The sequence below is a fragment of the Cricetulus griseus genome, chromosome X (genome assembly GCF_003668045.3).
Source record: "Cricetulus griseus strain 17A/GY chromosome X, alternate assembly CriGri-PICRH-1.0, whole genome shotgun sequence".
NCBI lineage: Eukaryota > Metazoa > Chordata > Mammalia > Rodentia > Cricetidae > Cricetulus > Cricetulus griseus.
Window position 1 is genome coordinate 10,704,684 of NC_048604.1, and position 72,089 is coordinate 10,776,772.

Sequence of the window (72,089 nt, forward strand, 5' to 3'; positions counted from 1 at the left end):
GACAAGGGTATTTTATGAATGGAACTGGGAAATCTCACAAACCTCTCAGACACAAAGTCCAAGTAAAGAAACTAAGATCATAGCAATGGATTAACTGCTAGTGTTTTTCTTAAAACCAAGGAGATATTTTCTATTAAGATGAGTGCATATCCCCAGAATACTATGCTTTCTTTGGACTAAAAAATAGATAACATTGAAACAACTGAAAATATGAATATCAAAGTATGAAACAGAGGTTAAAGAGGATGTTGAGGGCAAAGAACAAACTGGAAATGCCTCTAGTGGGAGCTGGGAATCTGAATATTAAAGAGCATCTTGATGGCAGCTGAGAAAGTAGGCCAGTGACTTCAGGCTGCAGCATTCCAGTGTCTGTAGGAAAGCCTCAAATCTGAAGCCTACGTGGGCCATATAAAGGATTTTCCTCTTAGTTACAGTGTAATCTGGAAGAACTAATAGGTGATCACCAAATTACCTGACATGAGGGTCTTAGAACTATTTATACATTCAAGATGTTACTCATCAAAAGTATCATTACTGAGTCACAGGTCACATTTTCTATTCCCCTTGTTCTATCATGTACAGTGCTTGTGAGTGCCTAACCATAGATGTGGCCTCTGACCACAGGCTCTGAGAGGTGAGCTGTGAACAGCCATTTGGCAGTCATAAAGGTTGTCAAGGCAGTTGGACCTGAAAAACTGTGTTCCTTCCTGAGCAACTCTTAGTAGCCAAGCTGCTTTGTCAGGCTGCAGAAGAGCTCTTTCCATGACATACTTCCTCTGGAAAGACTTCATATAAGATATCTAAGGCCAACAAAAGAAAGATATGAAAAGCAAATTCCTGAGTAAGAACTCACACATTCAGTAGTGTTTGGTACCTCCATGATCAAATGACCCCAAAGCAATGACAGTTAAAAAGGCTTAAATTATCCCAAGTTACTCTGTATTTAGAGACTCATCATTGGACACAACTACCACTCATAGGCAAAAATGAAGTTAAGCATATCAGGGGTGGGGGTGGATAGAGGTATGGCTGAGCCTGGGACTCCCCTGCAGGGACTTCAGGAAGCATGGGACTCTGAATATGATGTCCTCCATTGATATCTCCACAGCATTACTGCTGAAGCTTCTGTTTCCAGTCATCATGACAGCTCTTGTACTTTAAACTAGGTAAGGAAATCATGTCTTGCAGCTGATAATAATCATGGATGAGAATCACAAAGAACACTACTGTTAGACTTTAAAAAGTTGGTGATGTAACTGTTCAATGTATTAGTCAAATGTCTTTTCCCATGGGATATTATTAAAATCACAGATTGCATTTTATTCATATTTCTTCTTTTAATGTTGTTGGGGCTAGCTGATCAGGACAAATTCAAAAATGACAGTCAGGTTATCTGTTGACTAGAAACGTGTGCCCTTCTACCTCAGATTTTGAGTACTGGCACTACAACAGGTAGGAACAGGGGCACTCACTTTTAGATCATATCCCAGAACATGCCTCCATAGAGCTCTGTCTGGGGCAGAGAGCTAAAAATCTGCCTGTGTTGTGGCAAAACATGAGCCCTCGACTTATGGTAGATGCATCACACACTGTCCCACAATTCACAGGTCTCTGCAATATCAGAAACTTGCTATGCTTCTGACTCTTGGTCTCCAAAATGGAGTTTGCATGGACTTGAGGGGTCATAAAAAGTAGGACATTGAGAATTCCATGGTGGACTGATTGTTCTCTGTGCCATACAAGGGTGGTACAGCCTACCTCTATAAGGTAATGACACTGGCTGTGGAAGGAAGAGAAGACAGATGGCATTCCTGATAAACAGAACCCTCCTCTGAATTACAGGGATAGCTTGTCAAACAACTCAATTTTTTTTCAGCAAGTCCTCAGAGCTTCTGGTTAGGGACTACTTGTTATTTCTATTGTGCATGGCCATGGATTCAAGAAGCTTGCTCCACTTCCTCAAGAATGTGATGGTGGGGATGTTGCCCCTAGGCAGATAAGAGTTTTTTCTTGTCCTGTATGTCAGTCTGACATACGTTTGCCAGCCCTTGAATGAGGTATTTTGTTTAGCCTTCAATACATTGATTTTTGATGTTTTGAGAGATGATAATGTTATGTCAGAAGTAATTCAAAATTGTGTCATAGTACTTTCCACACAAATCTATGATGATCCAACATTCTTTATCAATCAGCACCTCCACATACACATACTCCACACAGTGAACATGGCCTTGAACGGAGTAGTATAGTACAGAAATCTACCCACATTCAGTTTCTTCTGCTTGGTTGCTTAAGCCCTCCTCCCTTACAGTGGCATAGTGCCACTTAGCTCCTGAGGCTGAACACAGACAGGTGTTCCCCAACACCTCCTACTACGGGTAGATAACTAAAAGAGAGTAGGCAGATTTGAAAGACTCACACTTGGTGAAAGTAACAAAATAAGAGGCTTATAGAGGTCAGGACATCATACTCTTTGCATATTTGTTGGGAAAATCTCCCCTCTGCCTAGTAGCAAGTGGATTCTGTGTAACCTCTGGCCTGTGGCCACTTTCTGGCTTTAGTCTTGGCTATGAATTCATGTCCTGTGTTCCTAAATTCGTCTCAGTATAATGGCCTAGCCATGCCAGCTGGAAAACAGACTCTTCTTTATAATTTTTAGTATTGTTTCTTTGTTTTATATTTTGATATTTTCATTATGATTTGTTATAGGGAGGTTTTCCTCTGATCATGTCTATTTGGGGTTCTAGGCCATGGTTAGATGTCTGTTTATGTAAATTTTGGAAATTCCTGGCTACAACTTCATTTAATTGGTTGTCTAGACCTTTTTTCATTTGAATATTGTCTTTTTAATTTACTTTTTATTTAAATTAGTAACAAGCTTGTTTCACATGTCATTCCCATCTCTTTCTCCTTCTCCTCCTCCACTGCCTGCCACTATCCCCAAAGTCCCCAACCTATCCCCCCGCAGTCCCCAGGGAGGATGAGGCCCATCATCGGGGATCTCCAGGTCTGTCATAGCATCCCAAGCAGGGCCTATGCACTCCCCCATGTGTCCATGCTGAGAGAGCATACCTCCATGTGGAATGGGCTCCCAAAGTCCATTGATGTGTCAGGGATAAATACTGAACTACCAAGGCCCCATAGATTGCCGAGGCCTCCTCACTGACACCCACTTTCAGGGGGTCTGGATCAGTCCCATACTGGCCTCTCAGCCATCAGTCTGGGGTTGCTGAGCTCCCCCTTGTTCAGGTCAGCTGTTACTGTGGGTTTCACCAGTCCTGTCTTGACCCCTTTGCTTATAAATCATCCCTCTCTGCAACTGGATTCCAGGAGATCACTTCAGTATTTAGCTGTGGATGTCTGCTTCTACTTGCATTAGTCACTGAATGGAGGCTCTAGGATGGCATATAAGGTAGATATCAACCTCATTATTAGAGAAGGGCATTTAAGGTAGCCTCTTCACTATTGCTTAGATTGCCAATTGGTGTCATCCTTGTAGATCTCTGGAAATCTCCCTAGTGCCAGATATATCTTTAAACCTATAATGGCTCCCTCTATTATGGTATCTCTGATTTTGCTCTCCTCTATTCTTCCCCCGACTCAACCTTCCTGCTCTCTTATTCCTCCTCTCCCCTCCTCTTCTCCCCCTCTCTTTCTCCCAGCAACCTCTCCCTTCCCCCCCATGCCCCCAATTTGCTCAGGAAATCCTGTAACATTCCCCTTCTCTGGGGTACCATGCATGACTCTCTGAGGGTACTCCCTGTTTCCCATACTCTCTGTTGGTGGGATTATAGGCTAGCAATCCAATGTTCATGTCTAAAATCCACATATGAGTGAGTAGATACCACATTTGTCTTTTTATGACTGGGTTACCTCACTCAGGATGGTTTTTTATAGTGCCATCCATTTGCCTGCAAATTTTAAGATTCTACTTTTTTTCAGCTGAGTAGTACTCCATTGTGTAAATGTTCCACGTTTTCTCTATCCATTCTTCAGTTGAGGGGCATCTAGTTTGCTCCCAGGTTCTGGCTATTACAAATAATGCTGTTATGAAAATAGTTGAACAGATGTCTTTGTTTTGTGAATGTGCTTCTTTGGGATATATGCCTAGGAGTGGAATTGCTGGATCTTGTGGTAGACTCATTCCCATTTTCCTGAGGAATCTCCATACTGCTTTCCTAAGTGGCTGTATGAGTTGGCACTCCCACCAGCAGTGGAGAAGTGTTCCCCTTTCTTCAATCCTCTCTAGCATAAACTGTCATTGGTGTTTTTTATTTTAGCCATTCTGATAGGAGTAAGATGGTATCTCAAAGTTGTTTTTGATTTGCATTTCCCTGATGGTTAAGGATGTTGAGCATATTCTTATGTGTCTTTCAGCCATTTTTGGTTCCTCTATTGATAATTCTCTATTTACTTCTGTACCCCACTTTTTAATTTATTTGGTGTTTTGGAGACTGGCTTCTTGAGTTCTTTGTAGATTGTGGGGATCAGTCCTCTATCAAATATGGGGTTGGTGAATATCTTTGACCATTCTGTGGGCTGCTGTTTTGTCTTGCTGACTGTGTCCTTTGCCTTACAGAAGCTTCTCAGGTTCAGGAGGTCCCATTTATTAGTTGTCAATCTCAGTGTCTGTGATATTGGTGTTATGTTCAGGAAGCAATCTCTTGTACCAATTCATTCAAGGATACTTCTCACTTTCTCTTCTAATAGGTTCAGTGTGGCTGGATTTATGTTGATGGATCATAGACGTTTGATTTCTAATCAACTTTCTTCTATGCCAAGGACTGTTAGTGTTGGTGTCCTGTTTGTATTGTAAACTTCTTGAAACTTTATTCATGGTCAATGGTTGTTTTCTTTATATGTGTCTAAATGTAATATTTCCTCAACCTTTTCATCAATCACTGAGATTTCTTCTACCTCGTCATATCTGATGTTTATGATTTCTGATGTATCATTTATTGATTGGCAGATCCATTTAAAGAATTTCTGTTTGTTCTTTTTCCTGCATGTCAATTTTCTTCCTTAATTTTTTCCCTCAAAGTTTTAAGGTTTTCTTCAATGTTAGTGGTTATTTCAATTACTGTGGTGACTTTCTTATTTCTGCCTTTAACTTACTTCACAATTTTCTAGACTTTAAGGAAATTCCTTATCTGTTTGAGTCTTCCTGTTTGACTTTTCAATCTTTTTCTGCAATTTAAGCTCTCTCATAATATTTGTTTTCTGGTATTCAGAGACTGTCACCATGTGGGGCTATGGTAGTTTTTTACATAGGCAGGGATGTATGTGTCCTCTGGTTTGTTGTTTTTCTCCCTTTTCTCATGTGTTTTGTTTGTGTGTTTTATTTTATGTGAGTTATCTGGGTAGGTTGTCTTTGCTTGAATTTAGTTTTGAGGATAATGTCAACCTCAGGAACAACTTTGATTGTTTGGCACATATCTCAGTATTAGCTAAAGAAAAAGATTCTTGTGACACTTATAACATTTAGAAACAGGGCCACTATTGTCCTGGTTTGGGGCAATATGGTATATTTAATTGGTGAAGTGATTGATGGATTAGATTAATTATGTATTAAAAAGAGTAGGAATGAGGGAAAGTATGAAAAGCTTGTATATTTTAGTTTAAAAGAAGAAATGTCAAACTTGAAAGCTTTCTCAGGCAAGGTACAAGTTATAACACATCAACTGAACTCTTAAAATACAAAAGTGTACATAGTATGTGAAAAAAGTTAAGTATGAAATATGTGTATTGAAACAAAGAACAAAAATTAACCTATAAGAATACCTTTGAGCAATTAACTGAAAAAGAGCTATTGTGTTCTCAGGAAGTTGTATTTTTTTCCTTGTAGGAAGAGACTGTGTTTACCTTAGTTTGTGTGACACTATGCTTCACCAGTTCTATCACATACTTGCTGTGATCCATACAGTTTCTTCTGGTTATGGCTCAGGTAGGGATTTAATATCTTTTAGCTTTGCACTTCTTCGACACTCCTCTGCTATCTCTAAAAGCCATTTAATTTAAGGTTTCCTGCCCAATCTAAATAAAGCAATATATTTCCCTTAATGCCCACATATTTCCCATGACTCAATTAGAAAGACAGACAGAATCACACACACAGTATTTTATTATGATCAAAAGGAAAAAGAAATGAATGTATGCTTCAATTTATTTTATGATTTAACTTGAGAGAGAGAGAGAGAGAGAGAGAGAGAGAGAGAGAGAGAGGAGAGAGATTATCATGAGCCTCAGAAGATTCTTTGAACTTTGGACTTTTACAGATTTGAGACTGTTATAGACTATGGGGTCTTTTAAACCTGGACTTAATGCATTCCTGCATTATGATATAGCTACAACTCTATGGGGGCCAGCGGATAGAATGAGTTTATTTGGAAGAAAATTGCCCCCATAGGGACTGGCACTATTAGGAGCTGTGGCTTTGTTGGTATAGGTGTTGGACTAGGTCTTTGGATGAAGTGTGTCACTGAGAGCTGGCTGTGAGGCCTCAGATACTCATGACAGGACAGTGCCTCAGTTTCACTTACTGTTGCCTGCTGATCTGGACATAAAACTTTAAGCTTATTCTCCAGCAACAGGTCTTCCTGCATACCACCATGTTTCTTGCCTTGATGATAATGTGCTCTTTGAGACTGTGAGCCAGCCCCAACTAAATGTTTTCCTTCATGAGAAAAAATAATTACAATAAATAAATAAAATGGGTGGGTGTTGAGAATTACTAGTAAACATCCATGTACTAGCCATTTTGCACATATTTAGGAAACTGAAGATCTGCCTTTTTTAAGAAAGTGAGATCTGAAAAATAATGATTTAGAACAGAAGTCCACAAAGGCAAGTAACTTCAGAGTTGTAAAGGGAGAGTCACACTTTGATGAGTTGAATGACACAGGTTTCTCAATATTTTCATTTTTGATATATTTACCTGAGAGAAAGAAAATAAACCTCAATTTTAGGACTCATCTACATGATTTTGTATTATATTGCATATTTTTTTCTCCTGGAAGGGTATTTGCATGTCATTTCTTATGCAACATTACTATTGGTGGATCTTACTTTTCTTTCTATTGTAATTAATTTTGGGGTAAAATTGATATTCTGTGGCTCCTTTTATTTCTTTCTTTTCATAACTATATAGTTAGAATTTGCCTAATATCATTGTCTGTATTTTCTTTTTGGACATATCTGAGAGAGTTAAACAATATCTGCTTTGAAATTCTGTGCCTAGTATAAATGGGGTCCATTAACACTGATACTTCTCTAGGTATTTAGTGTTCTATAGTTTTTGCATAGAAGATTTGAAGAAACATCTTGCCTCAACTGTTTGTTGCTGTATAAACTGGACATGCAGGACCCACAAGAAAGTGACTGTTGAACTTGCAAAACAAGACAGTATTAAAAGGTTCCTGCTGAAATGAAAAAGTGTGCCAGACACACTTCAGCCTATAGGCTGAAGATGGATGCCCCAGTGTTACCGAGGAACTTTGGGTGACTGTCCAGGCAACGAGATGTCTGTCAGTTCTAGAGTTTATGTATTATCCTTCTGTGGTCTTTGATGTAGTTGAAGAAAGATAGTTATGGTTATAGTTTTCTTCAGTTTTTATAAAAGATAAGTTACCCTTCTTTTTATTTAGACAGAAAAGAGGAGATGATGGAGGAAGTGCTTCTGTGTATGTATATGTCTTATTGGATGATAAAGTACTGTTTGGCCAATGAGGCAGCAAGTTAGGTGGAACTAGGAGTCAAGGAGGATTCTGGGAAATGTAGTAGAGATAGAAGCAGGAAGTGACATAGCAGGCAGACTCATATATAATCAAGGACAAGAAGGCAGTCGTTCTCTCTCTTCCTCCTGGTCTATGCTCTGGAGTCGCCATGTGATCTGCAAGCAAGAGAGGGTGACAGTGGAAGGTGTCCTTGATAAGATAAGTCTTATAAAATAAATAGATTTATGATAATTAAGACCGAGCTAGCAGATGAGAAATCCTAGTCATTAGCCAAGCAGCTTTTGTACCTAATATAAGTCTCTGTGTGCTACATGGGACCTTAACATGGTGGCAGGCAGAACTTGGGCAGCCTGGTGGGAAGCGCCTACCAGGACTCAGGTGGCTTCAGCAGAAAGATTTATCATTACAGAAACAACTCTTTATTCAGATAAAATAGTAGCAGTCGAAAGATATTCCACTCAAGTTTATTGAGGTTACTTACAGGTGTGTGAATGACTTCAAGATGCTGTATCACTCAATAGCCCAACTCAACTTTGGTAATGACTAAGGAAAAGTGCATCTTTTCAACTCCATGTCCAACTAACAAGCAACACCAAAAGAAAACTGTGTTTACTGTTTATATGACCTTGGCAAAGGGCCTTGTGAAGCTTTAAATTTCCTCAGCTTACTGGGTCTAGCAACTTTCATGCCCTTAGTGAGTCTTAAGACATTGTCACCCCCTCATGGATAGAGTACTTTAATTCAGAGGATATAGCTACATAAGAGTTTTAATACCAAGTTAAGTAATAAAGACATGGCACTACTAAAATCAACCTACCGGATCTATTTTTCTTTAAAAGAATTCTGCTGGCATTAGTTCTTCTGCTACATTCACACATCGCAATGGGTATTCTTGGTTGTCAGCTTAACTAAATCTGAAGTTAACTAAAGTCCAAGTGGCTGGGTACACCTATGAAGGATTGTTTGTTGGTGTTGTTTTTTAGTTAAATAATTTGGAGTGGTGTCTTTGGAGGTGGGAAGATCCACCTTTAATCTGGTTCACACCTTCTGCTGGCAGCCTCTATAAAGGACATGGAAGAAGGAAGCTTGCTCTTTTTGCTTGGTTGCCCTCTGTCTTGCTGGCAAGTCCATTCTTTCACAGGCATTACAGCCTACTTCTTTGAGATTTTTGTGTATGCTGAAGACCAGCTGAGACATGGTCTGAAAAATTGCTGTAGTCTTGGACCATCTGTTGGTTGACAGCCATTGTTGGACTAGCTAGATTATAGCCTATAAGCCATGCTAGTAAGTCCCATTTATATATATCAGGATTCATTCTGTAAGTTCTGTCCTTCTAGAGAACCCTGAATGATGACACATGTCCTCTTTAGGACACTGTAACACCAACAAAGCTGTGCTGCTGCAGCACTTCTATCTTCTAGTCTCCTATCAGGATTCCAGAGCTGTGTTTATGTGGCCTCTTGGGTCAGCAATTATTGAACAATTAAAACATAATGGTATATGAAATGTCCTCATTCAAAGATGAACAGTTAAAAATAAAGCATGCTAGGATGAGGCACATTACTGGCAAACAATGTTCAACTCTTTTTAAATGAATGAGAAAGCATTTGCCATATAATTCTTCCCAGAACAATTCAAATGATAACCAAAGTATTGGTTTGAGATATTCAGATTTAAAATGTGGCAAATTTTAATTGAAATGCCACAAGATATGCCTTTGCATCTTGCACAAACATTTAGCACACTGTAATTACTATTAAAATAATTCCCTTTTGCCATTGTCTTCTGTGGTATACAAATACCAACACCCAGACAGATGATAAATATTTGGCTTTGTCAGTGTCATAGCTAGGCAAGAAGTAAATTCTTGAAGTGCTATTGCTATCTATTCACTGGTATCTATAAGGAAGGGAATGCTCAGGGATATATAATAACACACACACACACACACACACACACACACACACACACACACACACACACGAGTTTAATTCGCCTTACCTAGGTTGTCTGAGATAGCTCTTGGAGGATCATATATTTGCCAGTATCATCTCCCTCTGTCCTGCCACTACTGAGCAGTTGTCTTCTGTTTTCCACATTTTAACCTACAAGTTCAGTTTATTTTTATTTTGTTTCCATTTTTAAGAATATGTGATAATGCACCATATATTTGCTATAACAATCCCAAATCTGACTTGTTATGCTAAACCTATATATATATATCATCAGGAAATACTTTGCCCCTTCATTTCTTTCTCTATGGATAGGCTCCAAGTGTTTAAGCAGTGAGTACTCACCCTTATGTAGTTGCTCTGTAATGTATTTACTACACAGATTTGCTTACACAATGCTTCTCTGTCTCCCTAAAACAATATCTGTGAAATATAGTTCCTTCTTATCCTCTATGCCTTCCAAATTACTAAATTTAATCATGAAAATTGACTATTCTAATCAAAGATACTCAGGAATGCATATTTTGGCAAGAACTTAAGAGAATTTTATAATGTGACTCATGTAGCAAGTATGTTCCTTTTCTTGCTTCACTGAAAGGACTGAGTCTACAGCAAATGGATTACTAGTCTTGAAGGACAGTCAGGGCAAAAATAGCAAGGGATGTTGTGTTAGGTAGAAAAGGATTGAAACTCACTGAAAAAAACCTGCTGGATCTGCTATAGAAAATTTCTCTCATTTCAATTTGTCTAGGATAAAACTAATTTCCCAAGCCTAGTTAAGTATATTCCTTTTCTAATCCTGAAAATTGTGCTCCCTATTCATTCTTCATCTGTGCCCTGGTTTAAGCCTGCAGTTGTGAGGTGGTAACTATGCTGTATTGAATTTTAATCTAGTTCATGGTCTCTTTCTACACAAATTCAGGTCTCTGTCCAGCCCACCTGGAAATAGCCTTGGGCAGATATCCAAGATACTTTCTATTTGAAACAGGTGATGGTGTTGGCTTGTTCTCAAATGTAAGATTAGAATGCGAAAGGAGGGGCTCACAGATAATTAATTTCCTCCTTCTCTTTTCATACAAAAATTCCATCTGGTCACCACAGGCCTAGGCCCACAAGCCTACCATCAGAGCTATCCTAGCCCCTGTCCATGTGCCACATGTGCCACAAGATAACAATGAATTTTGTGGCCCAACACAAAATTGCAAACTTACACAAAACATGTTTTTAAAATCTTTTTCTAATTCTAGTGTGCAGTTCTTAGACATGGATTTTGTAGATAACAATGTCGTATCACAGAGCTAAAAGATTGAACACAACTGTTAGTAAGCAAGGGGTACTATCACAGTTCTAAAGAAACAAGATAAGGCAGAAAAATGAAACCTCATCATATGTGGGGGTGGAGATCACACCAATGGAATGCCAATTAAGAAAAGTCAATCATCTATGTTTTGGAGGCCTTCACAAAGAATGTTCACTTCCATATATTCTTTGTTGAGACTGGGTATCAGAATGCTGAAGGTGGGGCAGGGCATAGAACAATACCATGATCAACCTTTATGGGTAAGAGTTTGAGGTAAGAATGATGCCCCATGCTATGAAATTCAAGTTTAGATTCTGAATATCATGTACAAAAATGTACTAGAAGTCCTTCCATTCTCCAAGGTGGAAAAGTTGTTTATTTCTTTTTATATGGTTTTGTATATTTGTGGGGGATGTGTGTGTGTGTGTGTGTGTGTGTGTGTGTGTGTGTGTGTGTGTGTGTGTGTGTGTGTGTGTTGTTGTGTGTGTGTGTGTGTGTGTGTGTGTGTGTGTGTGTGTGTGTGTGTGTGTGTGTGTGTGTTATTCAACAGAGGCAGGAAAAGAGAGTACTTTCATCCTTATTTTCCCAAAATATTGTGAAAGTTTTTACAAGGCTAGGGATTGCTTGATTCGATACTGAATGCTTAGTTTTTCTAGTGAAGAAATCCAGCTCAAACATAAAGAATATTTGCTCAGATCTGAGAAAAGAGAAAAAATGTATACAAACTCTTAGCCAAGAATGATATTAAGCATGCCTCCAATTAAATTGATAATCTGAAACCAAATGGATCAGAGAAAGTATTTTGACCTGCATAAAATGCAAGGAAACTTGAAAGAGTTGGACGGTTACATGAGCAAAGTACATGATAACTAGAAAAAGCATTATAAAACCCTATTGCTGAAATTGGAGCTGTATTACAGTATCTGAATGATGAAAGGTTATAGACAGGGAAGTAAGGACTGATTGCCCTATGTGTGATCATAGGTCATTTTCTGTTTCAAATTCCAAATTATACAGTACAGTGTGTGTGTGTGTGTGTGTGTGTGTGTGTGTGTGTGTGTGTGTGTGTGTGTGTGTGTGTGTGCCTGCATACATTTGAAGTGTTCTGAACTTATAGAAATACCAGTTGAATGAGGAATGAGAACAGTGACATAAGACACAAAGTGAAAATGAACATGCAAATTAATAAAATCAGGAATCAAAAGGGGGACATAAGAACAGACACAGAGGAAATACAGAGAATTATCAGGTCATACTTCTAAAACCTGTATTCCTCTGTATATAGGAGAGCTGATTAATTGTCTTTTTTATTACAATATTCTTACTTGGAGAATTTCAAGCATGTGTTCATTGTATTGATCATGCATATAGGCAGTTCTAAAAGGAAAAAGTGTATTATAAAAACAGAAAAAATAAGAACAAAATCCAAAATAAAAACTACAAATACTAAAGTCCTCAGTTGTGCCATCTCCTCCCTGGCTAATGTCAGTGTTCCTGAGCATCAATGTTGTTTAATTTTGCCTCTCCCTTCTACTGTATATGAGATGAACAGCCATCAATATTATTCCTTAAACCTTAGGAAAGATTTATTTTTTAAAGTATTTGTTGAAATTTACCCAATCCTTAAAATCTACATTCTTCTGTCTGAAGTAGAAATCAGGGACATAATTTGATTCAGGAGAGAGCCATAAGTCTGACTTTTGCCCCTCATGACTTGGGATAACTAAAGCAAAAAGTTTATCCCAGAGTGTGAGTAGAGACACAGCTGCAATTGATCCAGTAGATTAAAAAGATCTAGCTGGTTTGAGAAAATAATAAAGTGAAAGCTTCAAATTAAGTTTTGGAAGTAAATCGATCTTTTGATTACTGGATTCGAGTTAAAGGGCACAAGGAGAAGCCCTCTAATCTCTTCAGCTGGGTTGGTGTTTTTTAGGCAAGCACGCCGACTGTAGCACAATGCTTCCTCCTATTAAAATGTCAAATTCTATTCGGCTGGCAATTTTCTAAACCACCAGAGAAGGTTTCTGCTGAACACACCTGACTGACTCTTGTGTTTGAATCAACTAAATGAACATTTGGCACATCAAATCACACATTTTCTGAAATATAAGAAACATGCTTTTCTTTTCTATTCCCTTAGATTTTATTCACATGGCAAAAACATCAGTTTCTTGCTAATGACAACCTAGTTAGCATGAAGTCTTGGAACATAACAAGGTGTGTTGGAACAAAATTTCTGAGAACTGAGCAACTAACTAGAAACCAGAGTGCAGTCAGATGTGAGGCTGCCAAAGCAGAGCACTTACCTCAGAATCATGTTTGCAAAGCATACAACTGATGGTGATGGCCAAATGCTGCAGAGCCAGTTGGTTTGTGTTTGCTTGTGTTGTTTCCCTTTTATTGAGAATAGCTTTGGGTTTTTTCCTCACATAATATATTCAACTATGGTTCCTCTCCATCTACTTCTCCCAGTTCCTCCTCAACTCTCCTCCCACCAGGATCTAACCCCTCTCTACCTCTAATTAGAAAACAAACAGGTGTCTAAGGAATAATAACATAATATAATAAATATAATAAACAATACACAAACTAACAAACAGAAAACGATAGAACAATAGAAGGAAAGGAGCTGAAGTGAAGGCACAAGAATAGACCCAGGACTCATTGGCACACTTAGGAATACCATAAAAACACTGGAAACCATAATGTATACACAAAGGACCTGCAGGATAAAAGAGAGAAAAGCACATACATTTTTAAAAGTAAGATACATTTTTCAAATAAAAATCCCTGCTAAGATATTATGAGACATGCCGTGCATTGGTGGCACCCGCTTTTAATCCCAGCACTCGGGAGGCAGAGGCAGGCAAATCTCTGAGTTCGAGACCAGTCTGGTCTACAAGAGCTAGTTCCAGGACAAGCTCCAAAACCATACAGAGAAACCCTGTCTCGGGGAAAAAAACAAGTTATTATGAGACAAGGAAACTCAGGATACTATTCAGCTCATTTTCTGTTGGCCATCTACTGCTGAGCATATGGCCAACCTTAAGAGTATTTATATCCAAATCTGGATCTTCATCAGACTGATATTTATTTAAACGAGAAACAGCAAAGACATGAAGATCCAGTTCCTATCTGCTTTCAAAAAGACAGATCAAGAGAATGTAAGTCATCTTTCAAAATGTCAAAAGTCACTTTTGAATCTCTAATAATTTTCTGTATGATTAAGAGTAAATGTCATTCAAAGTTATTCAGAGGCCAGCAGCTAAATTTGCTATAGCTAGGGTAACTATCCTTTTGGAGCCCATAGTCTATTTAAAACTTTTACTATCATAACCTGTAATCTATTTTTACATTGTAGGAATTTGATTGTGATATAATTCATAAGCCATAAAATTCACTATTTTAAATTGTGTCACCAGTGAATTTCAGTACAATCTTAAGAAGCAACCATCATTATTACAGTTGTAGAATATTTTCTTTGTTACCGTGAAATCCCTATTAGCTTTCTTTCATTTCCTGGTGACTACTAATCTACTTTTTTTTTTAACTCAATGGCTTTCCTATTCTAAATATCAAAGGCAATGAAGTTGTATAAAATGTGATATTTTAGACTTAGTTTTGTATTTCTTTTAGTTCCTTGAATGGGCTTAAAATATATTTTTTCACAAGAGATATCCAGCAATAGATATATAGACAGACAGATGATAAAGAGGAACTGATTTTCACAATTGTGATATCCAATTCATTCCATAATAAGCAATCTGTAAGCTGGAGGTACAAGGATGCATGCAGGTTAGAGACTCAGTGTAATCCTAATGACCTTGGGACAAAACAAGCCAATAATGAGACTCCTCATTTAGGGCTTGAGAAACCTTGAGGGAAAACACTGTAAGTTCAGGAATCCAACAGGAAGAAGATATGTGGTTTTGATATCTAAATGCAGGAGAAAAAAACAATTCCTTCTTGTAGGGAACATGACCGTTCCTTTATATTTTTGTTCTATCCAGACTCTCTGGTGATTATTTGGAACCATGTAACTTTAGTGGTGAATCTTCCCCATTCAGCCCTTTAAGTCACATGCTTATCTCCAGAAAATTAGCGTCACGGAGAGATACTTGAAAGGAATTCTTTACTATTTGTCTATGTACATCAGGATCAAGTTAAGACTGAAGACCATCACTGATGATTTGAAGTTTTTGATAGTTCTAACATATGAACAGGACAAAGTGGCACATGCCCTTAGTACAGGACCTGGGAGGCAAAGGAAGGTGGATCTCTGTGAGTTCAAGGCCAACCTGGTCTACAGAGATGAGTTTCAGGACAGCAAGAGCTATAAAGTAAGACTATATCCTTAAAAATAGAAAAAAAATAATAAAAAGAACAAACAAACAAAAAACTCTAACTTGTGGGCATCCTCTTATTCTGTCAATAGTACTTGATTTGGGGCTTGGGTATGGGTCATTCTTTTTTGCTTTCTTATACATATTTTAAACTATATATCTCTTAATTATAATGTAGAAATTTAAGAATTTGGATTCAGTTTATTTTTCTCACTGATATGTCTTTTTTAATTTTTCATGTAAGCACATTTAGTTTATTCAGTAATATTTCTGAATTTCTTCTCTAAGTTTGTTGTTTTGTAGATAGCCAAGACAGCCTCTTTTCACCTTAGTGTTCTGATACAATTTAAGAGAAATGACCCTAAATGCCTTGCGCCAGAAAGACATTCAGAATCATGTATATGTTGATCCAAATGTTCAACATTTATCCAGATATTGGACAACTAACTTGTCTTAGCCTCTACTACATGAGCATTGAAAAGTTTAAGATCAGATATAAAAGCAAACTGTGGGATGCAGACATCTCTCAGATTTCACTCACCCTATATATCTTCATGGTCTTCTGGATTTCTGGGAATATATTGTATGGTTGTGTAGATGACTGTGGACATTTCAATCTCCAATTGTTCATTGTGTTTTCTTTTTATAGCTTGTTGTTTTTTCACAAGTGAGATAACTTCAATAGTTGCAATTTTAAACAGTTTGCCTCATTTCTTTTCATAAAGCACCACAGTAATATTACTATTTGTACTAAGCAAGGTCTGATTTCAGTCAAATAAAGAACTTAAAATCGATTTTTATCAAGCATCTGGCAGTTCTTTCAAATTATGACAGTTTTTTCCATGTGACTTTAGGGGGAACATTGACTAATTCCTTCACTTTCAATGAATGCTACTCTTGTTTCCATAACTCTCAAAGTTCTATGTCTGTTGAGTTTTAAAGTAACAAATGAAAAAGAGGATGATAACAGGAAAAGTTAAATTTCCATGAAGCACACTGCTTGTGTAGCAGTGTTGTTTCTTGTGAGTAGTTAGACTTCAGACTATAGGGGAATATAATCAATTTTTAAATCAAGTTTCCTTTCACTTAATATACTATCATTATCCATTCTCTTTGTATAGAAGTCAATTATCAGAGATCCTTATTTCATCAGATATACTCAACTCATATTCACTCTAAGTTGTGTTTTCTCATCCTATTTTTAAGGTTTTTTTGTTTGTTTGTTTGTTTTTGAGACAGGGTTTCTCTGTGTAGCTTTGGAGCCTACCCTGGCACTTGCTCTGGAGACCAGGCTGGCCTTGAACTCACAGAGATCCGCCTGCCTCTGCCTCCTGAGTGCTGGGATTAAAGGTGTGTGCCACCAATGCCCGGATCTTTTTAAGGTTTTAAATCCTTACACTTCTGTATGCTGTTCTCTTAAGCCTTGTGGAGGCTAAGTAAAAATTTATGGAATAGAAAAAGAATATTAAAGTCGTCTATTTAGAAAATAAACACAATTTTATATTACATGTGTACATCAAATACGATCTTGAATAGAAGGATGCATATTGAAATACAATGAAGAAAGTCTTCAGTTTTCTTTGACACCTGGTATTCATGTCATTGTGTCACCTTCCACCACTTGACCACCTTCTCTGATGGATTGTATCCACTTTTTGACTTCCTATTAAATAAATTTATGAGAACTAGTTTTGTGTCATTTTTGAAATTTTGTTATGGAATGATGAAAATTTATACCTTGTATAATGTTTCTTACTTTCCTGTACCAATTGTTGAACTTGTATGCAGCTACCACAGGATAATCACTTACAGAGACCCACATGGAAGGAAATAAATCCTGATCAAAATGTCAAATGAGTAAGATTCAGGGTAAATGGTTCCTTCTCCCACCAAAATGTGCAATGAGCTTGACCTCAATATATAGTCCTTGATCACAATCAAATGACAAACATTGAGCCAAGGGCACTTGAGTAATCTGCCAGATTCCTAGCTCTTACAAACAAGGGCATACTAGTTTATAGTTTCCAGCAACAAAATTTTAAATTAATTTAACACAGGAATTGATAATGCTCTGGACAAATGACTTTTGTAAGTGTCAGAGAATTGGTGAAGAAAGACCCAAGACTCAAATAGTATGCAAACACAAAGAGCATTTTTCTGCAGAAATAGCCAACATGCAAGGTTCAATCATCCACACAAAAATGGTGATGACTTCTAGGGACAAAGGCACACAGGGCCTTTTAACACGGAACTTGGGGGAGGGGACTCTAAGCATTATGAGCTAATCTTTGTTCTAATTGGTCAGTTAAGGAGAAGTTACATGAGGTACATGTTGGTTGAATGGGAATAACAACAGTTCCACCCACTGTGGGCTTTTAGTCATATAAGGTTAGTAACAGCCATATCCTGTAACTTTGGGCACTCCTAGCCTTATAAGGCCAAGTTTGAAACTGTTTAGCTGATTGGCTGGGGTAATTACTAAACCCAGGTTTAGGTCATTTTCGATGATGGAGTTGCTCTGTATATAAGATGGAGTCACATTCTGGCCCCTTCACTTTCTGATTATTTATGACAGCACTAAATACATTGGAGCAGTTTTCAAATATCCTTATATTGACAAAAATAGAGAAAAAGAAGTCACAATTTCTTTGTTTTCCACTCACAATTCTGTTTTATTTGTTTTAAAGATTTTATTTATTTATTATGTATACAACATTCTGCTTCCATGTACATCTGCACATCAGAAGAGGGCACCAGATCTTATAACGGATGGTTATGAGTCACCATGTGGTTTCTGGGAATTGAACTCAGGACCTCTGGAAGAGCAGTCAGTGCTCTTAACCTCTGAGCCATCTCTCCAGCCTATGGGCCATTTCTCCAGCCCACAATTCTGTTTTAATAACCTCAGTATAACTTTAGAGTTATAGAAAGAAATACAAGAAAAGCTGTATCTTGAGATCCTGGTGAATAAAAAAATATTCCATGCTACAAACTTGTGTTGGAACATCATTGACAGTGAATATTTTACTTAAAAGCTATTCTAGATGGAATAGCGTTCCTCAAAAAGTATATTGTGAAGACCCAATACGTAATATTAGGATAAATGGAGATGGAAACTATAAGGGTCTAATTAGATTTGGAGGAGGTCATGGACAAAAGGTCTTTGTGATTAAATCAATGCTTTAATTTTCTGAAAGATGAAGAGGCACTAGTGCTTTCTCCACCATGTGCAATCGTGTTAAGTAGGCCATCACATGTCAGATAGGAAGACAGGTCTCACTCAGAACTAAATCCACCATCATATGCCTCTCAGGCTTCACAATATACGCAATGGTCAGTAAGAAAGAATTTGGCTATTTCAGCCAACCAGTAATTTGTATTTTGTTAAAGCAATTAAAACTGATAAGGTCAGGAATCTTAAGTGGTGGCAGTATTATATATTTAAGCTCAGTTTATTTTGTTTGAGGTTTTAAGCACCAAACACATGGCCACTGTTCTACCACTGAGCTATTTCCTTAGCCCTAAGATAGTTTGAAATACGCATCTGTTCCATCCACATATGAAAATCAAAGGTAAAGTTCCTAACTGAATACCTCGTGGAATGAGGACATAAAAGTTAAGGAGCATCGATTAAAAATGAAAACTCTACATAACAATAAAAACAAAGCTCCATTTTATACACCTATCCACCTATGATGGAAATTTTGTCTTCTAAACCACATTTAGTTAAAAGTAGAACCTGTTTAGTGCCTATTGTAGACATATACCCTTGATTGTAGCAGGTCAGCTATTCTGCTTTATACATTGGAAAACAGGTACAAGGGTCTCCTTAATTGTGCCTGTAAAACTGTTTTAAATAAAGTCTCTTCAAATGGATTTTTATCTACAATAGTACTCAGGTATCAATAATATATTTTAAAACATGTTAATAATATTACTGAGTAGGTATTTTCCCTCAACTTTTGTTTTGTTGTGTTTTGTCTTTGGAATCAAGGATGATTTAAAAGACTTCAAATCAATGTTCTGCATTCATAAAGGTATTATTACATTGCCTAAAATAAGAAACTTAATTGTTTTCTTTAATTTATTGTCCAGCAGTATTGAACCGATGATTAAAGAAAATATCATCTGAAAGAAAACTTTGTATTTTATAAATAATATCTATCATATTTTCATAGCATCACTAGTTGGCTGATCACGATTGCCTTTTTCATTTATTTAAAAGTAACAGAAAAATACAGTTAATAAACAGCTTAAAAACAAAACGCTATTTTATTCCCATATTTAATCACCATGATATTCACTAGAAGAAAATTATCATGGGAGTGACTTGTGCTAATTACTTCTTAAGAAGGATTCAGAGGAATTTTTCAGGTTTTCCTTTATCAAGGTGTTGTTTTGGAACTAATTACAAGGAGACACTAAGGGACAAAAAAGCTCCAATGAGGAAAATGCTCAGTATTTAACTGTCTTTAGATCCATCTCTCTTTGGTAATTTCCTTTTACTACCATTACCTTTGTCTTCTTTTACGTTTTTCCTTCATCTGTTCACTATCTCCGTAATTAAATTTCCAGATATTATCATTGATATTCCATAAGTTGAAAAAATAATAAAATAAAATAAAGGTGAACTCTGAGGCTATACACAAAGGGTGATTTTGTATTTTATAAATTCTAAGTGTATGTGTTTCATCTCTTCAATATTCTTTCACTGGCATATGATGCAATTACTGTTTATTTTTAATAGGGAATTCTTTCATTTTTCTCCAATATATATAACTACATTGACTTTTCACCTTAAAAGTCATGATGATTTGCAAATTAAGAAATAAATATTAGTTATGCTGACCTCTGAAGAGGAAACTCAAAGTTTGGAAAAATGCTAAAGACCCCTAGGATTATAATTTTCAATGTACAGTGAAGAATTGCAGTTAGATGCCCTTTAAGAGAAGGTGCTGTCCTAGCAGAAGGACCATTCTGAAATGATGAGAGGAGAAATTTATTAGAATACCCAAGCTATTTATATCTTGCTACCGTATTCCAGTCTTACAGAGGGCATAAATCAAATGGAAATGGATCTCAGAGGTGCGGAGATCCAATTTCATTTTATAGATCAGTTTTCCTTTCTCATAGACATCAAAAAAGGAAGTATGTGCTTTCTGCTAAGGGACAAAGAAGTCTTATGATATTTTTATTGGCTGGAAACTTCTTATCTCTATTCAAGGTATCCCCAAGCTCTAATAGTTTGAAATAGTTCGTCAGTACTACCATACCAACTTTCCCTGGGAAGTGTGAACACATATGATATCACTGTCATTTCTCAGCTTTTCTAGTGAACAAGACACCAGGCTCTTGTGACCATTTATTACACAGCATTAATTTGGGAATAGTACTCAGTTTCTTGCCAAAGATTCTTGAGCCAGCTCTGTTACAGGACACTAAGAAATTTACATTCTCTGGATGACAAAAGACTTCTGAAAACAAGAAATAAGGGAGAAAACAGTTTTTCTGTGTATAGATCCCCCCAGGCCAGGTTACCAAAGTATTGTCAGCATGCTTTCTGCCAGAACTTGGTTAAAACTAAATGGCACATCTTAACTCAGATTTCTAAGCAGCTATTACACTCTTGGTTAAGACACATCTTTGTAGCTATGGCCAAACCATATAAATTATTCGAAACTGTAACATCATGCCCAAATTCAACTGTAATTACTTTTGCCATTGTCTGCTTCCATAACTGATGCTTTTGCCAAATGTTACCTAATTGACATCAACATTTGTAATAATAGTATGAAAGACCTCAACTCAAACCCAGCCTGATACCCACCAGTATGTATTTGAAAATCACTCTGGCCACATACACAGCTCTGGGAATAAGAACATATGAAATGGTCAGTCATGATGAACAGTCTCTGGAAATTTTTATTATTATTAGTTTCCAAGGAATGTTATTATCCTCAACAACTGTGTGGTTTCTAAAAATTCTTATGGGGTTATCCTGCTTCAGGGCACCCAAGTTTTGAAAGTTAGTATAATTCACTCTGTTCCCAGAAAAGCCACCAGCTGTCCCATGGCCTTGCAGGTGTATAAACGAAAATAACATTCCAAACCCCTCGTGGGCAGAATTGTAAGTTCAGTTTACAACCAATCAGTAAATGACTCATATATGTTATAGCTAAACAATATGTTGTCACACTCCTGCCTAGTGACCAAAAAGATACAAAAACTGCTTGCTTTAGAAACTCGGGGTTGATGTCTTCTCAGAGAAAAAGACCCCAATGTGTTGGAGTAAAATCCTTTTGCTTTTGCATCGAATTTGTATCCTTTGAGTTACTCTGTGGGGTGTGTCTCCTGAAGTTGGACCTACTTTTGGGCCCAACAAGTACACATGACATGTATTTAAGTGTGGAAGTAAATGTTCTCAAACAGTGATTGTCAGCTCTCTCTAATAGAGGGTAAATAGGAACTGTTTGCATTGCTTCAATTGCCACAATGATTCTTTACCCTGGATACATATTTTAATATTAAGAAATACATTAAAATACAGTGCAATTAAATGTATATATTTTTATGAACATTTTTTTTGGTCCATGTGAAGGTGGGCAGTGCAGGGACAATATTTTAAGATATTTACTATAAAGATGGTAATGCAGATAAAGCCAAGTTCAACAAAACACACCCCTAACCTGATGTCTAAAGTAAAAAGAGCATACAACCAGGCAAATGGACTACCACTTGTTAAATCTTCTAAGGGAAGGAAAATCTGGAAGCAGATTGATTAACTGTCATGGGGACATTCTTAGGGAAAATGTGAATGATGTACAGAGTCTTGGAAAATGAGTTTTGCATGACAGGGGAGGAGATGGAAATTCAAGCACACAAAAGAGAAAATTAAACAGGAAGGGAATCAACAGCCTGGCATGACGAACAGGTGATGCTTTACAATGGCTCTGTGAGCTGCAGTATAGATTCTCTGGAGGAAAAGTGGTGAGCATGTATCTGGAGAGGAAGTCTGACTAAGAAAAATCTTGTTTTCCAAGCTAAGTAAAATGCACTTAACCTTGTAAGCAAAGTAGTCAAAAGAAGGAAGAAATAAAGAGTGTACCCTGCAGGGTAACCTGACCAGTTCCATGTACACAATCTGTTCAGTGGAACATGATAGGAGAGAGAGCAGCAGTGCACATAGTTCTCAGTTATAATGTTTGTTTTTCTCCTTCTAGCAAGAACAAAGGGTTTCTCTCCTTAGTCAAGGAAAATCTGACTAGCAATGTTTCAGTCAATAACATGTATACTTTGTGCTTTCATCACATCGGTGACAAATTACAATTGGTAAGCCAGGTGGACTAGGTCTCTTACTTAAAGAACTACTGATTGGCTTCCAGGGCTTCGGTGGATCTGTTTTCTTCCATGACCAAATTTTCCTCCAGAGATTATCAATAAACTTGTTAGGATGTATTTAGAGTGTCTTAATTTATTTCCTGTTGCTGGAATAAAAGATTGTAACAGAAACAACTTAGAGGAGAAAGTGTTATTTGCTCAAGATGTTCCATTTGATATATCATCAATGCAGGGAAGATAGTGCTGTGGGAGCTTAAGACAGCTAGTCAAATGGCATCCATAATCTGGACCACGGAGCAATGGATGAATGCAGGATTACTAGCTCTCTGATTACTCTTAGACAGTTCAGGATCATCTACTTTAGAAAAAGATGCCACTCACAACAGATGGCTCTTCTCATCCTAATTAACACAATCAAGACAATCTCCCACAAACATGCCCATAAGCCAACCTAATTTAGAAAATCCTTCAGTGAGACTTTTTTAAGACAGGATATTTTTATTTATTTTAAAACAATCTTTTTTAACTTTGTATACCAATCCCAGTTCCCTCTGTCTCCACTCATCCCGCTCTCCTCACCTTCCTCCCACCCCACCACTCTTCCACTCCTCAGAGATGGGAAGGCTTCCCACGGGAAGTCAATGAGTTCTGGCATATCTCTTTGAGGCAGGACCAAGCCCTTCCCCCCACATCTAGGTTGAGCAAGGTATGCCTCCAAAGATATTGGGCTCCAAAAAGCCAGTTCTAGGTTTGAGAAGCTCATTTCCCCAGGCCCCCATGTATGGCACATGCAACTTCTTTCTTAAAGGCACTCCATACCAGCAGCCTTCAGCAGATATTCCACAGTCCTAGAATCTCCAATATTCTAGAGAAGGGCAAAGAGCCTATTAAAACTGAGTTAGAATTTTCAAAGCTTCATATAATGGGTTCTCAGGGCCTCTCCACTAAGACTCCAATCCAACCCTACATATTGCCTAGCTTTATCCACACTTCATGACTCCCTAAATCTTATATCTCTCATGCCTTCAAAACTTGACCCCACCCTTGCACAGCAGGTATCTGATGCTCAGCTGCAGGCCATACCAGTCAGAAACAAAAAGAGACACACCTGCCCTTTGAATCCTCCCAGACCCTCAGATCACAAAGATCAGAAATAAAAGGAGACAGAAACAAAAGAACAAAATATCCATCCAACAAGACAAACACAGAAATGGACACATAGATCTATAATCTTCTCAAACCCAGATACCTAGTCAAAGGTGTAATAACACAATCAACAAGAGCCAGGACACAATGGCACCACCAAATGCCAGCTATTCTACTAGAGCAACACCAGAATATTCCTACACAGTCAAAGCACAAGAAAACAACCTTAAAACCAACTGTATGAAAGTGATGGAGGTCCTTAAAAAGGAAGTGAATAAATCCTTTAAAGAAATTCGGCAAACCCCAAACAAACAATGGGAGAAAATGAGTAAAACCCTTAGAGAAATCAGTAAAACACAAACAAAACAATCGGAAGAAATGAGTAAATTCCTTAAAAAAGCCAAAAATGTGAAGAAAGCCTAGAAAAAAGAAACAAACAGGTGAAGGAAGTGAATAAAACTGTTCAAGACCTGAAAATGAAAATAGAAGCAATAAAGAAAAACCAAACTGAGGAAATCCTGGTGATAGAAAATCTAGTAAGTGAACAGGAACTACAGCCATAAGCAGAGTTGTAATATGTGGGAGAGGAATAAAGAAAAGAAAAGGAAATAGAAGAAAAGAAAAGAAAAGAAAAGAAAAGAAAAGAAAAGAAAAGAAAAGAAAAGAAAAAAGGAAGTCCTACATTTTCCTTCCAGCTGGCAATGTACGATGACCCCTTTGGAAGACAGGTGTATCAGCTTCTGTGTGCTGAAACACGGGAAATGGCTGCTTGTGAATACCAGGGAAGACCATCAGATTGGCTTTCTTCATTGACCTGAGCTTGAGTCTATATAAAATGAGGTTTCTGATGGATTGACTTTTGTCCTGAGGACAGTCTTCCTGTCATCCCTTTGCAGCACAGGAAGTTTTACTTACCACAGACACTTTTTCTGCACAAGGCAAAATGCTCTCTTATTTTGATAAACATCCCATCTCTCTCAATTCGAATTGACTCAAGTTCTCAGTAAACAGGCAGAATGAAGCCACATAACTTGCCAAAATATTGCATGAATGGCCCCTAGCTAAGCGCCTAACTATCTGCATTGTCCTTTGAAAACCTATGTCTTTGTTTTTCTCAGCATTCTTATCTTCCATGCTCCAAGAAGAACATTAAGCTCTTCACATAGCACTCAATGTTTATTCCAGCCCAAAATTCCAACCTCTCCTCATTCCTCCCACAAACTAGTTCCAAAGACCTAGAAAACCAATGGTCAAGTTTTTCACAAATATCCACTTCTTGAGACCAATTTCTGTCTTAGTTTTGTTTCTTGTTGCTATGATAAAAATTACTTGGCAAGAGAAATGTAATGGAGAAAGGATTTATTTGGATCACAATTCTGTTCCAGTCCATCACTGAGGAAAGAAATCAAGAAGACAACATTTTCTGGTATAATTGTTTGTTTTTCTTTGATACAATCATACATGCATACACTGTGCTTTGAATAAGTCTACCCGTATGCCCTTCAGTTCCCCCCTTTTACCCTCCCCAACCATTCTTTTCCAACTGCAAGGCTTTGTTTTGTTTTAGGTTTGCTTGTTTGTTTTTTCTCCCATAGAGTGCATGATCATATACTTGATCAAAGTTAATTTTCAGGAGCTTCATTCTTGAACAAAACTGACATTCTTCTCCCAGAATCTACCAATTGCTGGTATCTTTTTAGTTGGGAGTAGGATTTCATAACCACCTCTCCATACTGAGGTTTTATCTGGGTTGATCTTTTGGAGGTCATATTCATTCTCTCACAACTATGGTTAGTATCAACATGCAACTTCTGGGAAAATCCTGTTCTCTGTATTCATCCACACACTCTGACTGTTACAATCATTCTGCTCCCTTTCCTGTGGTGATTACTGAGCTTGGGTCGCAGGTAGAACATAGATGTCCTGTTTAGGATTGAGCACTCAAGGTGATAGAACTTGAAGATAGTCAAATTACATGCAAGAACGGTATATTGATGAATGCATGCTCATTAGTGCTCAGCAGATTTTCCTCTAGTCTTATACAGTCCTGTATATTCTCCATAAGGAATTGAGACACACACACACAGTAAGGTCTTGCCACCTCATTTAAGGTGAACAAGATAATCCCACATGGGCATGCTCACAGGCAGACCTTATCTAAATTAAACCTTCATTAGTTTCTCTTCACATGTAATCTATAGTATCCACTCAAACTGACAATTGAAACTTACCATCACATAGGGTTTAGCTTTCCAGTGTTCTAATGAAACAGTTTTATTCATCCTCTTCCAGTCTCTAAAATGGCAAAGACACTATACTTCTTTGCGAATTAAAAAAAACTCTTTGCACAACTCTCATGAAAAAGAATATGAGGGTGCTATTTTTAACATATGATTAAGCCAAATACTAGATTTGAGACTACCTGGACATTGATGCATTTATAGGCAGTAATTCAGATAAGTTTGTCAATTGTGTAATTAAATATTGTCATCTAGAATTTATAATTATGAACCTAAACCCTGGAGACTTAAAGCCTAAGACTACTTTCAATTAAATTTTATGCAATTACAATGGGAGCAAAATTATGAATTAGAAAGATATCTTACACTGATTGTATTTCAGTTGGTGATTACTTAGCAGTGAGAAAGGGATAAAATTTAGCTATTGTAGATAGGATCTGTGTGAAACTTTACACTGAAATATATTTACACATAATGCAAGTTCTTGTTAAGAATGCTCATAACAGGTAAAACTTCACTAGAGTTTACTCTTAAAATATATGTCATGTGTGTATTAATAAATGTTAGCTATTGTTATATTAATTAATATATTCATGATTGTTAGAGAATGCTTTAGTTATTTTTCTATTTCCATGGCAAAATACCATGACCAAGGTAACATACAAAAGGAAATGTTAACTTGGGTCATAGGTATCTCTAGAGGGTAAAAGTTCATAAACAACATAGCAAGGAACATGGCAGTGGCAGGCCAGCATGGAATAGCACTATAACAGTAGCTAAAAGCTTACATCTGATCTACTAGCAGAAGGTAGAGAGTAAGCAAGAGCTAAATGAAAATGACATGGGCTTTTGAAACCTTAGAGCCTATCCCCAGGGACATACCTCCTCCAACAAAACCACACTTTCTAATCTTTCCCAAATAGTACCACCAACTAGGGACCAAACATTCAAATGTATGAGCCTATAGGGAGCTGTTCTCATTAGGCTCTCCACAGAGACAATTGAACAACAATCAAGTGATATTATTGGCATCCTGAAATCACATATGATTTTTTAAACCATTGAATGTATATACATTATTACTCTTACAGAGTTTAAAGAGGATACATTTGAATTTAGGAACCTATATAGCAATTCTGAGGATACATCAATTTGTTAGAGTGCCTGCAGAGCATATTCAGTTATTTGGTTCAATCAGCAGTCCTCCGTAAAACTCACGCATGGTGGTATACTGCTGTAATCCAACACATCAAATGTAAATGCATAATAATCAGAATTGCAAGGTCAACTTTTGCTACATAGTAAGTTCAAAGCCAGCCTGGGTCACATAAGACTGTCTCAAAAAATAAATAAAAATAAAACAACTTATACAGAAAAGATAATATAACTTACCAAAATAGTATGTGCTTTATTCTTAAGAAGTAAAAACTTGAAATTGGCTCCCAGTTTATATATACATACATACATACATACATACATACATACATACATACATATATATATATCTTATGATATATATCATATGCTACATATATATGCAATATATTATGATTGTGGCATTTGTTATATTCATAAATCTTTCAATTAATCCTAGAATGTCTATGATAGTTACATTTTGGTGTCGTAATTAATTTATGAAGTAGATAGTATGATGACTGAATAAAACTTTACAAATTGTGATTTTAAAAGACAGGGTACTTGATGGTGACAACTGGTAGACAGTGTGCATACAATGAAAATATATTAAATATGCAAAATAATATAGTATGTACAACTATTTATACTACCTATCTCACTTTTTCTAACAGAAATAAAAACAAACAAAGCTGCATACATATACTTTCATTAGTTCATCTTTTAAACACAGCTGGAAGCCCACTCCAAGGAAATAATCTCTGGTATTCTACTTCCTCACCTCAAATGAATAAAATAAAATTATTGCAGTACATGGGAAGGTGACTAGAGGAATATATGAGTGTTACAAGAAAGCATAAAAACATGTTCTCAGTGTTATAGTAAAGTTTCATTAGCTGAAATGTTTAATATTACGGAATTATATACACACATACATCTATATATGAATATACACTGTATATACCTATGTATAGTGTGTGTGTGTGTGTGTGTGTGTGTGTGTGTGTGTGTGTGTGTGTGTGTAAGTCTAACAGGAGAATACTTGGGAAATTTATCTCTTGAAATAAAACTCATAAGAAGGTAACAAAAACACCTGTAGCTGTCTGTACATGTGCATATTCATTATCTATGAAGTATTGCATTATTACTTGTAAAGTCATGAAAGTACTTTCTGAAGCTAATTCATTTTTCTTTATTTTTTCCTATAATACCTATTTCTAATCTTCTCCTTTACAGTACAATAGAACTTCTTGTTCCAAGCATGGTAGCGCTGTGACTAATCCTAAAGTATTCTAAAATATTCTATCTAGTTGTTTGCTGTCACAAGCAATAACAAAAATAGATCTTGATTCCCAGTCAGGAAAGGTACCTAATAATAATTCTGATCATTACTTCTTGGTATTCAAAGGGCCCTGAATGAAGCAGCTCGTGACAAGTTAATATGTGTGGTGACCACTTATATTTATGTCCCTTACCTTTGCAATACCGGATTCTTGCCAACATTAAGAAAAGTAATTGCAGATGTATTGGCTGTGTTTGTGAACTCCCTTAATGCACTGTTCAAGTTTAACTAATCAATCACATTTGGAGTTAGTCACTTGGTAATAACAGTTATTGGGCATTAGGCATGTATCTAGGAAAAAAGTCATTCTGTGAAAGCCATAACCTCATGTAGCAGGCACTCATTTTTTTTAAAAAAAACCTCTTATGTTAATACAATATATAACTTGAGTTTAGGAGGTGCTGCATATCAAAATTTCACCTTCATGTGAAAAACATTCCAAAGAACTCTCATAGTACTAACAGCCAAGTCTACAATCATGTTATTTATTCAAAAATTATTGGGGGTCCTTATTTAAAGATTTTACATTTCCTATAAAATATGACTTTACTTATGTAAACATAAGTTGTAATAATTCTAATGCATAGTTAAGGATGCTCACCACACAAATACATGTGCATATACACAGTGGGAGGTGCACACAAACTTCATTTGTCTTGAAAGACAAAGCTGACACCTAATAAAAACATTTTCTGGGTGCAATTTCTGAGTTGGGGAGAACTAATGCCCCATTTCTTCTTTGAATTCTGTTTGTGGATATGTGATATGCAATGACGTGCTTAAGGAAATTGGTAGTGAAAGATTTTTAATCTAGAGTTACAAGATGTCAATGTATGTCCCACAGAAATATAGAAAAACAGGAAATAAAAGAGGAACAGATTTCATTATGTATGCTGCTTCATTTCTCAAGGCATTTTAAAGTTTTCTTTTGGAGAAACATTAATAATATTTGATAGACAGTACATAATACCCTTAGAAAATCTGAATACCATTAGATTTCATTGAATCAAACAATCCAAAGAAAATAAATAAAAATATATGAATATATACATATATAATGGTTCATAAACACATATGTGTACATATACATATATGTGCATTCTGGTAGAAATTTGTCAATGGCATTAATGGAAAATTTCATAATTGTCATTATAACTGTGTTTTGTTCTGATTATAAAAGTGATTCACTATTTTAAGAAACTATCTTCCTGGTAATGCAAGTGAAGTTTGGTATGAAGATAATGATACATTTTGCTTTTAAAATTAATTTTGTTCTTTGACAGTTTTATACATGTATATAAGTTATTGTGATTATTTTCACACTAGCTTTTCAAATCGCCATCCAGTACCTATCCACTCCATTCCCAAGTGTTATCAGACCTTTTCCCAGGTTTATGACTTTGAGTTGTTGTTGTTTGTGTGTGTGTGTGTGTGTGTGTGTGTGTGTGTGTGTGTGTGTGTGTGTGTGACTATATGTGTATGTGAGTGTTTCACCCATTTAATTAAAACAGTCCCCTCTATGTGGATATTAAAAAAATGTGACATGAAATCCACCTTAATGATTTGTAGTGATTGTTACTTTTATGCTATGTCATACATTACAAATCTAAAATTTACTATGATCATTAATTTTGGCTGTCAACTTGATGAGACCTCAGATTGAATAAGAAACATATGTTATGAAGGTCAGTGAGGTTATTTCTCCAAGAATGGTATGGCCTATGTATAAAGGTCTAAAGGGAAAATAGTGCTGCTGCTTTTGACCATCCACATTTGCTTCTTCTTGATGAATATGTCTACACTGTTGCTACCCCTGATGATGCTGCAATCCTCTTCATGGCATTAGAACCTAGCCTCTTTGGCCTTCCAGTATTGGCTAAAGCCCAGATGTTCTCCTGTGATCCTCTAGGATTTCATTATCAGAATGCAAATGTTGAGGAAACCAGCCTTATGGACTGAAGACTTACCAGAGTCTTAGCCTCTACAACATGCAAACAGATTGTTGGGCTACCCAGACTGAATCCTGAAATGCAATACAGTGCATCCATTTGACAACATCCATCCATTCTATACATTCTATTTTTCTCAATAATCTCAATTAATATACTTATTCATCTTATAAGATTATTATACTTCACATTCTCATTGAACTATAAACCATTCTATCTATCTATCTATCTATCTATCTATCTATCTATCTATCTATCTATCTATTTCTTTAGGCTCTAAGATCTACCATCATATTTTCTGATCCTTTTATCTTTAGGCTCCTTTACATGCCATTAGGATCCTTGCAGTACTTGTCGTTTTTAATGTATGCCACTTAATTATATACTCATTTTCAAGCATACATAAGCTGTATATTGACAGCATAATAGACACCCATCTGCTTCAAATATATGAAAACATTACCTGTAGCTAAAAATTTCTTTAATTAGATAACTTTTCTATTTTGCCTGATCATGGCAAAATCAATAAGATTTAGGTGACATAAATGAGATTTAGGGTGCATGTCTCAAAGTAATGGTCAGTTCTAGAAAATATTACAGTAAAACTTGATGACTTGGTAAACTTGGAAGGTATGGATGCTCATTTAAATATGTCTAAGACTGAAGCTAGATGGGAAATCATTCATATCTATGACTATGCCAATGTAAGTGTGATTGAATTAACCTAAATTTTGTATGACATTTGGGCAATTATAATAGCAAAATTTTATTAAATTTATAAAATAATATAATAAGACCATGAATACATGAGATTTATTGACATCACATCATATATTCATCTAATGAATATCATGACATAGGAAGAAAAGCCATGGGTTCAGGACCAGAATTTTGGTTCAAATCTTAGTGGAACTCACCAAATTTGTCTATAGCCACTTTAGGATTTTAAGCCTTGGAGTCTTCATCTGTTAGCAGATATAATTCTACTTTTGTACTGGATCAAATGTGATATTTTAGAGATCACAATTAAGAAAGGGAAATAACATTAAAATGCTAATGTATTATGTATCTCAGATTTTATGATACACTTCTATAATTTTGAAATTAAAAGCATCCATGCAAGTTAATTAATTTTACCCCAATTAACAAGATTATGAAGACTCAGTATTTAATTGACAACATAGTCTCACAGTCTACAAATGTCAGAGGTAGGGTCATAATCATAATTTGAACTGGGACTGTCTTACTCTAAACTACATGTTCTCACATGTACTTATGTAAACTGCTCTGCATATCATTGTTTTCTTATTTGTTTATGAAAGTGGAGCAAAAAGAGAAATACACAAAGTATTGAGTCTTCTTGCAGAGTTGAATCTGTATGTAGCAGATTGGAAAATACTCAGTATTAGTCTGGGATACTTGAAAACTAATAAATCTCCGAATTCATGCCTCTAGACTAGAGGGTGAAATAAAGTCAATTTTGGGAGAAGACATATTCAGTGACTTGCAACTAAACTGAGACCCCCCACACTTTAGGCACCCATTTATACTTGAATGCTTTATTATGCATGATTTTCACCCATAAATGTCCTTTAAGGATGTCCATGAGGTGTTATGAAATAAATTTCTTTTTACAAAGTGCTTTATATATATACTATCAAGTTCTGAGGACATTGTCATAATGCTAAGGACTTCTGCTAAGATGTCTTAGGTTTGGAAGAATTATTTTCATTCTCATTATTAATATGACATTGCATATTAGGGAAACCATGAACAATTTAGCCTGCTCAAACTGGAGATGTTGAAATAAAAAATAATCCTTTGTATACAAACGCGACACTTAAAATGAAGTAAATCTTTTTTAAACAAAAGTTACATTTGAGGTAACCTAGAAGTGTACTCACTACTTTGACAAACTTTGGTTTTGTTTTCACCGTAATAAATTTAGACTATGCACATTGAAAATGGCTATGTTCCCACCCAGATGATTTAGAGGTATTTGAGTAGCAGATTTAACTCTAAATGTATAATTTTCTCCTGCATTAAGTAAATCATGACCATCATTATAACCATTTCCCAGTGACATTTACTCCAGTAAAAGGAATCAGTACACCAGTAAGTGTTCCTGGCTTTTATGATTTGGACATCATTAGGTTATTACAGTTACCTAGGAAACTTTACTTTAGACACAGACAAGCAATGAAGGTTATAATTTTTGAAATATTATTCACATTTGAGACATGTCTAAAGATTTTTCATTTCATTTTAGAAGAACAATGAAGTGAATGTAAGAGTTTTGGCTATTGTTGCCATTTTTTTTTTCCTTTTTGAGTGATACCTAAGCACTTACAGAGGAGGAAAACTGAGATTCTTAAATTGTTACCAGATGAAATATAAGAGATATGTGACATGGAGAAAGGTTGCAACTGCCGTCTTCTGGAAAAGACACGGCCATCACAATCACTAATTTACAGTAATGGTTGATGCCTGCTGTGGGTCAGTCAAGGAATGGGTCTGACAATGGTCAGACATGATTGGAAGAGGGATTTCTGTGCCATATCTCTGATAAACTATTCAATAACGATAGATTCATGGAAAGGAGGAAATGTTGCCTTCAGTTGTACAACCATTGTTGATGCCACAGGGTTCCAATGGGTATCCATTATGCTGTCAATATACAGCTTATGTATGCTTGAAAATGAGTACATAATTAAGTGGCATACATTATAAAATGACAAGTACTGCAAGGATCCTAATGGCATGTAAAGGAGCCTAAAGATAAAAGGATCAGAAAATATGATGGTAGCTCTTAGAGCCTAAAGAAATGATAGATAGATAGATGATAGATAGATGGATAGATAGATAGATAGATAGATAGATAGATAGATAGATGATGGATAGATGGACAGACAGACAGACAGACAGACAGACAGAGAGAATGGTTTATAGTTCAATGAGAATGTGAAGTATAATAATCTTATAAGATGAATAAGTATATTAATTGAGATTATTGAGAAAAATAGAATGTATAGAATGGATGGATGTTGTCAAATGGATGCACTGTATTGCATTTCAGGATTCAGTCTGGGTAGCCCAACAATCTGTTTGCATGTTGTAGAGGCTAAGACTCTGGTAAGTCTTCAGTCCATAAGGCTGGTTTCCTCAACATTTGCATTCTGATAATGAAATCCTAGAGGATCACAGGAGAACATCTGGGCTTTAGCCAATACTGGAAGGCCAAAGAGGCTAGGTTCTAATGCCATGAAGAGGATTGCAGCATCATCAGGGGTAGCAACAGTGTAGACATATTCATCAAGAAGAAGCAAATGTGGATGGTCAAAAGCAGCAGCACTATTTTCCCTTTAGACCTTTATACATAGGCCATACCATTCTTGGAGAAATAACCTCACTGACCTTCATAACATATGTTTCTTATTCAATCTGAGGTCTCATCAAGTTGACAGCCAAAATTAATGATCATAGTAAATTTTAGATTTTAATGTATGACATAGCATAAAAGTAACAATCACTACAAGTCATTAAGATGGCTTTTTGCCCTGGTGTATGTGGGGAACTTCGAGAGCCCATCCCACTTGAAGGGATGCACTCTGTCTCTGAACACATGGGGAGGGACCCAGGCCCAGCACAGGAAGATTTGGTGGACTTGGTGGAGCCCCGGTTGGGGGCCCTACCCTGCCTGGGGAGTGGTGGGTGGATGGGGTGGGGGGTAGGTTGGAGGTGGGGGAGAAGGAATGGGGGTAAGGGGAGGGAGAGGAGAGGGAGAGGGGAAGTACATGTGAAACAAGCCTGTTCCCTAACTTGAATTAATAATAATAAAAAGAGAGGAAAAAAAGATGGATTTCATGTCATATTTTTAGTATCCATAATCATTAACACACATACACAAACACACAAATAGCAAAAGGAGAGAGAAACACAAAATGGAAGGTGAAATTCAAACACAATCCACTTGGAGGATGCAAAGTGATGAGGAAAAACAAACTCAAAAAGAATATATTCCTTTAGAATTTTAGCCATAGAATTGAGGTTTAATGTTAACTCATATTACGTTTTGCATTTTACCTGACTAATAACCTATTTGATACAATTATTACATTTGAGTCTAAGCAACTAACAACTGCAATAAACCCTGCCCGTACTATAAAAAATATCAATATTAAAAGGGCTTTCTTACTGCTATTATTTAGAATGCTTTAGTATTTTAATCATAAATTTTGTTTCTAAAAATTTATAAGTCATAAAATATTTCTCTCCACTGAATAACAAAAATCTTAACACAGTTATTTTTAGCATCATCCCACCTCACTCTCACTGTGAGCACATCTATCTTTGGGATAACCTAAATAACCTTCATTGTTAGTGTCACAAGAGTCAAAGAAGAGCTAAGACTGTATATATTCTCATTAGGAGTTCCATCTTTTTGTTCTCATGGACTTAAAGTTTGTCATGACATTGCTTAAGAATAGTGCACTGAAAAATCATGAAGTGATATATGAATTTAAGTAAACAGAGAAAGATTCATTGACAAAATGTCATCCTTTAATAGTTTCAATCTAGTTTCACTTCCTAACCATATCAGTATTTACAGCTAAGAGGTTCCCTTCATAGAAGATTTCTATTTTTTGCTGCTGAGTTCTCAAATTCAGTTTCATGACTGGTTTAGTCACCCTAATAGAAAATCTGTGCAATAGATTTTTAGGTTATTTTTCTGGATTTTCTGCAATCATAAGTTCTATATGGTCATATATTACTACATATTTAATGACATAAAACAACATAAACTCATCACACAATTCTGTGGCTCACAATATCATTGACTCAGGGAGACTAAAATCAGAATTCTGGTATCTAGAGACTGCCCGCAAGCATTAGTTCATGTGGAGCACTTCATCCATCTTCAAAGCCACAAGTATTGCATATATTATTTTGTGGTGGCATCTTTCTCTAGCCACAGAAAAGAAATGTTGTGAATTTCTGTTATTAGATTTATCCCATCTTCATAAACCATGATAATTTCTCCATCTTAAATACTTTGACTTTAATATGATCTACAAAGGAATTTTTGTCAAAAATAACATCTTGTAATGGGCTAATGATTTTGTTCTACTGTTATGAATGTGTAATCTAAATTAGTTCATTTGAGTTTTTACAAAATATCTGCATCATGTGAAAAATAATTGTGAATTAAATAGATTCAGTATGTTAAAGATAAGCAGCCCTGGGCATCTAAATGATAGAATAACAGAGTGATGTAACTTCCTGATATTTACTTATTTAATACTTAATTTTCCCTCACCTTCTTAAGTGTTTATTTGACTTTTGTTTCATGGTATCACTTAATAATATTCAAAGTTTGACTAAAAGTAGGCAATTAGAAATTTAACCTTCAAAGCAGAGCTGAAAGAGAAATTACTATATTGCCAAGGAGCATTTTTTAATAGAAATGAAGCCATTGAGGTAAAAACAATAGTAGTTCTAATGACCAGATCAACTGAAATAACATAATTAACAAGAAAGCTTTAAAATGTTTGGTAAGCTTATTTTCTTTATTTTTTTTAATCTTCAAAAAACTGAATAAAGAATATTTGGTAAGTTTCTTTGATGTGGGATAATGTTCTTGTTCACTGTAAAGATTTGTGCTTCATATTGGTTTAACAAAATGCTGATTGGCCAGTAGCCAGGCAGGCAGTATAGGCAGGGCTACCAGACAAGGAGATTTCTGGGAAGAGGAAAGGCAGAAGCACAATTGTCAGCCAGATACAGAGGAAGCAAGAGGAGAATGCTTTACTTAGAAAAGGTACCAAGCTACGTGGCTAAACATAGATATGAATTAAGGGTTAATTTATGTTGTAATAGCTAGTTAGTAATAAGCCTGAACAATTGGCCAAACAGTTTGTAATTTATATAAGCCTCTGTGTCTTTATTTGTGACTGAACAGCTGCAGGACTCAGTGGGACAGAATCTTCCATCTACATCTCTTAAGACTCACACTTTGTAACACTGCTTGACTATTTAAGCAACCTTATTGATATTTTCCTGACATCCAAAAACTGAATCTATTTAAAAGTGATCACTTTCATAAACAATTATGCCTATCAGTGATAATCTCAAGTATATCTATTTGTCCAACATGACCACATGTTATTCATGTAAAATTTCTCTTTCCTTACTCCTCCCAAATTTTCTATATAGAAAAAAATGAATTGGTTTCAAACACCATAGACTACTTAATATTTCTGAAAATTAACAAGAATGGAGCCATCAAAATGGTCTCTCGAACTAAAGTTGCAGCCCAACAGGACAACACATGCCTTGGATGATGTCTATTTCCATACTCAGTGGTCTAATAATCAAATTTTGTTTTGTTTTGTTTTATTCAGTATAATTTTTCGAGATTCACTCACACTGTGGCTCTGTTAATAGTTTCACTTTTGACAGACTGGAAATAAAAATAGCCAGAGGAGATAAGATAAGGAAATTCCCTGTTGAGCGTCCAAGAGAGAAAAGATCCACTAGGAAATTCTTTAGAGTCATAGTTCAATTTTCTTCTACAGCTTGAAGAAATATTTGTTAAGATATCAGAAACTCGAGATTAGTGTTTCTCAACCTTCTTAATGCTATAAACCTTTAATACAGCTCTTCATGCTGTGGTAACCTCAACCATAAAATTATTTTTGTTACTACTTTATAACTATAGTTTGCTAATTTTATGAGTCATAATATAAATATCTGATATGCAACCCCTGTGAAAGATTTGTTCTACCCCCATAGGGGCCTTTGAGAACCACTACTCTAGATAATAGTATTGGGTTAGAGACAACAGAATAAAATACTGGATGAAGGAGACCATAGATAATGTCTTGGAGACAATAGCCTCTCACGGCTATGTGTACCAATAACTGATTTTGCAGAAATGATAAAACATAGAATATTAAGTGGTTTCAAATAAAAATCCCCACTTTCTTCAAGCACAGAAATTTGATCTCCCAGCTCTTCCCTCCTCCCATGATTTTGGCAGAATTCCTGCTTTCAGGGTTGTAAACCATCACAGTGCTTCCACTGGCAGTCACAGAACTTGACTGAAGGAGCCAAATTAGATTTTTTTGTGGTTGTTCTTTATGTGCTGTAAGGAGAGTATATAAACCTTGTAATAATACATCATTAGATTCAAGATGGCTAACACAATCAGGAAACTCTAGAGTCACAACTGTTGTGGATAAAATACAGGAAACAATAGAGCCTAGAAGATGAAGACTATCTGTGAATCTAGGTCAAGAGTAACTGGCAACTCCATCCATGCCCTTCCTTTGCATTTACCGACCACACATCTGCAACATATAAATATTCCTTCAACATAAACAAGAAGGAAAGGAGCTTGCTATTCCTTTATATGTATGTATAATAGGGATAGATTCAGAAATGAAGAGTTACAACCCGAATGGAAATGCAGTGACAAGTGTAAAATATGTAAGCAGTCACCTCCAAATCACATACTGTGATGGTGTTTGTAAAATGTTAACCGATGCTTGAAGGAACTAAAGACTTAGAGCAAGACTGAAAAATACACACACTATTGAAAGTGCTAAAATAATGGTATTTAGAAGCCACAAACTAAATACTAATGAGACCTCTCTCCTGAGTAATGAAAAAAATAAGTAATAATATTTCACTAAAGATAGGGCAATGAGAGTGATAAATACCTCTCTCATATAATAAAGACAAACATTGTCTCCAGAGAAATTTAATAAAAGAAAAAAAACTGGCTTTTCACTAATAGCCTGTCTTATTTTTACTATTTCCTTCATTTGCTAGTGTTTCTAGTTCCATCTCTTTTGCTCAAATAAAACACTCTGACCAAAAGCATTTTAGGAGATGGGGATGACAGGATTTTCTTGATTTACATTTCTACCTCACAGTCATTGAGGGAAGACAGTACAAAAACTAAAGAAGGAACCTAAGGCAGAAATCATGGAAGAGTGCTGTTTGCTGGCGCCCACTCAGACCCACATTAAGCCAGCTATCTTACATGGTTCAGTATCATCTGCCTAAGAAATGATACTACCCACAGTGGTCTGGGACTTCCTACACCAATTAACAATCAAGACAGTCTCCCACAGATAGACACAGCTCAATTGGATCCAGGTGATTCAAGAATAGAGACTGCCTTCTATGGTGACTCTAGGCTGTACCAAGTTGACAGTTAAAACAAACTAGGACATCTAATTTTTTAAAATGTCTGTGATAAAATACTCTGACTCACTCACATTTTTCCAGATATGTTCCTATAACATCTCCACAAAACATAATTTTCTAAAGAAATAATTTCAAAAATATTGAGTTAAGCCAGTTGTAGTGTTGCATGCTTTTAATATCAGCAGTAAGGAATCTGAAATTCAATGAAGTTCAACATCAATCTTGACTTCAATGGGCTACATAGCAAAATATTACATTATAAATTATATAAAATAAATTTCATAAGAGATGCAACTGAATTTGGTGACTATACACCTAGAAAGACATGCCTATAGGAATGAAGTATGCATCATTTCACAAAAGCTTCCTCATGCCTTATCATAATTTTTCCTTGTGTTTCATTCAATAGTCCTTTTATCAAGATACAACTAATTTGTTTTTTCACATTACTTTGTATTTGTTAATATTAATATAAGCAGCATCATACAGTGTGCACTAGATTTGTGTCTTCAACTCAAAATACATTGAGTTAATGGCTAACGCAGATATTACATGTGTCAGTAATATAGTCATTTGATGACAGATGATTATTATTTTATATAATAGCAACAATGGTTTATGGGTATCAATATCTACAAATAATATGAATGCTGACATACATTTCATGGTGTAGACATACTATTTTTCCATTTGGTAGTATATCTAGGTATAAATGGTTAATGCATGACAATTACTATGTTTAACTTAAAAATTTTGTCAAATTATTTTCACAATCTGTTATCATACTTTCTTTTCTCATGTGCAGTGTTTAAAACTTTCAATGCTATACATTGTTGACAATGCTTATCTTAAAACCCTCAGTTTTAAGCATTTTAATGGATGCAGAGAAAATTCTTATGATTTTTCTTGTTGCATTCCTATAAGGGCTAATGATGTTACTAATCTATTCATATAATTACTTGCAATATGTATTTCTTTGATTGGGAGGCATCTATTCAAACATCTTGAAAAGTTTGGTAGCTTGCCTTTATTCATTACTATTGAGGTTCAAGGCTAATTTTATACAAATATTTTTACATATAAAATATATGCATTCTTTTTATAGAAATGTGTTGTTTTATTATAAAGTCTCAAAAAATGGAATATCTAAAAAGGAAGCTAGGCTAACACCTCCACCTGCAGAGTTGGGGGAAGACAGGGCAATGGGAGTTTTTCTGTTTGCCTGAGTCCAGTGGGAAGGTATAAACAGAACCAATCTAAAAATGGCTGATATTACCTAAGCCTAAAAATAAGGGGTCCCAGAAGACCCAGTTACCCCTTCTAGAAAGCTTAATAAGGGTATCGTAACAGAGCTCATAAAGCAGGCACTTGGAAGTTCAGGATTTTGTCTTCCGGTTGTTTTCTTTCCACCCTACATGATTCAAAACTAAGACCTGAGCAGGATGGACAAGGTGTGTTTGGGAAAAGTTCTCCCCAGAACCACTACACTGGGCTCTGGTTCCTGGTTCCTATCTAGTCCCTGGGGACATTATATTTAATAGATTTTATATAAATACACAGGGGAATAAAAAATATAAAATCTGAGATTGGGGAGAAGTGGGGAACTTGGGGCGAGGCCACAGCCGTAGGTCTTGCTCAGGCTAGCTTGACCTCTTCTTTCACCCCTTTGGCTTCTGGCTTCTCCTCCTTGGTCTTCTCCTCTTTGGTGACTTCTTTTTTCTCTTCTGGATCTTTTTCTTTTTCATCCTCTGTTTTGACTCTTTTTGCTTTTTTTGAAATTAGAAGAGTTCTTGCGACCACCTTCTCCCTCCTCATCTGAATCGGAGAATTCTTTCTCACAGGCAATTCGTTTGTCAGAAGAACAGATGGAGATGCATTTGTCAGTCTTCTTCATCTTCATCACCACTCTCCTCTGGGATGGCATCCTCAGGTATTGCCTGGATTTGGACGCCAGGCGCATGGAGCAGCATTCTCAACTTCTCAAGGAGCCTCTGCTTGATTTTCTTCAGGTATATGTTAGTGTTCTGGTTGGTCATATTGGAAGGGCTGATGTGAAGCTTGAAGTCTGGTCCAAAGTATTCAGGGCCACAGCTGTTTCATAAGTCCAGCACTAAGAAACATTATGGATGGTATAGCCACCTCCTCCCGGCATTAAGCATAGCCAAGTTGAAACTCTTGACAAACTCCACACACTTGGCATGCCCTTTAATGGTCAGATTGAAGCAACCTAACTGGTCTCCAGATAGGGAATCTGTGCCACACTGTAAGACTACTGCACTTGGCTGGAACATCTCCATCACTTTGGACAGGACTGGCTTGAAAATGGCTTCGTAGGACTCTTCATCAGTCCCATCACAGAGAGGGTAGTTAACAGCATAGTACTTGCCTTTGCCAGCCCCAATATCCCGAAGGTCCCCAGTTCCTGGGAAGTAATCTCCATATTTATGAAAGAACACAGTCATACCCGGTCTATGGTATAGAAGGCCTCTTCCACACCTTCGCCACGGTGAATATCAATGTCAATATACAGACTGATGGGAGGGCCGAGTGGTGAGCAAGATGGCGCAGACTTAGGGCACCAAGGGGAAACTCTATTATTACTACGACGGTGATGCTGGAAACCACTACTTATGGACAAGGCCACCCAATGACGCCTCACCGAATCCGCATGACTCACAATTTGCTGCTCAACTATGGTCTCTACAGAAAAATGGAAATCTCTAATCCTCACAAAGCCTATGCTGAGGAGATAGATGACCAAGTACCACAATGATGACTACATTAAGTTCTTGCATTCCATTTGCCCAGATAACATGTCTGAGTACAGCAAGCAGATGCAGAGACTCAACGTTGCTGAGGACTGTCCAGTATTTGATGGCTTGTTTGAGTTTTGTCAGCTGTCTACTGGTGGCTCTGTGGCAGGTGCTGTGAAACTTAATAAGCAGCAGGCAGACATTGCTGTGAACTGGGCTGGGGGTGTGCATCATGCAAAGAATTCTGAAGCAACCGGTTTCTGTTACATCTATGAAATCGTCTTGGCCAATCCTGGAATTGCTAAAGTATCACCAGAGGGTGCTGTATATTGACATATATGCATTCTTTAAATGCATCTAAGACATGGCTTTTTAATCTAATTTTTCAATGAACTGAAGATTGTAATTTGTATAATCAAATTTATCTCTTTTTCATTAATAAATTGCTATTTCACTGCTTTTCTAATAACATAATGGCCAATGCAAAAAACAAAAAATTCATACATTTTATCAAAAACACTTTTAGGTTTCTAATTTATACTTACTAAATAGTTTTAGTTAAGTTTTTACATATGTTATAAAGTGTGTATCAAATTTTTGTCTTGTTTTGAAGATGGTAGTCAATTGTCATAGACTATTAAAATGAAAGTTGACTCTTATGCATTTTCCTTGCAACTTTTTCAGAAGTCACATTTTCATGTGCCTGTGAATCTGTTCTCACACTTTATCTTGTTCCATTGCTCTATTTATTTCAATGCATTTAAACTAAGTACATTCTGTCTTAGACACTGTTCCTCTATAATAAATGAGCCTTGAAACAAGATGATGTTAATTCACCAAGGTTTCTCTCCTTTAAACTTTGTTTTAGTTATTTTTAAGACAGTCTATGAATTTCCATATGAATTTTTTGGAACAGTTCTCTACATAACCCTTGCTGTCCTAGAACTCACTATCAGTCCAAGCTGTCCTCTGCCTCCTGAGTGATGTTAACCTCCACATATATTTGATTTGTTTCCAAATTTTAAAATTTTATATAAAAAGCTGATGGTTTTAATCAGTGTCTCATGAAATCTACACATCAATTTCTGAGTATGACAATGAGTAGTAAAAATAACATGATAGCAGTCCGTATGTTCACATTTAGATTCCTTTTTCTCAGCATTATTCAACGTAACAGTTCAGGGACTAGAAATATTCTTCATCTTTACTGAGCTGTATCACTGTTTGTTTTATTACTCCAAATAATATTTTTCTAGATTTGGGGGTGTGTTCAAGACAGGATTTCTCTGTGGCTTTGGAGGCTGTCCTGAACCTAGCTCTTGTAGACCAGGCTGGTGTGGAACTCACAGAGATCCACCTGCCTCTGCCTCCCCAGGTGCTGGGATTAAAGGTGTGTGCCACCACTGCAAGGCTTTTTTGGATTTTTTTAAATGTTTTATGTTTAACACATTTTTATTTGATTTAGTAAAAATCATGTTGAATCTTTGTGTCTATATTCACAAGAAGTGGTGATATGTGGCTTTTTTCACTTTTGTTATGATCTTGTGTTTGGGCTTCAGAGTATTCCTTTACTTACAAACAAGAAACATTAGCTTTTCTTCATATTGATAGAATAAATATTCTTTAAACAATATGACTAGATGTAGTTTTTCCTAGATGACTGTCACAGTTCATCTTTGTTCCTGTTCTACTCTTGTGAAGAGACCCAAGGCCCAGGGCATCTCTTCTGAAAGAAAGTATTTAATTGGGTGCTTGCTTACAGCTTCAGAGGCTTAGTTCATTATTATAATGATGGGGAGTCTGGCAGCAAGCCAGAAAACACAGTGCTTGCTCAAGCAGTAGCGATTCACATTCAGGAGGCAGAGAGACACTAGACCTTCTGTGATTTTTTTGAAACCTCAAATCATACTCCCAGTAGTCTACATCCTCCAGTAAGGCCACACCTACTTATACAAGGCCATACCTCTTAATCCTTCCCAGATGGCCCCACCTACTGAGGACCAAACATTCAAGCATCTGATCCTATGGAGGCTGTTAGCATTCAAACCACCACAAGGTCCATAAGCAAAACCATTTAGGCCTGTGATCTGCTTTTTTAAAAAAAAAATCTTATAAGTCACTCTGTGGTAAAGATAGGCACTCAGTTCGATTTTCTTTCTTTTATTTTCAAAAATTATATTATTTTATTGTTTATGAGTATATATGTTGTGCCTGCATGTATGTCTGTACACTATGTGCTTCACTGATGCCTTGGTATCCATAAAGGCACTAAGAGAGCATTGGACCCTCAGGAACTTTTACAGATAGTTGTGAGCTTTCAATTCAGTGCAAGAAATTGAACAGAGGATCTCTGCTAGAGCAGTCAGGTCTTTAACCACTGAGAAAGTTTCTCCAGATCCTTGCATTCAATTTTCAACATGAAAAGAAAAGAGAATATATTCTCAAAGCATTGGGGGAAGGAAAATGATACAATGATTTTAATGATTACAGGAAATTAATGATTTTAATGATTACATGAAATTAATGATTTTAATTTCAAAACTTAAAATTCGCCAATGCCCTTTGACTTTTCCCTATTGATTTTGTTTTCATGTTATTGAATTCAATTATGTTATTATTTATGTTCACTTTTTTCATTTTTGTTTCATTTACCCTTATGGTTCTTCTTTCAGAGTACAAATTGATTTGTGACCTCTGCTTCTTTCTTAATATGAAAACCGTGTGCCGTAAACAACTTTACAATAACTGATTTAGCTTGCTACATACATATTGGTAGACTGTATTTTCAGTTTTACTTAAATATACTTTCTGCTTTGTTTCTTTTCTATTCAATCTGGTGTATGTTGATAAGTATTTAAGTTCTTTCTAGGGCATTTTTGTGAGTTTTGTTATTAAGTACTTTGTGATGCTAGTATGAATTTATTTAACTGGAATCCTTGCATAGTTATTAAGAGCAATCTATTTTTAGGAATAAATAATCTCTAAACACTTGAAGAAATGCATATTATGTTTTTAACAGACTTGTTCTATATTTGTCAGTTAGATCTACTATCTATCAATTTGTGTTCATCCTGATGATAATTGCTACTTATTCTCTTAATTTGTATATATCTTGTGGTTTCTAGATTTAAAAAAGTTTATTTTAATGATCATATTTGAACAAATATGTTATCATAAACTTTTAGTTATCTTATTTCTGTGCATTTGCTGTTCATTGAGTTTCTTAGTTGAGAGTCAGAATTTGTTTCTTAAATAAAGAACAATTCCTCATTTTTTGTTCAGATATTTTGTCACTTAGAACAGCAAGCACTTAGCTTTTTCTAAGTCTCCTTATACTTGCTTATATGTGGGCTTTCATATATGGGTGTATGTGCACACACATGTGTCTCTGCATATGAGCAAGTATGTGTGCTCATTGCTTTCCTGACTTGGTGTTTAGACATTTCTCTTGTATTATTTTGGTAAGTTTTATTACTATGACTCAAGTCATGGGGTTTTAGTTGGGGGGTGGTAGGGGAGGAGGGGAGGGAAAGGGACCTGTGATTGACATGTAATATAATTTTCTTTCTAAATAAAGGGAACTGGGATTTTCATGGAAAACAATCCTGTTTCTAAATCAAATAAAAAAAGCTGAAAAAAAAAGAATTGCTTTGTATTAGAGTAAAACTTAGCTCTAAATAGCTTAATTCTCTCACAGTCTATTTTCCGGATTTGCAAAAGTGATCTAGAATTGTCTTTAGTCTCTGGCTGATTATTTCCCATAACGGGGCAAGATTGAGTTTGTGGACACTAAAATGTGCCATGAATTAACAAGTTATTCATTCTGGTTGATTAGAACAGGTAATCTATCTGTCCCTATTTTAGTACCAGCTAATTATTTTGTCATTTCTGATTTTCCTCTAGGTTTGTGTGTTCTGAGTAGTGATATCCCAAAGGCTTCATGGAAACCCCTTGAACATTGAACCATGTGTTTGTACAGCTCGTTGTTGTCTGGTTATCTTCTGGTGATCACTAGAAGCTGTCTTGGTGCTTTCACACCCTAACCTTTTGCTGTACCATAGAAGTCTCCCATAGTATGTAGATAGAAATGATAGTGTTACCCATGTTCGTGTCTCCTTTCTTAAGGATCCATAGCTTTCACTGGCTTCCAATGTCTTAAGCCTTGTTCTATGTGTTTGCTCCTTAGTAGTTAGTTATGGAGTGTTGAGAACTCCAGTCCTTTATATTTATTTTATTTGAAATATAATATCTCAAGGTTTTAGCAAGTATTTTCTGTGGTTAATGTTCATCCCCCCCAATCATATAAATTTTAGAGGCTGTTCAGTATCATGCACTTTTATGCATGGACATATTAAGATGTACACTAGCTCCACACCATAAGGAGTTTCATCATTTCCATTTTTGGATGAGTTAACAAGTCAGTGAGGTCTTGGAATTTGTTCAATGTAACATACCTTTTAAGGAGATGTGATTACCCCAAGGCTTAATTCAGACATGTCTGAAACCAAAGTCCTGATCTTAACAATATAATTATCCTTTCTTGGATGTCAAAAACATATCATTTTTGTGTTAGCATCAATGGCAGAAAGGATTGTGATCATTTTAAAACATGTAAAAATCTATTAGTTTTATTTATAATTTACACTTGAAATTTGTTTATTAAAGACAAAATAATTATCACACCAGAGATGTTGTGATTTTTTTGGTTTAGATAAATGAATTTAAATGTTATCTTGTCAGGCCCAAATGCCAACAGTTATATGAAAAGCTTCCAATAACACAACCTTTGAAAACTTGTTTTTCTTTTATTTCAAAAGATACAAAATCCGTGGGAGTAACAAAATTCTTAGTGCTGTATGATGCCAAATTCAGGTAAGTCAGCTTGGGAAAAAAAAAAATATAATTTGAAAGCTGCACTTACAGCTTTTTTTCCACAACAAATGACGCAGAGTATAGCTGGGTGTTGGTAGCACATGCCTTTAATCCCAGCACATGGGAGGCAGAGGCAGGCAGATCTCTGTGAGTTCGAGGCCAGCCTGGTCTCCAGAGAGAATGCCAGGATAGGCTCCAAAGCTACACAGAGAAACCTTGTCTCATTAAAATAACAACAAAAAATGACCCAGAGTCACGGTAAAACTTCACTCCTCCATACATAATGGTTTGAAAGTAGGTAATTGATATTAACCTTGTTGGGTCTAGAGTTCCTGCCATGTTTATTGACTTAAAATTGGGATCTAGATTTTGATATTTCCCAATGTCTCAGAAGAAAGTTTAGAGGTCGTATTGGGAAATTAGGCCTAACACTCAAGCCTGATGTTTTTGAGCCCAGTGCATTTTCCTGATATTTGTGTCAGAAAACTCCACTAGCAATTTAACAAAAAAATAAAACCACCATATACACATAGTTCCATCATTTTGCAATTGAAAATGAGAGGTAAAGGGGATAGAAAGAACTCTTCCTATCTACAGGTTGCCTCTGTCAGCATGATCTTCTCTGAAACAGTACTTTGGCTGTGCAATGTCCCTTCCTGTAGATATTTAAACAAGCATACAAGGATTTTTACAAGGTGGCATCTGCTCTTGCCTCTTCCCTTGCAAGGAATTCATGCTTTAGAAACACACTTCCTGCTGTGATTGAATATGTCATGCTATTAGCTGCCAAACTGGTTTTCTTAGCTGTTATATCTGCTAGTGGTATTTTGCAATTGTTCATATTTCTGTAGAAATGTCCCTCTTCTTAGTTCAAATGAAACTTCAAAGCCTTCTTTTTAATAAAATGTGGTAAACAGTATTCTCAAGAATAAAAACACAGCATTGTGATATGTTTTCAAACTAAAGACTTCTAAGTCAATGATCAATTTAAAATGCCATAAATAGCCAAAAGAATCAACAAAATATATTTGTATTTTAGCTTGATAAGAACACTAACAAAATTGTTTTAACATTCCCTGCATTTTCACTGGTCATTTTCCCTTCACATTATTTTTCTTTATTGACGGTCAAGACTACTCTTGTCTTCATTATTACTTTCATTCTATGAATTTTGTGTTTGAATGTATTCTTTCCTTTCTAGTTCATAGTTCCTTAGGCAACCAAAGATTGTTTATGTAAAAATGTCTGCTATTTGATACAAACATTGATGAAGATAAAATTCTCTTTTAAAACTATTTTCTGTAGAACATAAGTTTTGTTATTTTTATGAATTTCATCTCAAGAATCTATCTTCCTTCCTTCTTTTCTTCCTTCCTCCATTCTTTCTTTCCTGGTTGTTCAGAAACATGCTAATTATATTCTAGCAAAATATAATTAAAATCAATATTGTTTATCTTGCTTTACTTTCTTGTTGTTTATAGAATTCTTAATGATTTTATATTTATTAATACTATTTTTTTCAGTTTACCATAATCCTAAAGACTAAATTTATTATTTAATACTTTGCCAGCTACAAGGAAGGTATCAGTGTAAACAGGAAAAAAGTACTTTATTTAAGACCTGAGTGGGCCTGTTCAAAAATTCCCAACAATTTTTAAGCAAGTATTATCTCTGAGTTTCAGCATCTGTAAAAATAGAGCTAGTTCTAGTTTACTTTTTGTTACACTACGGCCAAAAGTAACGTGGAAAAGAAATTATTTCTTTGGCTCCCATTTTCTTATCACATCCCACCATTGAGGAAGTCTCAACAGGAACTGAAGCAGAGACCATGAAAGACTACTGGTTGCTAGCATCACTCCTCTGACTTTCTCAGCTACTTTCTTACATAGCCTATACCTACTTGTCTAGAAATGGTACCAAGCACAGATGAATAGATCCTCCTATATAGATTTGAAGTCAAGATAACACCTCACAGACTTGTAAACATGCCAATCTAATGAAGGCAATTCAACAACTGAGGCTTTCTCTTCCCAGGTGTCTCTAGGTTTGCATCAAGCTGACAGTTAAGGCATCCAACTACAACATTATATTCCTTATCAGCTTTGACACACAGCCACATCACTTAAAAAAAAACACACAACTTTAGCCAGGCAGTGGTGATGTATGCCTTTAATCCCAGCACTTGGGAGGCAGAGGCATACAGATCTCTGTGAGTTTGAGAACAGCCTGGTCTACAAGAGCAAGTTTCAGGACAGGTTCCACAGCTACACAGAGAAACTCTGTCTCGAATTACAAAAAACAAAAACCAAAAAAAAAGCTGCAACCTTACACAGGTGCACACACATACACATAAATGAAAATAAAGCTTAATAAAATGATATGTTAACCATGATTTATTTTCCTTTCTTGTTTATCTCTGAGACTGCATGCTAATCTCATAACAAAATGTAATACAACTTTAAGCTTTCCAAAATCCTTAAATTTTCATTATTTTAAAATCTAATATCTCTTTAAAATATCCAAAGTCTCTTGCTGTAGGGTCCTGTAAAATAAACCATAAATTGCATGCTTTCTTACTTCAAAAAGGAAGAACCAGGGTACAATTACAATCAGATCAAGGCACATCCAAAATACTAGAGTGTAAAAAATTCAGTGCTGTACTTCTTGGACACATCCATGCTCTTCTGGCCTCTTTGAGAAGTCACATTGCTCTGATTCTGCCATGAGCAGCAGACAGAATTTACTGCATAGTCTTAGGCTGACACTACTCCATCCAGGCACTGTATATGGTGGTTAATCTATGGTCGTTACATGTCCAATATTCTGGGGTTTCCACTGCAACTGAGGTTGCATCTTCACCAAAGATGTCTCTGCAGGGATTCCAAACTTGCCACATGTTTTCAAGCATCACCTGCTTTCCATAACTCACTTGATTCCTCCCAAAATTATGTCATGTGGGAAGACTCTTACAAATTGCCAAATTCAGCTACCAACTTCAGATGCAGCCTTTGTTACCATTTCTAGCACATCCAGGATCCCCAGGCTGCACACGTGGCCACCAGCATTCAGGCAAAATGCCTAGTCATCCCAGGACCTTATATAATCTATGCACATTCATGGCTATGTAGGACCCATATGAGTGCACTGACACCTTTAAAAGCAGACACACTCACCCCACTACCTCTCCCCACATCTCTTCCAGACAGGCCTGCACACTCCACCTCCTTCCCTTTCCCACTCTTTACTACTAAACCCTTTCTTTTCTCCTGCCCCTTAATGAAACTCTTAAAGTGGGTGTTTTTGTATATCTTGTAGTCAGTTCTAACACACGGTAAATAACAGCCTTGATATCTCAGGTTCACAGACTCAGTGGGCTTTCCTTGAGGAAATATTTCCTTGAAGATTTTACCTCAATGCTACTGGTCTTTTTAATAATCAAAGCTTAAGTTTTATCCCTGCTAAAAGTATCAAATGTCCCAGTAAAGTGACATTTTAGTTCCAAAGATTTTTAATTCAAAATTTCAAACAAATGACCTGATAAAGTGATGCCTTGCCTCTGAAACTTCATTAGACAGACCTCTAAAATCTGCCAGTTTCTCAGGAGTCTTGTCTTCCAAGTATCCACAGAAAAGTTCATTAAGCTTTGAGGACTCAATCATTATGAGACCAATTCTCCACAATTCCCCACCTTCCTCCCACAAAACTGGGCCATCACAGCAACTCCCAACTCTCTGAAACCTATGTTGTCTTATTTAAAATTTTGTTGCAGTGATAAACACAATGGCCAGAGGCAACTCAAAGGAAGAAGTGGTTTATTTGGCTTAGAGGTCATAGTCCAACATTAAGAGAAGCCAAGCAGGAGTTCAATTGGGAATGTCAACGCAGGAACTAAAGAAGAAACCACTCCCAGGTTAACGTGAAACTACCTTTCTTTCTCTCTATCTTTCTTACCTTTCTTTCTTTCTTTCTTTCTTTCTTTCCCCTCCCTCTCTCTCTCTCTCTCTCTCTCTCTCTGTCTCTCTCTCTCTCTTTCTCTCTCTCCCTTCCTCTCTCTTTTTCATTTGTTTTTTTTCAAGACAAGAGTTCCTCTGTGTAGCCCTGGCTTTCCTGTCCTGGAATTCACTCTGTAGACCAGCTTGTCCTCAAACTCCATCCACTTCAGTCTTCTGAATGCTAGGTTTAAAAGGTGTGTGCCATCACTTCCCAGATAAACTAATTTCCTTATATAGCTCAGGCACACCTATCTATAGTTGGTACTGCCCACAGAAGGCTGGGCCCTCCTTTATCAATTGTCAGTTAAGACAGAGCCTCACATACTGCCCACAGATGAATTTGAGAGAGGAAATTATTTAATTTGAAACTCCCTTTCAAAGGTTTCTATATATATTTTTATCAAGTAGACAGTTGAAGCTAACTACGACAGAGAAACTCAAAGAACTTTTGAGAGAAGTATATTAATAAGTGTATGTAAAACAGATCATACAATGTCTAGTCTGTCAAAAACATAGTAAGTGATCACTGAGATTGCCATTTAATATTCAATATCCATATTGTATTTCCTAATCCACTGTAAAATCATTACAATACTCTAAAAATGATCAAATATAACAAAAATCTACCGTCGATGAAATCTCATGGTAGAACTGTGTATAAGATAGATTGTCTTAAATAATATTTCCCACAGGCAAATTCTGTTCTTTCACTGATTTTTTTTTCCTCAGGGGATATTGTCAGGGCCTATGTGTGTAACCTATGTGTATGTTAGTACATAAGTTTATGGGTTTGCATTTAATTTGGTTGCTTCTGTTTTACTCCCTACAATAAAATAACATCTTCAATACAGTTTTATTTGAACAGAATGGCAAAAATTTACAATACTGAATCACTTTGTGAAGTCAAATAATTTTGAGCTAGGATTCAGGAAATATTACACTAAAAAGGTCACGTTTTACAGCTAAAATTTACTCTGCTACAATTTTGAATAATAAATCATTCCAGAACCAACCAAAAGTTCAGTCATATTTTTTGTAGTTACCATAGTGAATATCAAAGAACTTGAAGATTAATTATAATCCATTTAAAAATAAGGCTTTGGTATAAGCTTTCTAATTGTTACTCTGTATAACTTTTATATTCTTACCAATATCCAGAGAATATTGCTTGTTAATGCATGAACATATGTCCATAAACAAAAGATGACAGCCAAATTCCCTCTGTGTGACTCTTAATATAAAGAGGCTTAAAATGTTATAACAAATAATAAAACAGAAAACAAAATTTACCTGCCTCAAATATTTTAGAAACATGGAGAAAAATGTATGCCTTTCAAATTAGTGGAAATATTTAATTAATGAGAAATTGTACCTTAACTTTACACCAATTGAAATGTTATTACTTTTGGCTTTGGTTAACTTCAGAAAAATCTTGCCTTTGGCTGCTCTGTTTACATTTGATTATTTATAATTATTCCATACCCTCAAATTTTTAACTAGAAATTATCTTCTGTTTTTCCTGATACTACGCACTTTTACTGAAACCTCTCCTTAAACTCTTTTCTTAAACCTTATTCAAAACCCTAATGAGTCTTGCTGCTCATGTTTTCTACCTCCAAATTCTTTCATGAGCAAGAAGTGAGATCTTCAGATGGCTCATGTAAAATGTGTTGCTTTTTGAAGGCTATTCTATTCAAATACACCAACTTCTGAAACACCTTCTCATTCCAACTTCTTAGTGACACTCCTATTAGTCAGCAAACTGCACTTATTGGAGCAGATGTTTCCTGCTCTACTTTTAAATCATGTTCTTTTGGCAAATAGGGGTATTTCTTCATTTATAAAGTGGTGATGCATATGAATACATAAAGTTGAGTAATTGTGACAGAGATCATATGACCCAGAAATACACATAGCTTCAGACAGAGATATGCATACATAGTTAGGTGAGTCCCCCCTCTCCACTTCCTGAAAATTACTATTTTATACATCCTCACAGTCTTTCTACAATCTCCCTTATCCTCCTTTATGACTTTAGAAGGATCCAAATATCACTCCCCAGGGACATGAACTCTTTGATGCTAAGGTTCACCATATCTAAACCTTTTGAGTCACTCACAGAACCATCCCACACATCTCCTAACCACCAAGAAAACTATTTCTTTTTCTCTAGTTTTACACTTAAATAGCCTATCCAGTGAATGATCACAATTTACTTTTTCTTCATTTTCAGATATATTGATCATAATTGAATAACAGCCACATAATATTTGTGCTTCAAAAATACTCTCTGAGGGATAAATAATAAACTGCAGAGATACTTGCACATCTATGTTTATTGATTCTATTCACAGCACCTGGAAAATGCAATCAGCCAAGATGCTTGACAATAGTTGAACTGAGGAAAAATATGTGATATGCATGCACAATAGAATTTTATCTGACCAAATAGAAAAATGAAATCAGGACATTTGTAGAAGCACAAATGTAACTAAAATTTATCAAATTAAGTGAAGTATCTCATACATATAATTCATACATGTGCTTTTCTTTTTAGATGTACATATTGGTATTGGCCAAAAAATTAAAGTTTACCATGAGCAGAACTGGGGTAAGGGAATATGTAAAAAGATAAATTTTAAATTATTGCAATTCTTGTGTACAGAGTGTAAACATGAGTATTGAAAACATGGGTTGGGAGCACAACAAAACTATTGAAGTCTTTGGGAGTTGGAGAAGTCACACACAGGATGTGATTACAGCTATTTCACACTCAAAAAAATCCATGTGCCACAACCTTCCCATAAACAAATGCTTCCAAAAGCATCACAAGGAAGTGAAAATATTTATGAATAGATCTCACATTCAGACTGAGGAGAAAAACTTCTTAAAGAATTTTGAGAAGTAGTTAACCTGATAATTAGCATTTCAAACGATGGTGATAGACAGGAGATAGCAGTCATGGGAAGTGATTATTAGCTCTCCCTGTGTTCCCTGCCTGTTTTGATGTCTAAAGGTTATTCTCACCTCTCTTCCCTTCTTTCCCCTTCTATTTTACCTTCTCTGGCTTAATTTTGTTCATATGCCTTTCTTTTTTAATAGAAGACCTAAGAAGTAATTTGTCTGTGTTTCTAGATCCTGGTTGAATTTTCTTACTTTAATTCCTATTTTTTTAATGTGTGTTGAAATTTTATCTTTCACGAAGTTAAAATTCTCTCCTGCAGGAAATTCATTGTAAATAAAGTGAGGGAGAGTATGGAGTGAAAACTTAAGCTGAATCTTGTGAACTCCTCTGTGGCCAGAGGAAAGGGAGCTGTCTCTGCTTTCAAATACAGATCCTGAGACTGAACTTGGAAATAAGAATCAAGAATTGTAAACTCCTAATGACTTGGCTCAACTCTGAGAAAAGAAACAGATCATGAGTAGCAAACTGTACAGAACAAGGTAACAGTTTACTTCCCCTGCCCCCAGCCTTGAAGCTGTAAGAATTATGTTCTTAAACCTGCAATGGATGCTAAAAGCTGAAAACATTATCAACAAATACTATGCAAACAATCCTCAATTCATTAAAATTTTGCTTGTGATTTTTTAAATTTAGGAAAGAATGAATGCACCATGAATTCAATAATACTATACATTGAACTTTGAATTTTGTTCTTTCCTGGGTAAGCAATATATTCTATGATGATAATGAGCCCCAGGTTCTAGTAAACTATGAAATAAAAACAGGAGTCAATCCTCTACTATGTTCCATTTTACAAGTAAGAATAGTTGGGTATAATACATGCATTTTCACCTTATGATATCTTCAATTTATTGTGAGTACATGGGCATAAAATTTTTATCCTAAGCTGAACAGCATATGCTATTTCTCCCATACATACAAACATTTTGATAATAACTTTGAATTTATAAGTTGTGATACAAAAATTACTTATCAGTAATAAAATGGAGCAGGTATAATAAAATAAATCATACAAATGTAATATTGTTCACATTTTTACTGTAGATACTTGATTTTCTTGTGATGATAGGAGAGGATACCATGACTACACAATGAGATGAAGTGACATCAGTGAAGAAGGTACTGTGACATAACATTAATTTACCACACAGAGAACAGTTTAAGCCGTGTGATCCATTCTGTATTCCAAAATAACTGAGACAGCTACAAAATGGCCATTGAATGGGTAGCATGTATAATGTTCATAGATCATATAAAAGGATGTCTACTAATGAGACAGGATAAAATTTATGAACTTCCATCATGCTCCTCAGAATAGCACACACACAATTAAAGACGAACAATTATTTTATTTCTGGATAGTCCATTTAATATTTTCAGGCAGCACCTAACAATTACTAACTGAAATGAAAGAAGTAAAAATGGATAAAAGATGTGTGTGTGTGTGTGTGTGTGTGTGTGTGTGTGTGTGTGTGTGTGTGTGTGTGTGTAATTGGAGTTGAATGACATAGGGGATAATGTTCCTCCAAGAACCCATAGGTTAGTTAGCAAGAAGACCAGTGCCAGATATGTGATACCTCCCACTGACTTGTTGGTAAGTATCCAAGAGACTTCGAAATATAAGACGGGCTTTGGCCATTGTTCTTAGTTATCCATGAGCACTTAGTGGTAAGGTCCTTTTGCTGAAGATACCACACATTGATAACTTAACATGCAGAAGTAACATTTGATATTAAGAAGCTTCCTGTCTTCTGGCTAGTTTCTATGGTAGCAGAAGGAACTATATGGGAAAAAGTTGGGAAAAGACATTAGCAATCTTACTTAGTTGTGAACCCTGTGACTACAATAATCTCATTGTTATGTCAAGATAAGCCCACTGGTGGAATATGGGCACAAATATAGTGGAGGTTACCAACTGCATTCTAATTGGATTTAGGGCCTGTTCCATAGGAAGAAACAAATGTCTGGTACTGTAAATCCAACCAAGACCACAGTTGGGATCCCCACAGGTCCCAAGGGTGAACCTATTTCCATTATTCTTGTATATTTATACAGTATCAACTATACACTAATTCATATTGTAACTACCCATGAATTAGTGAAGCTTTCAGAGCTCATCAGAGAAGTTTCTTTGTGCAGTAGATAGTGGCTAATACAGAAATTCACAACTTATAATATATTGCTTCTTTGTAAAGGGGAGAATGAAGAGGAAGAAAGGGAAAAGAGAGGAGAGACAAGCAAGATAGAAATAAAGGCAAATATGGAGAAAAAAGACTAAGAAAAAGGAAGAGGAGGAAAAGAGTAAGAAGCTAAAGCACCAGGCTGGGGAGGTGGTGTTAGGCAGAGTTTTAGCTCTTCTTTTTTAAGAGTCTATGGAAATGGGTATTTCTTTGTAAGGGAGGCAGTATCAAAAAGGAAGAAGCATGGAACATTATGACCAGCTTGAAGAATCCACCCTGTCATCACCAACTCTCACCCCCACATACTCACCCCAGATATAAGACAGAAGGCAGAATTCTACCCTATCTCTGGCAAGTCCTCTTGTAGCATAATAGATGGATAGGGTATTACTTGGTTCAACTTGGGGAGAAGAAAGGCTTTTTCTAAGGCAGTGGTTCTCAACTGTCCTAATGCTACAACCCTTTAATTCAGTTTCATCTTATGGTGACCCCCAATCATAAAATTATTTTCACTGCTAGTTCTTTTTCTTTTCTTTTTTCTTTTTTCTTTCTTTCTTTCTTTCTTTCTTTCTTTATTTGTTTTTTTTTTTTTGGTTTTTCGAGACAGGGTTTCTCTGTGGCTTTGGAGGCTGTCTTGGAAGTAGCTCTTGTAGACCAGGCTGGTCTCGAACTCACAGAGATCCACCTGCCTCTGCCTCCCAAGTGCTGGGATTAAAGGCGTGCGCCACCAATGCCTGGCTCATTGCTAGTTCTTAACTGTAATTTTGCGACTGTTATGAATTGTAATGTCAATATCTGTGTTTTTCAGTGATCTCAGGCAACCCCTATGAAAGGCTCACCTGACTCCCCACCAAAAGGGTAAAGACTCCTACTTTCTTTTTTTTTAACTTTTCAAAATTTGAATTAGAAACAGGATTGTTTTACATGACAATTCCAGTTTTCTTCTCCCTCCCCTCCTCCACTACCACCCTGGCAACTAAAACCCTATCTATCACCTATCCTTTCTACTCCCCTTGGATGGTGAGGCCTTCCATAGGATGTCATCAGAGTCTATCGTATCCTTTGGGATAGGGCCTAGGCTCACCCTGGTGTGTCTTGGCTCAAGGAGTATTCCTCTATATGAAATGGGGCTTCCAAAGTCCACACCTATGCTAGGGATAAGGACTGAATTACTATAGGAGATCCTGTAGATTTCTGAGGTTTCTGCACAGAAACCCATGTTCCTTGATTCTGGATCAGTCCCATGCTGGTATTACAGCTATCAGTCTGGGGAGCAAGAGCTCCCCGATGTTGAGGTCAGCTGTTTCTGTGTGTTTCACCATCCTGGTCTGGACCCCTTTTATCTTCACTCATCCTTCTCTGCATCTGGGTTCCAGTTCAGTTCAGTGATTTGTTGTGGGTGACTGCATCTACTTCCACCAGCTGCTGGATGAAGGCTATAAGATGCCAAATAAGTTAGTCATCAATCTCATTATCCGGGGAGGACACTTAAGGTAGCCTCTCCTCTGTTGCTTAGATTGTTAGCTGGTGTCATCTTTGTAGGTCTCCAGACATTTCCCTAGTGTCTGATAGCTCTATAAACCTAAAATATCTCCCTCTATTATGGTATCTCCATTCTTCTTATCTTCTATTCTTACACTGGCTCAACCTTTCTGCTCTCTCATGTCCTCTGTATCCCTCCTCTTCCTTTCTCATTCTCCAAGCTCCCCCCCTCTTCCAGTGCTCCCAATTTGCTCAGGGGATCTTGACCCTTTCTCCTTCTCCAGGGGACCATGTATGTCTCTCTTAGGGCCCTCTTTGATTCTTTTTGTTGTTTTGGTACTAAGGAGAGGCACATCCACAGAAAAGGGTAAAGTCTCTCAAGAAAGATGAAATGAATTTCTGAATTCTTATGATGATACTTCTCTCTAGCCTACCATATGCTACTACTACTATGTCCATCATGCAAGAAGCAGTCACTGTCCCTGGATATGGTTGATTCTTACTGCAATCTTGGGAATCTGAAAAATTGATAATATTTTCCTCTAAGGAGTGGCATTGGGTCATCAGATGGTGGATACCCAGACCTGAGAGTAGAAACTCTTACTTCCCATAGAGGGAGTCACATTCCCTCCTAGTGCTGGCTGCCAATTTGGACTTATTTTGCCCTCATGTCAGAATGTCCCAATGTGCTGATTCCAGACTTCCATTTATGACTTCACATCAGCAGAGTAAGAAATCATAATAATTGCTACTCATTTAGGGTAAAACCTCAAGGTAATAATACCTGAACTTCTTCCAACCACAAGAGCAGGAAGCACCAAACAAATCTTACTTCAGAAGTTTTGGGTTTTTTTTTTTTTTCTGAGAAGGTCATGTAGATGTAGGTTCCAGTGGTGGCTTGTGCAGAGTTTTGCATTTCATTTCTGGAGGCTGGGGAAATGAAACCTTTTGTGGGGGGATACATTAGCTCCTTTTCTATCTCTGTGATAAAGCACTGCAACCAATTTATAGAATAAAGATTTACTTAGTGTTTATTTGATCCATATGGATAAGAGTTCATAATAGCAGTTAATCACAACAGTAAGTATAGTATCACAGTGTCAAGAATAGTTGAAGGCTGACATCTTGAATTGCAATCAGAAAACAGAGCCCAAACTGGGAAGGACATGTGATTCTGAAACCTCAAAGCCCATGTCCAATAACATACTTCCACCGGCAAGGCCACATACCTCTTAAGCCTTCCAAATAGTGCTGCCAATTGGGAACCAAATATTCAAATGTCAGAGTCTATGTTGGATACTCCTATCCAAATCACCACAGTTGTTTAGATTTGTATTAGCAGGGACAGCATCCTAGCATTATAATACTTAGTCCTGTGAGTCAGGTTTACATGTATACATCAATAGCAGAGAGCTAAGGATTCGGTCCTAGTCATGTTCTATTGGTCCTTCACAACCACAGTAAATGCCATGGGACATTTTTGTTCAGTGTATCAGGAAAGCCTCAACATGAGAGAAGCATCGTCAATTAGCACAACAGCAAAGGAGATACAAACCCTTTTAGCAGTCTGCAGGGGTGTTTTGGAAAGACTAAAGGTCACCCCCACCTCAGAGCACAGAAAGTCCCAATAATGCCCATCATACTCTCCATCTAATGTCTCAGAGAACATATCCAGTTCTGTAAAACTTAGCTGCCTTCTTCTCACGGACCTCTGAGAGTTAGAGTCTTGATCTGAAGGACTGAGAGCAATGGAGCAGAGGGAATTTAATTTGTTTTTCAGAGAGAAGATTTCTAACTATGTCTGACCATCAATGTGAAGACTACGGTATTAAAGTGTCACATCTGCACTGGATCAGATGTGGCAATGATGCCGGTTTGCTGTAAGAAAACTCAGTGGAGCCCATTAAGTTAAGGAACCTTATGTGCTACCACCTTACTTTCTTCTATTATTGTCAGGGATGTGAATTCATTTTCTGAAAGTTTTGCTTCAGGCCAACAAAGTAGTAGCAATGTGGCCCTGTCTAGCAAAACAAGAATACCCATGAATAAATATTGAGGTGACTTTCAAACTGCAAAAATCTCTGACTTAAGTCTCTAACTGAGGGATTCATTAATTACTCTTACAGGGAATGCAGGGTCTGGAAAGTGAAGATATTATTCTGAGATACATTTTTGTAGACAAGAGTTTCTTTTCTGCCTAGTCCCACAGCCTCTTTGCCCCCAAAAATCACACAGAAATTTTATTAATTAGAAACTGCTTGGCCTATGGCTCAGGCTTCTTATTGACTAGCTCTCTCTTAATTATTCACCCATTTCTATTAAACTATGTATTGGCACGAGGCTGTGGCTTACCTGTAATACCCCAGCATGTTACTCCTTTTGGCTGCTGCAGGGCATCTCCATTGCAACCTCTTTCTGCATTCTCTCCCCAGAATTCTCCTAGACTCCTAGCCCAACCAATATTTCCTGCCTGGATACTGGTCAGTCACTGTTTTTTTCATCAACCAATAAGAGAAATATATTTAGAGAAGGTCATCCCCTATCACTTTACCTAAGGTCAACAGAGCAGAAGAGACTCAGATAGTGCCAAGAGCAAAGGCAAGATGTATACTCTCAATGGATATTGTCTGAATTTGGTCTGACACCATGCTAAAATATTCTAACCGAAAGCAATTTGTGGGAGGAGGGTGATGGAGAGATGATTCAGGGGTTAAGAGCCCTGGAGGCTCTTCCCGAGTACAGGGGTTTGATTTCTAGCATGCTCATAGTGGACCACACCTATCTATACCACCAGTTTCACAGAGTCCAATGCCTTCTTCTGGCTTTCATGGGCACTGCACATACATGCAGTGAAAATACTCCTACACCTAAAATAAATAATAATTTTAAAGCAATGTAAAGAGGGAATGGGTTTAGTTCGGCTTACAGGTTCCTTCTCTTCAGGTGATTGGAGGATATGTCAAGCTCACAGTGAAAGCCAGCCAGGATAAATACCAAGGGTCCTGTATTTTAAAAAAGACAGAGGAAACTGTATAGCACTGGACATTATCTCACATGGACTCAGTCCTGGAGCCTCAGGATCTGCTAATTGGAGATATTTTGGGCCTTTGTGGCACATGCACTTCTTCTATGACAAGTAACTTTAGGTTAAACTGGATATTGTTAAGCTTCAGGATGATAGTTTTTTAAGTCTGGAATAGAAAATTGCTCTGGACATTTGTCTTTGGATCCTTTTAAAAACATGAGTAAATCGCTACCCAGGTCAGATATACAAGGTATGCTGTATTCTTACCTTGGTGCAGCAAATTCAATTTGTGAACTAAATCTTGTGTACAAAATGCCTGGAAAAGTTTCCCGGAAAATAGAGTGATGCTCCCTTGAAGTGAGGCTCTTAAGCTTTTAGGCTAGTCCTCATTTTTCCACCCTGGACAGCCAGAATTAAGTTTCGTAAAAATCCACCTAATTAGGTTACATTCAGCATAACTTGACAAAAGTAATCAAAAGCTAGAATTTTATTACAGAATAAATCAACAAAAATAAAGTTTTAGATAAATAAACCTGGGAATTTAGCTCAAAGATGATTTAAATTCTGGGACCTTTGAGTTGAGTTGCTTTCTACTGAAAAAGACATACACCAATTCCACAATATAGACTGCAAAAGGGAATAGCCAGGTATAATGGTTCACCCCTGTGGTCTCAGCCCTTGGGAGGTTGTAGATAGCCACAAATTAAGGTCTCACTTGAGAAAGAAGAATGTTTTCTGAGATGTTCTGGATAGCTAAATTAGAAGTCCCTTTTCTAGAAGACAAAGTGGTAGGCTATGAAATTAGGAACCTATTGAAAAGAGCTGCAATATCTGCCAAACACTATAGCCTATAGTTACTCATAACTATATGTTATCTATAATGTAAATTCTACCACGAAGTATTTCTCAAACCTGGTCCTCACAGAAGGAACTTAAGGCTTTTAACAATTGTTGACTTTCATGAGATCACATGGGTATTAAGTGGCCCTTTGGGAAGAAAGAATTGGCCTAAATTTATCAAGGTTCATAGTTGATATGTCATATCCTTCAGCAACTCTTCTGCCTGTTTCTCATGACCCTATCATGTCTCTAAGGTGAAAGAAGAGGGCTCTTTGGCCAAGTTATTAAATTATACATATTTTTTAAAAGTAACTGCATGGTTTGCATTTTTTTACCATTACTCAAAAGTTCCAGTGTTAAAGACAGCTCCCATTGCAGCAGTGTTATAGTAGGAACTGCCATGGTCCAGCCTTGGCTCAGGTTCATGTCCTGAGGTGGGGAAGGGGAGTTGGCACAAGGAAAACTTCTGACCACCAAGTGGATTACATTCAAGTGGTCCTGCATAGCTCAGGACATCTTTATTTATATTTACACAGTTTTTTTCTTACCAGGATTACATGAGCAGCTTTATTATTGGCTGATATTTTTGACTTAAGAAATACATCACAGTTAAAGAAATGCATCCCTTTATGACTCTCCAATATACCTTCTCTACCCCTGCATAACCTTATTCTAGACATAGAGTTCAGCATTTTTTGCAGGCTTAATTAAATGTCAAGCCAGACATATTCTGGCTCTTGCAGTACTTATATCAACTTGGAGCAACTTGCATTTACAAATTTAAAAGTAGACATGGGCACAATGCTTTAAAGATAACAATATTCAAACCCAGACCATTCTTTCATGTCTGCAATCTATGCTTTTATACAATTCCCTTTTCTATCAGAGGGCCCCATGTTTTAATCTGTCTGTAAAAGGTAGGCTTTGGTAAAGAACTTTTCCCATATCACTATACCATACTTCTTCCACCAATATAAGCTCCTTGGTATTGTAAAAAATGAATCTTCCCACACTATATTTTAAATTGCATTTTTAGCACTGGACTATGATATATCTTTTCACTGATTCTATATGCTTGGTGTCCATGGGACTTACTCTCAATAGTTGGCACTATGTGTATTCCTGAGGCCTTTTCCTGATTCTGTGTAGGCATGCCTCACTGTTCTTTCCAGAACTGTGAGACATGGTTAATGTTCCAAGTGTTGTTTTCTCATATGTAACTAACTGCTTCTATTGAGTCACAAACATTTCCAGGATTATATAACATGAAAAATAAAAGACCCAGGGACGGATATTGTCTTCAAGGTGCAAGCTGAAGATGAAAGAATCAAAGCAGCCAAGCCAGTAGATCTTAATGCTGCCTAGCTGAAAGGGCTGATCCTCACTTCATTAGATCTCACCAATCCTCAGACTGCTGCCTCTCCTGAGTGTGCCTGGAGAGTAATGCTTGTTAATGACTACTGAAGACCCTGCTCCTATCTTTTATACCTCTCTAGTGCTGGGATTAAAGGCATGTGATCCCAGGTGCTGTGATCACCTTTGTGTGAGCTATTTCTTCTAGGACTAGATCAATTTTGTGTAGTCAGTGTGACCTTTATCTAAGAGAGATATGTCTACCTCTTAATCCTGAGTCCTGGGATTAAAGGTGTGTACCACCACCACCCAGCTTCTATAGCTAACTCATATGGCCGCTTTGCTATTTTGATCCCCAGTGGCGTTAAAATAAATCATAAACAATACATCATCACAGGATTAAGAGCTGTAGTTAGTAACTCTAGATAAGAGATTTGAGAAGCATTAACACCCTGTTGAATCTTGGGTGAAAATATTTGAAAATAATAGAATTTCCAGGGAAAATTACAGCTATTGCATGTGTGGCTGACAAAGTAAAACTAAAAACCACCCAAAGAATTGCCAATATAATGAGACCGAAAAGAACCAGCAAGCCACATGAATTTTACAGATTCCTATACTGTCCTGTGGACTACTGGTCCTTACCAAATGAGAATACATTTGCACAGGTATCTTGTCCTGGGAAAACCCATTGTACAGGTAGTCATATGCTGATCTGAGACTATACCACATTACTCCCAACAAAAAACTTTGCCAGAAGTTTAGATTAGAAACTTGGAGCCTACTGAGCTCTGGAAATTCGTCCAAAGCTTTCAGAGGTAGCCTACCTAGTAGAAGTAGATCATTAGAAGCATGCCTTTGAGGACCATTTCTCTCTCATCCTCTATTGTCCTCACTTCTTTGTTCTCTGGCCACTGTGAAGTCAACCACTCTGTTCTGTCCTGTACTTCTTGCTATAGTGTTTGTTCTGCCTCACACCAGTCTCATAGAGATGGGCCAAGTGACTGTAATGACTAATCTTGTTTGTAAAGTTAACTTTACAAACCTGGAATAAACTAAAAGGCTAGCTATTAATTAGGCTTTTCTGTGAGCAATTTTCTTGGTCACATTATGTGAAGTGCAAAAGACACACCCTAAATGTGCTATTTTCCAGTGACATCCCAGAAAAAAATGGAGATGGATAAAGGAAACTGCTTTGCTTTTTTACTTCAATCTTGTTGGCAAATTAATCTTTCCTTTTGCTGTCATTGTTCCATTCCTTCATTTATGTAAGAATCATCATCTTTAGGCATTCAATGTAAACTAAAGACCAGCATCACTTTAAGAGTCTTCTAGGCCTTTAACACCAGATCGGGAAAGCTAAGTCATCCAGATGCATTAACTGAGCAAATACAAGAAGATTCTTGATTTTTCTAGTGTGACACAGCCCTTGTTGGATTACCTGGAGTATATAATATAAGTGAACTTAATAAAGTTCCCTTGTAATATATATTCATTTTCTGTTTAGAATCCTCCAAAGAATAATAACAGAATGACTATGAACTAAAATCTCTGAGCCAAAATAAGTATTTACTCTTTACAACTAGATTATTTTAGACATTTTGTCACAGCAACAGACATCTGGCTAGCAAAGTGACAATGAAAATAAACTATATTTTAGAGGTTATAAGTTTTCTTCCTTAAATCCTCATGTCCTGAACCCTTGAGAACTGACCAGATTCAAGTAGCTCTCTTCAGGATACACACATCCTCACGTTCTCTTTTATCCAACTCTGGAATATGAAGTGCTGCCAGAAAAAAAAATGTGTGGCCTTCTCTGAAAAGCTGTGTCCTGCTCTAAGCAAATACATACAGAGTTACTCCCCCTAATATAGACTGTACACTCTCTGCACAGGACCGCTGAATATACTATCATTCTGTTAGTATTCATGCATTTGTACTGGCCTGCCCTTGATGTTCTGACAGGATATGCTCTCAGCTGCAGCCACTAAGAGCACCACCTGTGCACATTCACTACATTCACATTTAAAAGGGCCTGGCCCACCTCCCATCTCCCTCTCTTTCTTTTTCTCCATCTCTTTTCTGTCTGTTCCTTTCTTTCCATCTCTCTCTGCTTCTCTGCCTGTCTCTGTCTCTCTCCTATCTCCTGCTGCTGTTGTCCCCAGAGACTTGTCTCCCACCTCCCATTCCCCCCTTTTATGATCCCTTTCCCCTAATTAAAAAACAACAACAACAACAACAACAACAAAAACCACTTGCATGTGAATTCTGTCACATGGTGTGTTTTTCCTCTGGAGCTGTTTTTTTTTTTTTTTTTAATTACAATACCTTCATCTGCCTCCTTTGTGGCATGAATGTTCTCTCTATACAGAGATTTTTTATATGCATTTTTAAACTATCTTCAAAACATTGTCTAAGTGTTTTACAAATTGTCTGAGTAGGAGAGTCTGATTTTTCCACATAATATGGTTTTAAAATGGAGCCCTAAAGTTAGAGATGACTTTCTAAATCATCCTGCTGTTCTGATATTCACTGGAAGTTCTACAAGATTATAATTCAAAACAAGCCACTGGGTACATATGCACAAGTGCCACTAAGTTGTGTAAGATGAATGCTTCTCTCATAAACTCTAGGGACATGGAAATACCATAGGAATCACTATATAAGTAAGCATTTACAGAATGCAAGTCCCTTTATTTAAAAAGAATTTTAAAAATCAAGCCCTATTCTGAGGTACAAATTTTTTCCTGGGTGCCTGTGTTAGTTCTGCTGATCAACAAACAATGACAAAACAATAGCTGACTATCACTAAAATCTCTTTCCCAAGTACCTGTAATGAAGGAACTCTTGGTTGCAGTATACTAGAAGAACCGGTACATGTTTTCAAGAGGTTCTGTCATGTGGCAGGTAGCAGAGGCTCCCAGGTATGATATTCATCAGACTGCAAAAGGCAGGAGAAAATCCTCAGCCTACCGGGATTATGAAGGTTATTAAAAGGGTATTGAAGAAAATTGCCATTGTGAAGAAAGCAGACCGTCTTCTGCAAAGACTGACAGCATTATTTTAAAACTATATGTGCTCTCTTATTTAAAAAATTACCAGTCAAATAACAGATACTACAAGAAGACTTGCTTTGAGGCCACCCAGGGCTCCACAGATGCTCTTTAAATAAGTGGAGAGTTCCTCCTATAACACATCATAGTTACTTATTACTAGATAATCACAATGTAATCATTTATGTGAGAGAGTACAATAGTCTATCACCACATTGTCTACCTCGCCTTCAGAGTAATTCATGCCCATGTTTTCATTTTTGTACAGCAGCAAGAGTGGTGACTATGTTGGAGACAGTGGAGCTAAAACTTGTAAGTCATAGAAGCAGCTTGGATTTCTGCATCATCGTTTATATCTCCTAGATACTGTTGTAGTGACCCCCAACTATAAAGTTGTTTTCATTGCTACTTCATAACTGTAATTTTGCTACTCGTATGAATTATAATGTAAATATACTTGTTTTCTGATAGTTTTAGAAGACCTCTGTGAAAGAGTCTTCATCCCTCCAAAGGGATTACCACACAGATTGAGAACCATTGTCCTACTTTCTTTTAGTTGGCGGTGTTTTTTTGAAAAAGAATCCCTCCATGTAGCTGTGGATAACCAGGAACTCTACATGTAGGCCAGGCTAGTCTCAAACTACCAGAAATCTGCCTATGTGAGCCTTCCTAGTACTAGGATTATAGGCATGTGCCATTACATAATAAATAGTATTTTTTGTCTGTGTTTCACAATTTGTGTATTCTTATATTAGTAAAAGTCACAGTCTCACTAACATACCTTCACTTATACCCAAATATATTTGAAAGTTTTTGTTGTTTTATGACATTTATTTTTTTAGTTCATCAACTTACAAAGAATTGAGTTTCTTCAGGATGTTTTTCAAAAACATTTCATTTTGTTATTTCCTCCCTCTCTTTCTCCATTCCCCATCTTAAGCCTAGTAGCTTTTTGGCTTTTTTGTCACATGTGTCATTTCCTCCACTCTTCTGTTATCAATGAGTGCATTAATTTGTGTTTAAAATGTTAGCTAAAAACAATTCTAAAATTATACATGTGGTATGATGAGGGAGTTGTAAAAATTAATAAATGCAATTTTAACCTTTCTTGTATTTTTAGTTAAACTTATTTGACATTATTAAAATTTAGTTATTATATATTATACATATTTATATTTTGTTTACTTTCATATTTTTGGTCCTGGCTGAAAGCCCTTATCATTATCTGTATATAAGTGTTATTATCTAGCAAGCATACTCTTTTTTATTCATAATATCGATACTCACTTTGACTTTTATGTAATTATGCATGAATTATGAGTTTTGTCCTTTACTAACGTGTCTGAACCCTTTTATTATATTTTTCATTAATGTTTCTATTATAATAAACAATAGAATTAGTTGTAGTACAAAGCCTACTTTATATACCAAGTTTGAAGTAAAAGCTTTCAACATTCTTTCAAGAGATTATGTCTGCTGAAGGTTTCTTCTACATTTATCTCATGTTCTCTTTTTTTCCTATTAACTGTTTGAGTACCATGTTGGACTTATAGGACTATTACAGAAATATAAAAAATAAACACATATCCCCTACTTATTTCCTTGCTTTAATTAGCAACTTACCATATGTGGTTTATAAAATAAATAAGGCAAATTTGATGCATCGTTACCAAGAAATACATAATTTTTATTCACATTTCCTTAATTTTTTACAAAGTTTAATTTTCTTTTTCCAATATTCTGAGAATACAAGACCATGGCACTTTTAGGGATTATTGACTTTGACTGTCCTGGCTACAACAATTCAATGATAGTTTTTCAATTCCATTATAACTTTATTTTGTTCTACTCAATTGAATAATATGTATCTAGATTTCTTGATTTACTAAAGAAAATGATAAAAATATTAACAAATCTGAATAAAGTCTCCTGTCACTGATTTATTTATTCAACAAATATTAGTTGGAATTTTTCCCCTTTGAAAGGTGCTGTGTAATTGGGGTATGGTTCATTGAAAGGTAAAAATATCTAATTTCCCAGAGAATACTAAACTCTAGGATCAGGTATCATATAAGCAATAGGGTTGGATGAATTTTAAGACATAATGAACAGATGATAAGAAGGGACAAATGAAGAAGAGAGGTTCAAATTTCAACATCTAAGTACAAAAATGTCAGGGCAATGAATTTGAGGGCTTTGGGAAATCGCACTTCTTTTGTGGAATGAAATTTATATTAAACTATACTGTGACAGGAGCCATAATCTGGGTGTGTGTTAAACAAAAGAGAAAAGCCTAGAATGAAAATTGCTCTGAGCAGTGCTCTTGGGATTCTGGCTAAAAAAGAGAGAAATCCCCAGCTGCTGATTGAATGAAGAGTGCTGTGGGGTAGTGTCTTGGCCCAGATGAAATCAGTATATATAGTAAGAGTTCTATCCTCAAGGGCTGCAAAGAAAAAAACGTAGGAATCTCTTAAGTTGCTGTCCAAAATCTACAGGTGCATTATTGTTTCTCCAAGCCTGAAAGAGCCAGGGTATACTCTATTATAATGGAATAAGCAGCACATGATCTTCATTGCCATTTGAAAAGAAAATATTTTAAAATGTGAAAAGAGCCTTGCTCCACATATATGTATTCTGGAGGAGATAAAATTGTATATACAGAAGAAATCTTACTGGTTGCTAGGAGTAAAAGAAAGGAGCAATGTGTAAATAGATGGAAATTTGAGAGTTAACTAACCTGGACACGGTGGCCATCTATGACCTGTTAGGGTAATATGAACATTATTTCAAAACTGCCATGGTCAGTTTAAACACACACACACACACACACACACACACACACACACACACACACACACACACAATTATTCAAGACAAAAGTATAGGTGAAGACTATGATGTGTGTATATGGCATCTCACAATATATATAAAGAACTGCCAGAGCTATTCTGATCCTATGATCAGATGTTGGACTTCCTAGTGATAGAGAGCAGATGTAGTGATGCTGGGTTCCACCTTACAAAACAGACGGTGCAACGAAGGGAAGATGGCAGGACAGGTAGGAGCAGGGGACTTCTACATGACAGCCCCTCAAGAGTTTCATAGATATAGATATATATATAGATAATCAAGAACTATAGTTATAATATTCAGTCCATTAACATTTAGCAAGATTCCTATCTTTGTGAGTATAAAGTCTTATATGTAACTTATTTTTTATTATAACTAAGGAAAACCATAACTAACTATCTATCATCAACTCCATTAAAGATGACAGAAGGATAATATATAAACTCTAGAACTGACAGAGACCTCTTACTACCTGGTCACCCAAAGTTCTTCTGTAAATTGGAGCATTCATCTTCAGCCCATAGGCCACAGGTGTCTGACAGACTTCACAGTGAAGCAGGAAATTTTAAACTGTCCACCTGTATTGGCAGTTTTTCAGTCATTTTTCTGTGTCCTGCAGAATATCTGGCAGACTCCTCATGAAGCAGAAACCCCTCAGGACTGTCTTGTTTTGCAAATGCAGCAGTCACTTTCCTGTGGGTCCTGCATGTACAGTCTATCAAACTGTCCAGGCAAGAACAGTTTCTTGCCCACATGGCTAGTCTTAACATATTGAAAGCAAACTCCATAACAAGTTTCTTCCATGTCCATCTTCTTCTCAGACGTAATTGGTGCTGCCAGGAGCAGTTGTTTCCCATTGTCATGGAAAAGAAACCTAAACCATTTAAATGCCATACTCTGTAGGTCTTTGAAAGGTTTTAAGAATACCCATCCAATTGAAATAGATCAACTAGAAAACCTAACTAACCTAACTATAAGTTTGACTATTATATGTAACTATCTAAAATCTGTACTTAATTATACATTACATTTTAAATGAGCTATATAAACACAATACCTAAACAAGAGAAATACACATATCACAAAATTGACCTTAAATTTGTATCAATAAATGAAAATCCATTCCAATACAAAGTATTCATTTCTATATTATATTCCCCTTTTTTCCTTTAGAAAGAGGTTGGTTGTGATCCTTAGCCATTTATAATCACCCCCAATTAAATGAAAACAAACATTTATAAACAATATTTGGGAATGTGGGTTTCATTCACTCAAAACTGCTTCCTGCTGTTTAGGGGCACTGTCTTGGGGATCCTAAGAAGACCCAGAAATCCTGGCAGTAGTGGTCTGTGATTACATCATCTTATCTATTTTAGATGTTGGATTACCTGGGCCACTGCTTCAGGGGTTTTTGCTTGATCAAACTATATTAGTCTGGAAGGAATCCACAGCTTTTCATTTCCTGTGGAAAAAATAATAAAATCTCTTCTCCAAAGTAACAAGTCCTTGGACCTAAATTTTGAAGTCAAAGCATTTTTAAAATATATAAGTTGAATTAATCCAGCAGCATTTATAATCAAATATCTTTTAGCAGCTGTTGTTCTTTCCTGCACAACTAAAACATTCAAAGGCAACACAGTAGTATACAGTATTCAGACTCTCCATGTACTTTCCGTCTTTATATTATTTTATTTTTTTATTTATTCACTCGATTTCTTTTACATTCACTTTTTAATTTTTGAGTCAGGGTTTTTCTGTGTAACTTTTGCCTGTCCTGGAATTCAGTCTGTAAACCAGGCTGACTTTGAAATCATCAAGATCTGCTTGCCTCTGCCTCCCAAGTGCTATGATTAAAGATGTGTGCCACCACACCCAGCTACTCTGTTTCTTTCTTTTTAACCACTATACGGTTTCCTTTTCTCTCACAAGCCTACATTTATTTTTAAACACACTGTAAACCTTTTAGAGGTTTGTTTTCATCTGAATCTGTCTTTACTGTAAATTTTTACCTTTCTCTGGCCACAAGTCTCTTATTTGCTAAACAGCATTGCTAAAATTAAAGTGTCAGCTTTTTTAGCAGCTGCCTTTCCAAGATGACAGGGGTACATTTGAAGGGACCAGCTCCCCATTTCAGCAGCCATAACAGCTTGTCTGACCTTGTCTTAGTCACTAAGGTCAGATGCCTGCCCCTGTCGGCAGCCATAACAGCTGAAGAAATGCTTGTCTGACCTTGTCCTTGTCACTAGAAAGTCAGATCACTGCCTCGTGGCAAGGAACCAATCAGAAGTTAGCTGGTGGCACTATGCTTTACGGCTCTGGGTGGGCTTTATGGACAAGTGCACAGCAATGATGCACAGAGCATAGCAACCACCCTGGGAGGGCCTATGGGCCATAACAACCAATTGGCCAATCAACACAGGGCAAGCCCTCCAAGCCTGGAGGCACACCAATCCTGAGCCTGTGTGTACCCCTAGATACTCCCCTTACTCTGCCCTACAAGATCTCTCAGGAGCCCCTAGGAGCTGTCTTTGCTAGCCATCTGCCATGGTGGGTGGGTGAAGACCCGAGCTAACATGGGGTTAGCTCATTAAACAACAATAAAGCCTCATGCAGTTTGCAGAAAGTTTTCAAATCTGCCTGGTGATTGGGGTGACCACGGTCCTGGGCTGGGACCCCGGAGGCCTGAGTTTTCCAGGGGGTCTAACCCATTTACCACCAGCACTGAGAGCTGTGTTCACCGCCTTGGTCTATGCTGCCATCAAGCAACGTGCTGCTGGCTTGGAGATGTGGTTACTGCCACTGCCAGCTGCTTGTACACCATTCAATTATTAACTGGACCTTTTAAAAGAGCCATGTGTTTTTTCCATTTGTGCTGAGTCAGGAAGATTCCCTTAAAGGAGCCTCACAAATTTCTGCTTGTCTCTAGCAAAACAGAGCCCACCCAAGAAAATGCTGCTACCAAGAAGCTGTGCTTATCTCTCTTCTTTTGTTTCTAAAAGCCCTTTTAAGTTTTTGTCAACTTTATGTGGGAATGGATGCCACTTTTTAACGTGAATATTTCTGGCCTGGATGGTCCTGATAGGGGACATCCTTCTGTGTATGTTTATCTTATTGATTGTTGAACAAAGCACTCTACATGGTTTTATGAACTTCCACATAAAAACTCCATAAAAGCTTAAAAAGAGATTTTAGAAGCAAAAGAACAGACAAGCACAACTTCTTGGTAGCAGCATTTTCTCTGGTGGTCTCAGTTTTGCTAGAGACAAGCAGAGACTCCAGTGGTTTCCTGTAAGAGAGGCTTCCTGACTCAGCCTAAGTGGAAAAAGCTGCAGGGCTTTTGCTAACAATTCAATAGTGTGCCAGAGCAGCTGGCTCTCCAAGCTACCAGCTGTTGCTTGATGGCAACATAGACCAAGGCAGTGAGCACAGCTCTCAGTGCTGGTGGTAAATGGACTCCTGCCATCTTAACAAGACAGCAGATAAAAAAGCCGCCACTTTAATTTTAGCAGTGTTGTTTAGAAGATAAAAGACTGCATGGCCAGAAAAAGATAAAGATATGCAGTAAAGACAGATTCAAAGGGAAAAAGTAAAACCTCTAAAGGTTTACAGTATGTTTAAAAATATGTGTAAGCTTTTGAGAGAAAAAGAAACAGGATAAACTTTAAAAAAAGAACGAACAAAGACAGAGGCCAGGTGTTAGTGGTGCACGCTTTTAATCCCTGCACTCCAGAAGCAGAGGCGGGCAGATTTCCACAGAGAAACCATGTCTCATACAAGGAAAAAAAATTAAAAGAAATAGAGTAATGAAAAAGCCACATAAAGATGGAAAATACACAGAGTCTGGATACTATATGCTATATTGTTGTATTTAAATTGTATGATTGCTGAGGAAAGAGCTACAGCTGCTAAAAGACATTTGATTATAAGTGGTGTTAAATTACTCCAGTTTATGTTTTTAAAAAATGCTTTGACTTCAAAATTTAAATCTAAGGACAGGTTATTTAGGAAAAGAGTTTTTGCTTGTGTTTCCACA

At 36.6% G+C, this 72,089-nt stretch overlaps 2 pseudogenes; one reads left to right on the forward strand and one right to left on the reverse strand.

Moving 5' to 3' along the window:
* Window positions 1-40,284: 40,284 nt before the first annotated feature.
* Window positions 40,285-41,215, reverse strand: LOC100774510 (annotated as a pseudogene).
* Window positions 41,216-41,302: 87 nt separating this feature from the next.
* Window positions 41,303-41,805, forward strand: LOC103163578 (annotated as a pseudogene).
* The last annotated feature ends 30,284 nt before the right edge of the window (window positions 41,806-72,089 follow it).